Source organism: Apium graveolens, chromosome 5 (genome assembly GCF_009905375.1).
Source record: "Apium graveolens cultivar Ventura chromosome 5, ASM990537v1, whole genome shotgun sequence".
NCBI classification, from domain to species: domain Eukaryota; kingdom Viridiplantae; phylum Streptophyta; class Magnoliopsida; order Apiales; family Apiaceae; genus Apium; species Apium graveolens.
The window spans coordinates 5,945,139-6,017,227 of NC_133651.1; the positions used below are offsets into that span (position 1 = coordinate 5,945,139).

At 36.7% G+C, this 72,089-nt stretch overlaps 5 protein-coding genes and 1 long non-coding RNA gene across 6 annotated transcripts; 5 read left to right on the forward strand and 1 right to left on the reverse strand.

Annotated features, from left to right (window-relative positions):
• The first annotated feature begins 1,442 nt into the window (after positions 1–1,442).
• On the forward strand, positions 1,443–3,968 carry LOC141723591 (putative indole-3-acetic acid-amido synthetase GH3.1). The gene is made up of 3 exons (XM_074525431.1): positions 1,443–1,817; positions 2,056–2,157; positions 2,276–3,968. The coding sequence occupies exons 1-3, from the start codon at positions 1,498–1,500 to the stop codon at positions 3,639–3,641; spliced, it is 1,788 nt and encodes a 595-aa protein (XP_074381532.1). The 5' UTR covers positions 1,443–1,497; the 3' UTR covers positions 3,642–3,968.
• An 889-nt stretch (positions 3,969–4,857) lies between these two features.
• LOC141661883 (uncharacterized) lies at positions 4,858–6,572 on the reverse strand. The gene is made up of 3 exons (XR_012550160.1): positions 6,301–6,572; positions 5,781–6,191; positions 4,858–5,140 (listed from the first exon to the last, which is right to left on the reverse strand). It is a non-coding gene; the product is annotated as an uncharacterized LOC141661883 (long non-coding RNA).
• A 7,939-nt stretch (positions 6,573–14,511) lies between these two features.
• LOC141659695 (uncharacterized) lies at positions 14,512–14,916 on the forward strand. Its single transcript, XM_074466623.1, has one exon. It carries the CDS (start codon positions 14,512–14,514, stop codon positions 14,914–14,916), a length of 405 nt encoding a protein of 134 aa, XP_074322724.1.
• Positions 14,917–36,792: 21,876 nt separating this feature from the next.
• LOC141662098 (metal transporter Nramp3-like) lies at positions 36,793–41,057 on the forward strand. The gene is made up of 4 exons (XM_074469145.1): positions 36,793–37,528; positions 38,439–38,575; positions 38,701–39,353; positions 40,459–41,057. Exons 1-4 carry the CDS (start codon positions 37,002–37,004, stop codon positions 40,657–40,659), a joined length of 1,518 nt encoding a protein of 505 aa, XP_074325246.1. The 5' UTR covers positions 36,793–37,001; the 3' UTR covers positions 40,660–41,057.
• A 768-nt stretch (positions 41,058–41,825) lies between these two features.
• On the forward strand, positions 41,826–51,240 carry LOC141662099 (aspartic proteinase 36-like). The gene is made up of 12 exons (XM_074469146.1): positions 41,826–42,227; positions 42,349–42,469; positions 43,952–44,379; positions 44,485–44,641; positions 48,028–48,110; positions 48,202–48,298; positions 48,425–48,497; positions 48,624–48,830; positions 50,129–50,253; positions 50,387–50,488; positions 50,572–50,669; positions 50,809–51,240. Exons 1-12 carry the CDS (start codon positions 41,956–41,958, stop codon positions 50,978–50,980), a joined length of 1,935 nt encoding a protein of 644 aa, XP_074325247.1. The 5' UTR covers positions 41,826–41,955; the 3' UTR covers positions 50,981–51,240.
• A 1,231-nt stretch (positions 51,241–52,471) lies between these two features.
• On the forward strand, positions 52,472–59,548 carry LOC141662101 (U-box domain-containing protein 4). The gene is made up of 5 exons (XM_074469148.1): positions 52,472–52,684; positions 53,289–53,569; positions 55,455–55,571; positions 57,089–59,107; positions 59,196–59,548. The coding sequence occupies exons 2-5, from the start codon at positions 53,294–53,296 to the stop codon at positions 59,253–59,255; spliced, it is 2,472 nt and encodes an 823-aa protein (XP_074325249.1). The 5' UTR covers positions 52,472–52,684; positions 53,289–53,293; the 3' UTR covers positions 59,256–59,548.
• The last annotated feature ends 12,541 nt before the right edge of the window (positions 59,549–72,089 follow it).

Here is a 72,089-nt window from a genome sequence, read left to right on the forward strand (position 1 = left end):
CAATAACTTATTCATTTTTTCAATTTGTCATATTTAAAACAATACCTTTTTTAAATGTAATATTTTTAATATTTTAATGTACTTTTACAAAAAATTATGATTAAATAATTATATATATTAAACATAAAATTATTTTAAGTATAAATTTTACTTATTTCGAGTCATATTCGGTGAAGATGTTATATTACTCTGTTTAGATCCGCTTTTATTTATAATCAAATCTAGTATTTAGGATTATTTTCGGTTTGACTAATTTTCGGATCGGTTTAAATTAATTTTCGGATAATTATCGGACTATATAATTTTCAGATAATTTGGATCTCAGATTGAATCTTAGTTTTATGAATTTCGGTTTGATTTTTGGAATACAACAGATTTTGCGAGGGCTGGTTTTGATTGCGAAAGATAGTATATTTTTGACCAAATGTTTTTTGATTACACTCGGGAACTAATTTAGTAAGTTAAATTGTTCATTTATCAAACGGATTTTGATTAAACAAGCACCAGCGGTAGTATTTTGTTACGGCCCGAGTCAAAGAAAACTCACTTCTAGTCTTATATACAATGAATAATTAATGTGTCTAATTTACACATGCGCTCTTGGACTTGATAAAGTTTTCAGTTTTGCGTGCCTGAAATTAAACACAATTCAATGCATTTTAAGAGCACCTGAATCAATGGGTCAAACATGAGTAGTTGAAGCAATGTTGCAGTATTATCCTGTGTATAAAAAATATACTTTATGGATAAAAGTCTTTTAATTCTTTCTATTCTACTAAAATTTATTAAAAAATAAATAAAGTTTCTTGCATTTATTTTTTAAAATATCCAAACAGTCTATGAGTATTGCAATTTCAATCCCACGTTACAAGTATTTGCCAACCAAAAAAAGTACTACAATTTAACGAGAATTTATAACTCATTTAATTGTCTGTATATCTCATATACTTTTAAAATTATTTTTCTGTTATGTGATTAAATAAAATTAGTTATCTATGACACTATTTTCTAATTTATATCAAAATTGAGCAAGTAAAAATCTCATTTTGAGCAGTAAAATATGCCGGGGTCGCCGGCTGAGCGTCGTTGTCTACGACCAACAACCTTACCATCGGACATTAGCATGGTCCAGGTACGGACAAATTGTCCAAGCTGTACTATGCTGACCTGGCACCACCTGGGTCCCAGCTGCCCCCCTAAATATAGCCATGCTGACGCAAAACCGGGTCTACGTGTCCCCTCTTCTTCAAACACTCAATATCCCCAAGACACAGTCAATATTACGAATGTTATCGCTCCGTCAGTCCATCCAACAAGTGAGTATTTGTATTAACAGGGCCCCACCTTCCGCTGACGTGGCATTTTAGCCAGGGACGTTACGTTTTGACCTTGGCCTATATAAATCATGTTTGTTAATGTACCTTCTCACAATCTCACAACACTAATAGTCTAATACAAAACACCATAGTTTTTTTTTCTATCAGAAAACATCTGCTCATGGCTGTTGACTCCACCATCTCGTCTCCGCTAGGCCCTCCGGCCTGCGAGAAAGACGCCAAAGCTCTTCAATTTATCGAAGAAATGACGAAAAATGCAGACCTGGTTCAGGAAAAGGTCCTGGAGGCTATTTTGAGTCGAAATGCTGAGACCGAGTATCTCAGCAAATTCGATCTCAAAAATGCAACCGATCGTGAAACCTACAAGTCTAAAGTACCTGTCGTAAACTACGAAGATCTTCAGCCTTACATTCAACGGATCGCCAATGGAGATCGCTCTTCTATATTGTCATCTCATCCCATATCTGAATTTCTCACCAGGTACAACTTTTTTCATGAAATTTTCAACTATGTTTTTTCCCTTTGTATATTGAAAACATTAAAAAAATTGTTTAATTGAATATGTTAAGTAACCAGTCGCACGGTAGAGTAAGGTCTGAACATGATCCTATAGTAACTGAATATTCTTTTGAATCTATTACAGTACGACTTTGTAGATATCTTAATATATGTAAACGTGTTACGTGTGTACTGTTTATTAAGGAGTTCTGATTTACAGTTCAGGGACTTCTGCCGGCGAGAGAAAGCTGATGCCAACAATCGCCGAGGAATGGGACCGTAGACAAAAGCTATACAGCCTTCTCATGCCTGTGATGAATCTGTAAGTTTCGATAATTCATGTAATTTAGCTAGGAAATTTGTATAATTATATGAATAGTTTTTTACTAATCTGTTTAAATTTTGGTATATGTTGTTAATTCATAAATTATTTTTTTCAGATACGTACCGAATCTGAACAAAGGGAAGGGCTTGTACTTCCTGTTCATAAAGGCGGAGACGCAGACTCCTAGCGGCTTAGTAGCACGGCCAGTGTTGACGAGCTACTACAAGAGTTCGCAGTTCAGAACCAGGCCATATGACCCTTACAATGTTTACACTAGCCCTGATGAGACCATTCTTTGTGCGAATTCCTTCCAAAGCATGTACTCTCAAATGCTTTGTGGCCTCATCATGCGCCAAGAAGTTCTTCGTATGGGGGCTGTTTTTGCCTCCGGTCTCGTCAGAGCTGTCAAGTTCCTCCAGCTCAATTGGAGGCAATTGGCCCATGACATTGCCACGGGAACGTTGAACCCTGAAATAAATGACTCGGCTGTCAGGGAATGTATTTCGGGGATCTTGAAGCCTGATCCGGAACTTGCTCAGTTCATTACTGATCAATGCTCGGGTGAGAACTGGGAAGGGATCATTGTGAGGATTTGGCCTAATACAAAGTATCTTGATGTTATTGTTACTGGTGCGATGGCTCAGTACATTCCTACCCTGGATTATTACAGTAACGAGTTGCCAAAATATTGCACCATGTATGCATCTTCCGAATGTTATTTTGGGCTTAATCTAAAGCCTGTTTGCATGCCATCTGAGGTTTCTTATACCATCATGCCAAACATGGGCTACTTTGAGTTTCTACCACACGATGATCAGTCGGTGTCACGAGACTCCCCACGTCTTCTTGATCTTGCTGAATTAGTGGTGGGCAAAGAGTATGAGCTCGTGATCTCAACGTATGCAGGGCTGTGTCGTTACAGAGTTGGTGATATTCTCCGAGTCACTGGATTCTACAACTCAGCCCCTCAGTTCAAGTTCTTAAGGAGGAAAAATGTTCTACTAAGCATTGATGCAGACAAGACCAATGAGGAAGAGTTACAAAACGCAATTGATAATGCCTCAGTTTTGTTACGTGAATTCAACACAAGCATTGTTGAATACACAAGCTTTAGTGACACAAAGACCATTCCAGGGCACTATGTTATTTACTGGGAACTTCTCGCGAAAGACTCAGCTAATTCACCAACTCCTGAGGTTTTAGACCAATGTTGTTTAGCAATGGAAGAATCATTCAACACAGTGTACCGACAAGGCCGAGTTGCTGATAACTCAATCGGACCACTCGAAATCAGGGTGGTAAAAAACGGAACATTTGAGGAGCTAATGGACTACGCAATCTCAAGAGGCGCATCAATCAATCAGTACAAGGTTCCAAGGTGTGTGAGCTTCACACCAATCATGGAACTTCTTGACTCTAGAGTGATCTCAACTCACTTCAGCCCAACTGCACCAAAATGGACCCCAGAACGACGACGTTGAATATTAAACATGCATGTGAGTTGTGACGTTACTAAGGTGAAGATGATAGAAAACTTTAAAAAAAAAGTGGTGGTTAGGTACCAACCAAACATGCCCCTACCAATAGACTTTGTAATTTGTTTGTTAATCGTGATCTTAGCATCTTTTAGTGTCATGTGAAATGGTAGGATTTGGGATTATGTGTTTGTCTTCAAGTATTGGCGTAGGTTCAAAATAATGAGTGCGCATGATGTAATTGTGATTTGTGTAGGCGTACTTTTTTGTCTTTGTATCCAACTTTATTCTAAAAAGTTAAGGAAAAGACGTTAAATCCGTTTGTACGTAGCAGTATTATTATGTTTGGTCGGATCTAATGCTTTTATTCGGTGGCCAAATATTGTTGCAAGTTAAAGCATGGTTCCACTTTTTATTGTCTTTCGTGCACCCTAATTAATTCGGAAAACTGCTAACATACTTGTATCTTTTTCAATTAATCTGGAATATTTCTAACACATTTGTATTCAGTGAGCATGTCATTCCAATTATTTTCGTGTTTTCCAAAAAATTCAAACTTATAATTTTAAGGGTGATAAGCCCCTAAAATCACAATATAAACCAACCAGACACCCTTGGTTCAACTTTGAGGAGTAATTTCGTCTCATAAACGTGGATATGTGGGCCTGCAATTGCATGTTATCTTCCCTACACGTGCGAGGTGCATCCTGCATTATTCTTGAATATTTGAAAAGATATACGGAATAACCTTGATAATTGATTAATTATTTAATTTTGTAATTACATACTTTGTACCCAATTTGTTTTTTCGTTCAATTGACGTGATTTTTATAAATTATATTGATTATAGATTATATAAATTTTATTTTGATTAGAGAATATATAAAATTTCTAATCAAAATCCAAAAAATATGACCATAAAATATCAAATAAGATAGCTAAATAAAAATAGCTCAAGTATTTCTTTTGATATTCACATAATATGTTTAGTTAATGTAATAAGAGCATCTCCAAGGGTGCTAGCTAAAATGGTTAGCTAAAATAATATAAAATAATGATTATGTTAAATTTGCTGAATCTGTAAGGTGTTGTGCTCTAATGATGTTAGCTATAATGGTTAGCTATATTTCAAAAACAGTATTTTATTATTTTGAAATTCAAATGATTATATTCCACCGGTCATATTTCAACGGCTATATTACAATGGCTATATTCCAACGGCTATATTTTTATTCTTATAAATAGCAAAATTCAGAACTGAATAAAACACAAATTTCCATAAATTCAAATACATTCACACTTCTAAAATACTTTTCATCGGATTCTAGGCCTGTGGGATGCTGACTATCAACAGATGGTGAAGAAGTTTCTCTATCCTTAGTTGGTTTATTTTTCTTTGCCAAACTAGCTTGATATTTTGGAGAAAATCTCAATGAGTTCCAATGACGCATGAACATAAATTTCTCTTTCATTATTCTCTCGTACATCTCAATAGCTTGGTCCCTCTGCATTGTTATGACATATAGAAAAAATCAGATCCATAATTTGTGTTTATTTCCTATTCTAATGCACGCATTGTTCTATTATAAATTTGTTTTTGAAAAATGAAAGCAAAACAAAATATTGATTATTAAATATTCTAATGAAGCAAAACTACAATGTATAAATGTCCAACTTCTGTACATATGCCAGTGCTAGTGTCTGCCTGTGTACTTGAGTTTCTTTTGCATATCTTATTTTTGCTAACTTGCGAATTGATACAACTATGCAAAGTATAAAGGAACTTGTGTTACATATGGTTCAGAATATATGAAAATCACTTTAAGTATAAATGGAACTTGCTAATTTCTTTATATTTCTCTAGTTCAGTTCTAATTTGTAGGCCTGATACCAAATCAAAAAGAGACCTGCAGAGTATTATCCATATCTATAAGGACAAGGATGGACCACTAAAACTAATTGAATCTCCAATTAACTCAACAAAACACATCTGTTACTTAAATTATATATGAAAAATAGCCCAGCATTCATCAGTAACTAATTAAACAAATGCCTAATTGTGCATAATCATCAACAACCCATCGCAAGTTATAAGTCATGGCAGCATTTTAGAATAAAACATAAGTGAAAAAAAATATTTAGTACCTTATCTTGTTCATTTGACCCACTTTGATTTCTTCCACAATTTTGGTTGTAAAATCCGATAAATTTGGCAACTTTTTCGTTGATTGTACACCATCTATTGCACAGCGAATTAGCAGCTCTTTCACTTGTACTTCCACCTTTATTTTCTTCAAAATATTTCCAAATTCTATTCCAATAACTCGTATGTGTCTGATTACTACCTTGCACTAGATCCATACTAATATTTAACCAACCCGAAATCAACAACATATCTTCTTCAATTAATTTTTTTTTTGACCTCTTGCCTTTTTTCTGTTTCGGAACCTCTGCTTGGGGTTGAGATTCAGGTATTTCTTGATAAAATATCACTTCTTCAAATTGTGAAAATGAACCTTCTTCATTCAGTAAAGATATGAATGATCTTTCCATTTTCTACAATTAGAAAAGAAGATACCAATAATAAAAAAATGTCAAAAAAATTCCCCCAAATCTGCAAACCTAATTTGAGGAAGTTATGAAAATGAAAGTGATGGAATCATACCTTGCAGGAGCCGGCCAAAATACAGGAGAGAAAGAGAATACAGGAAAGGAGAATAGGAGATAAAGAAGCGGGAGAGAAAGAAGCGGGAGATGAGGTGGAGAGGGTTTAGCTAATGGACAGGGGATATGTAGATATAGAAGACCATAAGCTATTAGCTATAATTTTAGCTATCTATACAAGAGCGTTGGAGTGCCTTTTTTTTATATATTGGCTATTTTAATTGCCACGTAGGCTAATATACCTCACAGACAACTCCGGTTGGAGTTGCTCTAACCAGGTTAAATCTCAAACCTCTTTAAAGATTAAGTTGTATTATAATTTCGAATTAGAAATAAGCAAAAGTGTACTACCCAAGTGTATACTTGTATTTTTGGAAATCCTTGGTAAACATATAATTTTGTATTTTATTACTAAAATACAAAATAAAGTATAAAAATAATAAAATCAGTAGGATACAAAAGTAGGGCTGAGTTCTATGGAGTCCACCTTTTTATCGGAGTCCTCGGAGTCCATCTACGTTCTGCAAATAAAATATATTGTAAAACGTGTTATTTTGCAAAACATGTTACACAAATAGCAGAATTTCAACAAAATCATGCAAATCTCATATATTTACGGTACAATATGTATGTTCTGCAATATGTTCTGCAACATGAACATTTATATTCTGCAAAGTAAACATGTTTTGTAGAATATATATTTTTGCAATGTTCTGCTTGTAAAATGTATGCAATTTACAAGATTTTTGATAGAATAGTGATGTTTGTCGAAAAATAATATGTTTTACAATATTTTAAGCTATATTTTACTTGCAGAACATATATGGACTCCGATGACTCCAATTAAATGTGGACTACATAGAACTTTACTCTATAAAAGTAAGTTGTATTATAATTTCGAATTTGAAATAAGCAAAAATGTACTACCCAAGTGTATACTTGTATTTTTGGAAATCCTTGGTAAACATATAATTTTGTATTTTAGTAATAAAATACAAAATAAAGTATAAAAATAATAAAATCAGTAGGATACAAAAATAATAATTTTGTTTTAACTAAGGTAAACAAGTATAATGTTGTGATTAACGAAAACTCTAAAAAACTTGGCGTGACACCAAATTTGGTATAACTTTTGGTGCAATACCGTAAAATTTAGAGTTGAGTTGAAGAAAAATTTTCCACTAAAATGGTGTTAAATTACAAATTTGAAGTTGGGTTGGAGATGGTCAGTACAGTTGTACTGCATACATGTAAGGTGGGCTTTTCCGGTTCGAGAGTGTCTAAAAATGAGTACTGTCTGACTTTTTTGGCGCTGTTGGGCTTGGGCCGAAGAAATCAGTATGCTTCAATTCCTGGGATAGTTTCAGCCTTCAACATTCTACATATTATAGAGCTAAAATTTGTCATGCGGGACAATTTTTATATGGTAATTTGATTGAAATATAAGTGTGAACATGTACTGAAAATCTAATGTGAAATATATTTATAAAAAAATTAACAGCAAATAAATTTATACAAAAAAGTAATCTAATATAAAATTTAGGCAAATTTACAAGGATTATATGAAAATTTCATGACTACAAACAGTATTGATACGTTGTATTTTGTGTTAAATTTTATAATATTTGATATTAGGAAATTTACGTAAGATTCCACTTTAGATTTGATGCATTAACCTTAATTATTGTTAAATTTTGTGAATATGATCATAATAATCCATTTTTTTAACAAAAATATTTGTTATTGTGACAATGCTGATCAAATTTTGGGTCTTTCTTTAAATAAGGTCAAATATCGATTTTAAGCTCGCATGAGCTCAAGTCTACTAGTCCAGCACTGCCGACTTGAGTAATCTATAAGCCCATCGGAAACCCCCAAATTATCATAATTTGTTGGTGAACATGGTAGTAGTTTAAATTGAACTAAAATCTCAAATCTCCTTAATATTAAACCGCGTCATCAAAACTCTCCACATAAATTTTTGATGTTCTGGTCATACCTGAACGTATAGCTGAGGTGCCCAGATTGAGGAATGCTCAAGTCCCCACAAATATTCTTAAAATCGTTCACAAATGAAGAGTTATTATAGTGTTATTAAACGTTTTCTCGTTAATGAATAGGCCGCTTCGTGCGTTAATATAAGTGTCACAAATGAAATAACGGCACATATCATTTGAAAATATATTGAAGTTTTTTTTGAAATATATAGTATTGCTACTGTGAGATTATACCAGCTAATTTCGTATCCCGTCTTCGGCTATCTATCATAATATCGGCGGCCATGTGACAATGCAATTGGTGCAACTGTACTGGCCTACTGTATGCACTGAGGCCCAAATAAAATTTATGGATTATATATTTTGTAGTTCAGGTGCTACATATAATTTGGTTAAAAAGTTGTACAAATTTAGTGATGTATAATATATTTAAATGAACAATTTTCGGTTCAGTCCCAATTAAAAAATTGTTATTTAATTTTCACCAAATTTCACATGCGAGCGATCTTACATTTATATTCAATTTTCAATATTAATCAAATTTTTACTTTTAATTCTACAAGTTTATTTAAGGGTTTCAATTTTTTTTGCACCAGGCCTACTAATTCTCACAATCGGCTGGATTCGACGTGGGATTATATCAACAATCTCAGTGTCTCACCTCCAGCAACTTGAAACATCAATTTTTCGAGAATTGGGTGTGAAATTATATGTGACAAGTTGGGTCAAATATTGGGCTTTTTTAAAAAATTAGATCAAATCCAAGTTTTGAGTCGAAAATAAGGCGGACCGTACTAGTCCGAAAATGGGTCAACTTGAATAATTTACGGACCCCCATATGTCCCAAAAAATCATGAATTATTGATACACTTTATAATAATACTTTGTCAAATAAACTTAACAAAATTTTCATTTTTTTCTCAACATGGGATCATGATATTAATACTAGTGTTTTCTGTTTTTTATATAATGACATTTTTCACGTAGTGTCTATATATCATATCTTTCTCATTTATATTAAATAAATCTTAATTCTAAAAGTTATTAATTTTTAGTATTAAGGGAACCATTTAGTCATACATACAAGAAATATTAAAAAAACGATCTTATCATTATATACAAATTCATAACTTCGTACAATGGTTCAGTTTGGACCAAAAGTAGTAACTATATCATAGATTTTAATAATTTATTAAGTATTATTCTATGGAGGTTTCTAAAGAAGACAAATAATATCCCATGTATTAGCTGTCACGCATTAAAACTTTTATGAATATCATATAATTTTGAAGATTAATGTTATGCTCCCGAGTTTTTTAAGGAAGAAAAGAAGTAAAACGAACTAAATGAAAAAAAGTAGAAGAGAAAACTGATTTATAAATTTTTTCAAACTTACTCCTAAGTTTTTGAAGGGGAAGAAAAAGTTCGAACATTAAAATAGTTGTTTCGTAAAATATCTCTTAATCATTCATTCTTAATCATTCATATTGGCTATAGGCTCAATAAGGCCCACTGAACGAAGGCCCAACGTACGATTGAGCTATTGGGTCGAAGGTCCACCAGGCCCGTAAGCCGAAGGCCCACGAAGAGCCTCGGGACAATGCCCATCTTTCTTCCTGAACGTTGGAAAGCTAAAATAACAGAAAAAGAGGCGAAGGCACATAAAACCCCCTTTTCACTCCCTCCTTAATGATGAGTAACGGATGAGCATTCATGACAAAATTGGTATAAAACCCCTTGAAAAGTAACACAAAACATACACACATTCTCTCTAACACTCTCTGCTTTTCTTTTATTCTTTACCCACTTTACAACCAGATTCTTATTCTCACATCGGAGGTGAATCGGGGGTACAAACCCTCGCATTCTCTTCACTTTCAGGTATAAGTCGAAGCCATCTTCACAGAGGCCGAAACCTGTTCATGCACCCGAAGGAATCTGGGCATAACATTTGGCGCCGTCTGTGGGAACTACGAGAATAACCCGAGATAACGAGAGCATGACTGACATAATTCACGAGCATTCACCACCACCTGGTTTTTCTGATAAGGGACAACCATCGACCCTAGTGGATGAAGATGGAGTCATCACATTGACTCCTGAGTAAGAGGCTTTACTCCTAAAGATCCGGGTAGAAAAAGCCGCGGAGAAGGGCAAGACCAAAACTGAACAAGATGAAAAGGAAGCAGAAGCTCGCGTGAAGTGAAGAGTGGCCGATGCGCTACGGCTGAAGGCCCTGCAGCTGCAAAGAGAGGAGATTGAGCTACAAGAAAGGACTTTGCGCGAAGCGTTGCAGGCTGACGAGCCCGGAAGAACGAATAAGGATAGAAGAGACCATAGGATGTATGACGAAGAAGATGAGTCTGACTCTGATTCGCATCCCCGAAGGAAAAGGACCAAACAACCATTTTCGTCTGATTCAGACGAAGAGCCCGATGGATCCCGCCTCAGGCTCAATCGCCTAGAAAAGGCCTTGTTCGGTTATAGGAGGGCTGACAGGGAACCAGTCGTAACACAAGAAATCGAACAATATCGACCTCCCCCAGGCGAAGAAAGGCAATTCCCTAAGATGAGTGAGTTTCGCTGGAAGGGAGACCCTGAAGACCACTGCGAAAAGTACGAGCTGCTAATGATTGGGATGGATCACAATGATATCATGATATGCAAAATGTTCAAGACCTATCTGAAGGAGTCAGCTTCGATGTGGTACAAATCCCTTAAGCCTGGGTCCATTGGATCCTACGAGCAGCTGAAGAGGAAGTTTCTGAAGTACCAATCGCACCTATGCCGCAGAGAGCGAACGAAGAGTTGGGGGACTATCTCTCCCGGTTTAAGGAGGAAGCTGGAATGGTTACTAATTTGGATAAGGTCAAGGAAATGGGCTTCTTAACGGCGGGGCTGGACCCCTATAAAGGTAAAAAGCTTCGCTCATCTCTTTACGATTTCCCCCCCGAAATCCCTGATCAAAGCGAGCTGACAGATACGAAGGCTCAAGATCAGGCTCTGACCGAAGGGAGGGTAGAAAGGAAGGAAGGAAAGAGGTTGATCGAGGGGCCGAACGGCGAAGAGATAGAGATTCGGCCGTGTTCACACCCTTGAATGCGCCAATATTCAAGATTCTCCATGAGATCAAGGGCAAGCTCGGTTTCATTCGACTGGCTAAAATGAAGGTCCCAAACCATAAGAAGAACCCCGACAAATACTGCGACTATCACAGGGACAAGGGGCATAATACTGACGAGTGTTATCACCTCAAAAGACTGATTGAACGCATGATCAAAGACGGCGAACTTAATCAGTTCGTCCGAGATCTGAGAGACAGACTGGGGCCGAAGGAAAACCAAGAGGAAGAGATAGAAGCTGAAGAGCCAGAACGAAGGGATAAGATCAGGGGCGAAGTAAAGACTATATCTGGGGGGAGCATCCTAGACAAACATAGCAAGACAGCCAAGAAAAAATACGACCGGCAAGTCTACAATCTCTTTCAATTCGGTCAGGCGAAGCCCCACATGCCCTTGACCTTCAGCACTGAGGACTACGAGGATGTCATTCGCCCGTACGAGAACCCTCTCATTATAAACCCAATCATCGGGCAGAACAAAATATGGAAAGTAATGGTCGATACCGGGAGTTCGACCAACATACTGTTCCACAAAACCTACGGCATGATGAATTTGGCAGGAGAACAGTTAGAGCCCTGTAATGAGGCTCCCATTTACGCCATCGGAGGATATCCCATCCAGTTTAAGGGAACAATCACGCTCCCTGTCCTCCTGGGCAAATTGTCATATATTGTTGAGAAGCCGGTGAAGTTCTATGTGGTTCGGATTGAGAGCCCATACAATGCCATATTCGGAAGACCTTTCATGTCGACCTTTGAAGCGGTAGAATCTATACTCCATCTTAAACTCAAGTTTCCAACCGAAAAAGGGGTAAGAGAAATGAGGGGCGATAAAAAAACCGCCAGAATTATAATGCTTGAGGACCTGGAAAAGGATCAGGAATACGGAGGGTCGGACGAAGCCGGAAAAAGAAAGCGGGCCGAAGCCGAGCCTAGTGGAAACCGTGAAACATTGAATATTGAGTTGGAAAAGTTTGGAGCGGATCTCTCGAGCCCGATCGCCGAACACGCGGCGAAAACCGGAGAGGTAGAACTGTACGCAGGCCATTCGGGAAAAATGGTCCGGATTGGGAAAAACATGGGGGCAGATCTGAAGGAAAAGGTAGTAGCGGTCATTTGGAAATACCATTATATGTTTTCCTGGGGGCCGGAGGACATGCCCGGTTTGGATCCCAAGACGGCTAAACACTGCTTGAATGTACAGCCGGAGGCCAAACCGGTGAAGCAAAAGAAGAGGACATTTACAGTCGAACGATAGAAGGTTATAGAAGTCGAAGTAGAAAAACTGTTGGAAGCCAAGTTTATTGAGGAAATCGAATACCCTGACTGGCTAGCCAATGTGGTGGTTGTCAAGAAGTCAAATGGGAAGTGGAGGATGTGCGTGGACTTTACGGACCTCAATAAAGCATGTCTGAAGGACCACTACCCCTTGCCTAGCATCGACCAGCTGATAGACGCTACGGCAGGATACGAGGTACTTAGTTTTTTGGATGCTTTTTCTGGCTATCATCAAATTGCTATGAATGACAAGGATGTGCCCAAGACAGCGTTCATAACTCCGAAGGGGACTTATACTTATATTAAAAAGCCCTTCGGACTGAAGAACGCTGGAGCCACATTCCAGCGGATGGTAAATAAGGTCTTTAAATAGCAGATCAGTCGGAACATGGAAGCATATATGTATGACATGATTGTAAAGTCACTATTCCAGAATCATGTCGAAGACTTGAAAGAGTGCTTCGAGACGCTCCGAAGAAACAACATGAGGATCAATCCGAACAAATGTACCTTCGGAGTCTCCAGAAGTAAGTTCCTGGGCTATATGGTCAGCGCTCGGGGGATAGAGGCGAACCCTAAATGGTTCGAGATATGGCAGGCTATAAGATTCGACTTTCCTCTGACAAATAATGAAGCAGAGTACGAAGCACTCCTCGCACGGATGGAGCTGGCCCGAAGCCTTGAGGCGAAGCACCTAAGAGCCTTTAGTGACTCTATGCTGGTTGTAAAGCACTTCTCTGGAGAATATGAGCAGAGAGACCCCCGGAAGAAGGCTTACGACACCAAGGTAAAAGATGCTTCTCTGTCATTTGAAACTTTTGAGCTAATCAAATTGGCAGGGAGAATAATGGACGGGCAGACGCCCTTTTCAGGCTAGTTTCGGCTGAGACACAGAGCCTAACTGGTTATATCTACCTCACCGAAGCCAAGACGCCTTCAATCGAGAAGAAAGAATGTCTGGAGATCTACCAGGGGCACGATTGGATGACTCCCCATAAGGAACTTTCTGGAGAAAGGTATTCTACCTCCGGACCGAAGGGAGGCCCTAAAGATAAAGTACAGAGCATCGAGCTACACCATCAATAATGGGAGGACGTATCGACGATCAGTCAGTCAGCCCCTCCTGAGATGCCTAAACACTGAGGAACAACGTCAAGCTCTTGAGACAGTGCACGAAGGAATTTATGGCGAACATCTGGCTGGTCGGTCCCTCACCTTCAAAATCCTTCTCGAGGGATTCTTTTGGCCAACCCTGAAGGCCGATGCCAGCGAGTATGCCAAGAAGTGTGTACAGTGCCAGTTGTTCACCACTGTCCCGACGCAGCCCCCAGAAGAAATGACTTTCATTCTAAGTCCCATTTCGTTCATCGTGTGGGCCGTGGATATAGTTGGCATTCTCCCAACTAGCACGAAGCAAGCAAAGTACTACATAATTGCTATTGATTACATGACCAAGTGGGTCAAAGCCCGACCTTTGTCGACCATAACCGAAGAAGCAGCAATGAAGTTCTTCCTAGAACAGATTATTCTCCGATTCGGAATTCCAAAGATTTGCATATCTGATAATGAAACTCATTTTATTGGAAACAAATTTTGTAAGTTCCTGCACCACTTCGGAATCGAACAAAGGTTTAGCTTAGTCGCCCACCCACAAGGGAATGGGGAAATAGAAGCGGCAAACAAAGTAATCTTTCAGGAGATAAAGAAGAGGTTGGTCGAAGCTAAAGGAAGGTGGTCAGAAGAACTCCCCTGAATCTTGTGGGCCTACCGAACGACTCCTACTTCTAGGACTTCAACAGGGGAAACTCCTTTCAGAATGGCCTATGGAACCGAAGCCCTGGTCCCAGTCGAAGTAGGATTGGAATCGTATCGAACCAAGGTCTACAATATGGAAACTAACAGCTTTGGACTGAGGGCGAACGTGGACTTATTGGAAGAAGAAATAGAAGCTGCCCACCAAAGGAACATGAAATACTTACTGCAGGCAGCCCAGCATTATGACTCCAACATAAAGAAGAGGTCGTTCGGAGTGGGAGACCTAGTCCTGAGAGAACTGGCTGCCTCTATGCCCACCAAACAAGGAAAGCTTCAGACTAAATTGGAAGGGTCTTATAAGGTGATTGAAGTCGTTCGCCCAAGAACATACAAGCTTGAAACATTAACAGGCGAAACAATTAAAAACACCTGGCACACCAATCGCCTTCAGAAGTTTTATCAATAAGAAATTTCCTTTTAAAGTCAATTTGTACTTTGAATTCTATATATGAAAAGTGTAAGAAGTTTAATCATAAATGAAACTGCACTTTGTCAAATTTACCTTTATTAAATACCAAATGCTTGGCCGACGAAGTATTATCTAGGGGCGATCCAAAAGAAGATAAACCCTTCGGCCAACACATTTGTTCTATTTACAAGCGAAGAATGAATGAATAACAATCTAGGGGCAATCCCACGCGAATCAAACATCCTTCGTTCCAAAGCTATTAACTTACAATAAACACATAACAAGGACGAATGAAAGATCTTTAGGAGCAATCCCAAGATAAGATCTCCTCCTTCGTCATCCCCCTTATTGTTTAGAGATAATAAAGAAGACCGATGAACCCCCTGCCTTGGGGCAATCTTAACGAAGACAGGGCCCTTCGGCTTCAATCACGAGTTTGAAACACTTTCAGAACGACAAAAATCTGGTATAGGGGCAATCCCAAGAAAAAAAGGCCTGTCCTTCCTTCGCCCAAAAGAAATTTTTCAGTCTTACCGCCCGAAGTCACCTTCGGCCCCTAACACTGGGGCCGTAGGAGGTAGTGAGGCAGTACAGGTAAAAGTTGCTAAGGGGAATGAAAAGCCGAAGATGCGATTCGTTTTATTAAGATTGCTAAGGAGAATGAAAAGCCGAAGATGCGATTCATTTTATTAAGATTGCTAGGGCGAATGAAACGCCGAAGATGCGATTCGTTGTATTAAAATTGCTGAGGGGAATGAAAAGCCGAAGATGCAATTCGTTCTATTAAGATTGCTAAGGCGAATGAAAAGCCGAAGATGCAATTCGTTCTATTAAGATTGTTAGGGCGAATGAAAAGCCGAAGATGCAATTCGTTTTATTAAAATTGCTAAGGCGAATGAAAAGCCGAAGATGCGATTCGTTTAATTGAAATAATAAAATTACTAAGGTGAATGAATAAAGCCGAAGATGAATTCATTCTATTAAAATTGCTAAGGCGAATGAAAAGCCAAAAATGCGATTCATTTTATTAAAATTGTAGGCAAATAAAGTCAAAGATACAATTCGTTTGGTTAAGATTGTTAAGACAAAGAGCCGAAGATACCATTCGTTTTACTAAGGAGAATTAATAAAGTCGAACACGCGGCTAAAATAAGACAGATTCAATGTTGACAAAAGATGAAAAATGTATTAAAATAAAAAAGGCCGAAGGCTAGTTAAATTATAAAAGCACGAAGGCAGGAGTACCAATTACAAAAAATGAGATTACAACTAAAGATGACGAACGAAGGAAGCCGCTGCAAGAGTTGGGTATGACCATGGAAACACCAACGGCAAACTTCACAACAAGATCATCTTCAGTCATATCAAGAACCTCAGTGCTGGAAGCTTAGGCATGAGTGTCTTCGTCCGAGAGCTCTTTGTCTTCATCGGAGCAGACAAGAGGGACCTCAACTACTGGTCGGCTGATAGGATCCTCCAGGATATCGTTCGGCAGCTACTTGTAATCCCAGTTAAGGCCGTGAGCCTTCTCCAGGACATAGTCAGCGCCGAACTGAAAGCAGCGCTCTTCCGTCAAGTCCAGCTGCTTCTTCGTCTTCCGAAGTTCCTTGCGGGAATTCTTCAGCTGGACATTCCGGCGGGAGATCCTCCGGTTCGCCTTCGCCAGGTCCTCCTCCAGCCTGGTCATGTCCCCCTTCAGCACTGTGGTCTGACCATCAAGGACCTCATTCTGGGTTTTCACCCTTCCGAGTTCCTCTTCGGCCGTCGTGGCCCTCCTCTCCAGCTGCTTCACCTCGGCCATCCGAGTCTCCATGTCCCGAACTTTGTCTTCCACAGCCGCAACCCAAGGAGCAGCTTGCAAAGAAGATGAGACACAGGGCAAAAGTGTCAAACAAGGGAAGAGAAATGTACTAAAGGATAAAGACGAACGAATTAAAAACAAAATTAAGAATGTACCAGGGATAAGAAGGACATAAGCTCAGTACAAGTCTTGGTCGGAGAAACCGAAGCAAAGGCCGGAAGGTCGGCAGGGAGCTGAAGATCGTGGCACAAATCCGAAGTCACCTCCTTTATGGACTGCCTCGCTGGGTAGACAGTATGGTCGGACGTCAGCACACCACATCCGGGGAGATATGACTAAATGATCCCCTCCCGGCTACGGGACCTCTTGGAGGGGTTCCCCTCCCTCACAATCTCCGGCTCATCCTCCTCGGAAGCAGGCGGGGACTGGCGAAGCGGCGAGACCCTTTCAGCTTCGGGCTTCTCTTCCGTCTCCTCAGAAGGATTCGGCGTGGCTCTTCCACCAGCCGCCTTCTTCTTCGCCGCATCCTCTGCGACCCTCTTCTCGGCCGCCCTGACCTTCTTCCTTTCAATCAGGGCCTCTCTGGAAGACACTGAAATAAAACATGGCAAAATGCGTCAGACGATAAAGAAGACAGAATGAAGGAAAGTAGAACGAATGAAAGAAAGCTACTAAAATAGTAAAAGCAGACTACGATAGACGAAGGAAAAATTTGTTACCCCCACCCCCACAAACTTAGCAGCCAGTCCCTGTCCCGAAATTCTTCGGGACCCAGCTTGCTCACACGGACGTTCACCAGAGCCGCGTAATTCTCCTTCTCCTCCACCGTCAGGTTCGACATGATGAGCAACGAGGCGTTCACGTCACGCCAGACGGACATCTTGGACAACTTCGGCCCACTCACGAAGCACCAGTGAGTATGAGTGGCCTTGTTACTGGAATTGGTGGTCGTCCAATCTGCTCGCCCCGCTCGCCGATCGATGGTATAAAAACCTGGGCTCTTTGGATTCTTCCGAAAGTCGTAGTGATACCAGAACAGCCGGGTGCAGGGGGCAATCCCGGCATGAAGACATATGTTCTGGAAGCAATTGATATGGATGAACCCATTAGGGTCCATCTTCCCTATGGCGATCCCCGTCTGTTGAAAGAGATGTTTCGCAATCTTCAGCGTCGGCACTCTGAAGCCACACTTAAAGGCCGCTTCCGAAACTCCCACATCGCAATCACCGTATCCCTTCGGCACTGGAGGGGTATAGTAAATTTGTTCCTCTCCTTGGCAGCTTAAAGCTAGAAGAAGCCGCGGGGAACGAAGAAGTCAGAATACATCTGACCTCCCCGTTCCTTCGACAACTCCGACCGGTTGTTTGCCGCCAGAAAATTCGCCGCAGAACCAAAGAGATCTCGCCCGGTTCGTTCGGGGTGAATAGAAGACGTCCCCGTCAAGCTGTTTGACTTTGGGTCCCATGTCTCTGAAGGATGGTTCACTCGGTCCATGTCCCTGAATTCGAAAACAGAGAGACATTAGTCCATGTACTCGGATTAAGACAAAAGGAAAATAAAATAGGACGAAGGGCGAAGTACATGTCTTAGAACCGAGCAAACAGGAAAAGAATCAGGAGTCGGCTCCCGAAGGATATTTCCAAAGGACAAGTCCCCCGAAGGAAGTTCTTGCCCCCTAGGTCGGCTCCCGAAGGACGTTTTAAAGCCAAAAAAACTATGAAGGGAGTTCTTGGCCAGAAAACGCCTCACATGCCATCTTTAAACCCATGGGGCATACCTGAGACTAATAAAACCCAGAATACTCCTATCAACTACCCAGAAATATCCCATAAACATAGAACCCCAAAACACAACAACAAAATACATATAAAAACCCCGACAAAAGCCACTGGACTCACATACAAAAATAATAAAACTAAAAAACCTGCGTGCAAATATAAGGAACGCTGGAAAAGGAAAAGGAACTTACTGATTTGAAGGTGTTCTTGGATTGAGATGGGATAATCTGGAAAGGTAGAGTTGTTGTTGCCCGTGATTGGAAAACTCGCCGCGGTTTGTTGCTGTTTGTAAGAGACAAGAAGTGTTAAAGCGAAAAAGAAATGCACAATGGCTCTTATACAGGTGCCCAAAATAAATTTAAAAGGACGACGTTTGGGGGGTTTTGAAATGGACGTACCAGATTAAAACGGTTGAGATTCAATGACTGAGATTGAGCCATTAAACGACGTGCCAAAAAACTTTCACTTTAATGAGCCACAAGTTCCCACAACCTTGCCATGTGTACGAACGAAGATCGAGGCAAATCTAAAGCAGTCACCCTAGGGTTTCTTCACCCCGAAATGGGCCAAAACTGATGTTCATCGGCCCGCCCGAAGGCCTGGCCGAAGGACAGGGACATGTTGGCTATAGGCCCAATAAGGCCCACTGAACGAAGGCCCAACGTACGATTCAGCTATTGGGCCGAAGGTCTACCGGGGCCGTAAGCCGAAGGCTTACGAAGAGCCTCAGGACAAGGCCCATCTTTCTTCCTGAACGTTGGAAAGCAGAAGGGACATAACGCCCCCATTTCACTCCCTCCTTAATGATGAGTAACGGATGAGCATTCATGACAAAATTGGGTATAAAACCCCTTGAAAAGTAAGATAAAACATACACACATTCTCTCTGACACTCTCTGTTTTTCTTGTATTCTTTACCCACTTTACAACCAGATTCATATTCTCACACCGGAGGTGAATCGGGGGTACAAACTCTCGCATTCTCTTCACTTTCAGGTATAAGTCGAAGCCATCTTCACAGAGGTCGAAGCCTGTTCATCCACCCGAAGGAATCTGGGTGTAACAATTCCAAAAACTGAAAGAGAGTTTAATAAAAATGTGGGTAGAATTCCCGAAAAAACTTGAGAGCACGCAATGGATTAAAATTTTAATTTTTTTTCTTTGATTTATAACTCAGGAATCTTGCGTCGCTCGCTCGAACCTGCTTGCCCGAGAAGTGTGGATGTTATTTTTGGTATCCTTTTTTCCCTGTCTTTCTCAAAAAAGTGGATTTGAGTGACACGACAGCTCAATGTTGTTAACACCATTTTTTTCGGTGAATTAAGAGAATTAGAGTCATCGAAACTTCATTTTTCTCTTCTCGTTTGATGTTGTCAACGTCTTCAATGTTCGAGATCACACCTTTGTTTGTGCCTTATTGTGGATCGGCCATTCCTGTATATGATCGAAGAATTAATACATTAGAATTCTACAGGTCAACATACTTATGCTTATTTCAAAATTCGAAAGCACGCATACATATGAAAATTCTAATTTTTTTTGTTCTTTTCTCTCATTTGTTACTCGGGAGCACAACGTATGTCAGTGTGATACGAAACATTTTAAAAATATGAAAAATACTTAAAAGTAACACATAGAATACGAATATTTTTCCAAATTGTTCACAAATTTTCATTTATTGTTGGGATACGTTACAAAGAGATCTCCAAAAATAAGAGTATCGATTTGAAGCCGAAGACCAAAAACTATCACAATATAATCTTGGTCCAATCCAATTACCAGAAGTATAGAATAGACAACAATCATTCTTTTGTTGTTACTGCATATACGAATTGTTCGGACAGCGAAGCAGCCAGTACATGTCAGGACTTTTGTAGTATTGAGTGACTGCTATCTTACGAGCATCTCGAATAACGTGTTGTTAAAATAGTTGACAACCTTACCAAATGATCATGTATATTAGGATTTTATTTTTACACAATTTTATTTGAACTTGACAACATTCTACTCCAATAATTAACAACCTCCAAAAATTGCTTATATGGTCCTGAATTAAATTATAAATATCACATAAACTAAAAAACGTATTATTGATATGTTGTACAATCTGTGCAGAAATAAACCAATATGTGTATGTGTGTGTGAACAAAATGAACAAGCAGGGTAACAGAAAAAAGGAGAAAATAATATAATACGAGTCCAGTGCAGAACTGTCTCCTTAAAACTTATTAGCCCTCACCGTCGTGTGCAAGCGAAAAGCCTCCCAGGATAAAACGGATTGCAGTGATATAGAACAGCACTCTCAGCGAGCTTGAAACAGAGTAAGAAATTATCACCGGAGGAGAGAGAGGTAGAGTTTTGTGTTTAGAAGCGAATGTATTTTTGGTGTCTATAACCCTGACGCCTTAGATGTGTTTATATAGGTGTAGATAGACTTGTGCGCTACTCTTTTTCAGAATTAAATATCATTAATTATGGAATTGGTGTAATACTTGCAAGCTACTCTATTTCATAAATAATCCGAAACAGAATCAGATTAATATATCAAGACATACACCATATCAATTAATCTGAAACAAAATCAAATTAATTTATGCCATAATATTTGAGCCAAATTCTAGTGGAAAATAATAATTTCCATTATTAAGAGAATATCATCATATCTCACACATCTTTTAGTCATAATGCTCAAAATATGACTTACCAATATGGGAGTTATACCCATATTTTCCAACAATCCCCCACATGGGTGAGATTAGTGGTCTTAGTAGCACACATTAGACAGACAGACACAAGGTTTGACTTGGTGATAATTTCTTCGATCAGATATAGCATACGATAGGTAGAGAATGCTTTTTGAACCTTCGCTCGAGTAAGCATACCGACTTTACTGGTAGACAGTAGATGTGCTTGTCCTTGAACTGTTCGACCATTTGTATAAACGATGATATACTTATCACTATATCTTTTCTGACTCGTTCAGCTCTCATGGGTATGTCCATTTTGGCCATGGAACATCATCCTGGTTCTGCAGGAATTTCTAAAGAATTGTGCCTCGCAATTCTCCTTTGAAGCAGCCCCACTTCTCTCTCACATAGGTGATCTTTGTCTTATAGAGTAACCCGCGTTTACTCAACCAAATTCCATGCATTCAACATTTTGAACTCCATGTATTCACCGAAAGATCATTAAAAGCTCAGAATCTTAACCTCGTACCTTACGAGTATCACTGTTTCTCATCAAAGGAACAGGCCAGGGGTTACCCCCACAGTGATTTAGTCATCATGATTTAGTTGTCCCATTGAACCAAGTTATTGGGATCTCCAGTCTGCAATGGTTGGGTGTCCACCATGATGCCGTTAAGCAATAGGCTTAAGGCCCATCCTTCTCGATGATTTCTCAACCACTTCTCTTAATAACCCTTTAGTTAGCGGATCCGCGGTATTATCCTTTGACGATATAGAGTCAATGGTAATAATTCCGGTTGAGATTAATTGTTTAATGGAACTATGTCGTCGTCGTATATGACGGGACTTTCCATTTTACATCGTGCTATGTGCTCTGCCAATAACGGATTGACTATCAAAATGTATCCCTATTATAGTCACATGCTTTGGCCATCTTGGAATATCCTCCAGAAACTGGCGTAGATATTTAGCCTCTTCAGCGCATTTATCTAGTGCCAAGAACTCAGCTTCCATCATGGAATGAGTTATCACCATTTGCTTGGAGGATTTCCATGATACTGCCGCTCCGCCTAGTGTAAATACGTAGCCACTCTTAGACTTTAGTGCCTTCTTGCTAGATATCCAGTTTGTATCAGTATATCCCTCTAATACTGATGGATATCTGCCATAGTGCAGTCCATAGTCTCGAGTTCCCCTCAAATACCTCAGTACTCTTATGATTGCTTTCCGGTGATCAGCTCCCGGATTACTCGTAAATCTACTCAACATGCTAATTGAGTATGCAATGTATGGTCTTGTACAACTCATAAGGTACATCAGACTTCCGATTATTCTCGAGTATTCCACTTGGGAGACTCCCACACCTTTATTCTTGGATAAATGTAAAGTCATATCCACAAGTATCCTAGCTTTCTCAAAGTCATCCTTAAGAAACTTTTCTAGGATTTTGTCAACGTAATGAAGTTGACTTAGTGCGAGACCCTATGATGTTTAAGAAATTTGAATTCTTAAAATAACATTTGATAGTCCCATGTCTTTCATGTCGAATCTTGATTTCAACATGTCCTTAGTAGATTTGATCACTTTATCATTGCTTCTGGCAATAAGTAGATCATCTACATACAATGTCATCATGACATAACCGCTGTCATTTTCTTTGACATAGCTTTTCTCGTTTTCCTTGTAATAGACACAACTATCACATTCATTGATTTTGAAGCCATTTGTCAGCACGATCTCATCAAATTTTTCATGCCATTTCATAGGTGCTTGCTTTAGACCATATAGTGATTTCACTAATTTACAGACTTTTCTCTCTTGTCCAGGGATAACAAACCCTTCAGGTTGTTCCATATAGATTTCCTCATCTATATCCCCATTTAGAAAAGCTATTTTCACATCCATCTGATGTACAGTTACATTTCGCATTACAGCGATAACAAACATTATCCTTATGGATGTTATTCTCGTTACAAGAGAATATGTATCGAAGTAATCAAGGTCTTTATGTTGCTTGTATCCTTTGATTACAAGTCTGGCCTTATACTTATCGATAGTGCCATCGGGTTTGAACTTTTTCTTGAACACCCACTTGCTATCTAATGGTTTACAACCGGTTGGCAAATCTACTAATTCTCAAGTATGATTCTGCATAATCGAATCAACTTTGTTCTTGATGGCCCCTTTCCACATAGGCCCATCCGGTGAGGTAACCGCTTCCTTATAGGTTTTCAGATCACCTTCTTCGAGCAAATAGGTCATAAAATCAGACCCATAGGATTTCTCCTTCTCACAACCCACAGATTTCCGTCTTCACTCTCTTCACTATCATTATTATCATCTATAGACTCATGAGTTTGTTTAGACGTCGTAGGTTGTTCATTTTCTGGATTACATAGAAACGTTGTCTCAAAAGAATGAGACGTTCCTTGATTCCATAATGGTATTCCTTTGAATATCAGGAATCTTAGATTCATGAATGAGAAACCGATATGCAGTGCCATGTGGAGGATATTCGATGAAGATACAATCCACAGTTTTGGGACCAATCTTCACCTATTTTAGGTGTAGGGATTAGTACCTTTGCAAAGTACCCCCACACTTTCAAGTTTTGATAACTTGGTTTCTTCTTTTTCCATAATTCATAAGGACTTACATCCTTATTCTTGTGCATCGTAATATTTAAGATATTATTTGTGCTTAAGATGGCTTCCCCCCACATCGACTGCGGAAGTCCAGAGCTTAACAACATCGCATTCATCATCTCTTTAAGAGTGTGATTCTTCCTCTCAGCCACACCATTTGACTAGGGGGAGTATGGTGTAGTGACCTCATGGATTATACCATGTTGTGAACAGAATTGCCCAAAGGGTTCAACATATCCACCTCCACGATCACTTCGTATTGTTTTGATTTTCTCAGATTGTTGTGTCTCAACTTCTTCCTTATAGATTTTAAATTTATCTATAGCTTCTTCTTCGCTTTTCAGCAAATATACATAGCAGTATTTTGTACAGTCATCTATGAATATAATAAAATACTTGTTTCCTCCTCTTGTTGGAGAGAATTTTAAATCATATATATCGCTATGTATTAGGTCTAGCACTTTGGTGTTTCATTCCACACGTTTAAATGATAATCTCGTTAATTTTGCCTCAACACAAGTATGACACTTATGTTTTAAATCAATTGTTAATTTTGGTATGTATTCTTTTACACTTAACCTTCGTAAAGTGTCGTAATTAAATGTCCTAATCTAGCATGCCATAAATTAGGAGACTCAAGCAAGTAAGCAGAATAATTCTTCATTTCATTATCGTCCTTAATGGACATAACATTGAGCTTAAAAAGCCCATCGGTTACATAACCCTTACCTACAAACATACCGCTCTTAGACAAAACAACTTTATCTGACTCTATTATAATGTGAAAGCCATGCTTATTCAACATAGAACCAGACACCAGGTTCTTGCGAATATTAGGCACAAAAAGTACATTCTTCAAAGTCAGATTCTCTCCAGAGGACATCTTCGAAATCACCGTGCCTTCTCCTTCAATCGTAGAAGTTACAGAGTTCCCCATGTAGAGCTTCTCACCAGTATTAGAAACTTTGAGGCTAGAAAAAATTGCCTTGTCCGAGCAAACATGCCTTGTAGCTCCTGTATCAATCCACCATTCCCTTGGATTTGAGCCAACGAGGTTTACTTCAGAGATTGTAGCACATAGGTCTATATCACCTATCTCCTTGGACACATTATCAATCATGTTTGCTTCCTTCTTCTTGCTGGGCTTCTTGGGCTTCTTGCAATCGGCAACCCTATGCCCCATTTTTTCACATTTGAAGCACTTTCCTTGAAACTTCGACAGCTTTGAAATTCCTCCTTTGGGTGCCAGCTTCCCCCCTTTCCCAAAATTATTCTTCTTGGGCTTGGAGCTCTGGTGCTCCACCACATTTGCCTTTTCAGTGGCAACATTAGTTTTCCTCTCGGATCCTCTGTTGTCTTCTTCGATACGAAGTCTAACGATAAGATCCTCCATAGACATCTCCTTACGCTTGTGCTTAAGGTAGTTCTTGAAATCTTTCCAACCAGATGACAACTTTTCAATCACAGCAGCAACTTGGAAGGACTCACTTATGACCATCCCCTCATTATGGATATCATGGATGATCACTTGTAGTTTATGCACCTGACTGACCACAGTCTTAGAATCTGTCATCTTGTAATCAAGAAAGCGACCAACAATCCACTTCTTTGCCCCAGCATCCTCGGTTTTATACTTATGGTCAAGTGATTCCCATAAGACCTTAGCTATTGTTTTTGAGCAGTATACGTTATACAATGAATCATCCAAATAGTTTAGCACATAGTTCCGACATATATAGTCGGCGTGCTTCCAGGCATCCACAACATACACAATCTACATAACACTCTCAGCAGTGAGCAATGGTACTTCCTCCTTGAGATATCGATTAAGGTTTAGAGTGGTCAGATAAAACAACATCTTTTGCTGCCAGCGCTTGAAGTTCGATCCATTGAACTTCTCAGGTTTCTCAGCGTGTGCAGCAGGCACAACAGGATGAGTAGGCGCTACAGGATGCGTAGGCGCAACAGGTGGGACAGTCGTAACAGGTGTCTGTACACCAGTATTTTGTCCAAGAGGCACCTGGAACTGTCCAACGACAGTATGTCCCCAAGGCGTTCTTCCGCAAGGCACATGTCCCGAAGGCACATGTCCAACCGGCGGCTGAACCCCTTCAGGTACCAGTACCTGTGTGTTAGGGTTTAGCGGCGGTTGGTGATCCCCATCAGATGTTATAATCTATGCGTTGGGATTAACCACATCATTACCAGACATATTGTTCACGTTCTCCATTAGTATCTTAAACAAAAACACGCAAGACGGATTTGTCAGTCACATATTAAACAAATTAATAAGTTTTAAGATTGTTGTACAATCTGTGCAGCAACAAACCAATATGTGTATGTGTGTGTGAACAAAATGAACAAGCAGAGTAACAGAAAAGAGGAGAGAAGGATATAATCTGAGTCCAGTGCAGAACTGTCTCCTTAAAGCTTATTAGCCCTCACCGTCGTGTGCGAGCGAAAAGCCTCCCAGGATAAAACGGATTGCAGTGATGTAGAACAACACTCTCAGCGAGCTTGAAACAGAGCATGAAATTATCACCGGATGAGAGAGAGGTAGGGTTTTGTGTTTAGAGGCGAATGTGTTTTTGGTGTCTCTAACCCTAATGCCTTAGAGGTGTTTATATATCTGTAGATAGACTTGTGCGCTACTCTTTTCCAGAATTAAATATCATTAATTATGGAATCGGTGTAATACTTGCAGGCTACTCTATTCCATAAATAATATTAAACAGAATCAGATTAAATATATCAAGACATACACCATATCAATTAATCTGAAACAAAATCAAATTAATTTATGCCATAATATTTGAGCCAAATTCTACTGGAAAATAATATTTTCCATTATTAAGAGAATATCATCATATCTCACACATCTTTTAGTCATAATGCTCAAAATATTACTTACCAATATGGGACTTATACCCATATTTTCCAACATGATATTCACTTCTTGCCCTTCTATATATATTTTAATCATTCTGGGAAGTCGACAAGTTTTGACAGTCTTGATGGGCAACCTACATCTTCAATTAGGTTGACAACCAAGATTGTAATGACATATAAGATTTGACAGTACTTTGACAAACTCTGTTGGAGATGCTCTAAGCACAACAGTCATTCATTTAATTGGTGAAAAATTCATGTTAAATGTACACACACTTTTATGTAGGGTTATTGTGTGTATAGGATTAACACTGACTTTTGAGATGCCCTGATTTCTAAAATATATTGCCCCATCCCATCTACTTGAAATAATTTTAAAATAACAATTTTACGTTTTTGAATACGAGGATTTTTTTTCAAATAAGTCATATGATTTAGGACCCTGCGAGGGGTTAAGGCCACGCATTACGATCATAGTTTTTTTTATGTGTTTGTGATTTTGGCTCTCATGAGTCTATTTTAGGATACTTGGTCAAACTGTGATCTGTTAACCCATAAGTAAGTATCTCGATATTTGAAACTCCTTCTTATCTCGTAGGTATAAAAATTTAGTAGAAGTTATTAAGATTTATCGGTTAGAGTATTGTTTTGTTAGATGACTCTCAGTCCCAACACATATTTTAAATATAAAAGTGGGTGTGAGTACAGTTTAATGTAATTGAAGCGACAAAAACTATGTAAATGTGTATTAGTACTGAAAGTGATGTATTATTGAAATAACAGGGCAAAGTTTTTGATTTTTTCATATGTCAAAATTAATTTTTAGAAAAAAGTATGATGCTATTTATAATTCCATAAAAAACAAAACGACGAGATCAAATGTTTAAAAATGAATTAAAACATACTAAGCTCTCTTTATAGAATTAACTTACGACTTTAAAATTATTTTTCACGCATTTTTTTTGAAAAAATCTTTAATCAAGTTTTTAAAATAAGAATTTGTTCGCGTTTTTTTCTCGATAGATCTCATAACCAACTCATTCAACTATTATTTTGGCATACACATAATCGACTTTAAATTTAAAAGCTCCATTTTTTTCATATCTAATTTATTTCTTAGTGTCTTTTATATAATAAACTAGCATAATAACTCGTGCGAGCCACAAGTCATTTTCCAGAGTTTTTTTATTCATCGTGCAATTATAATAATTTTAGAGCAACTCCAACAATATCCTTATATAGGCACTTGAGTCAAATTTTGAAGAAATGAAGATAAAATTTATCTCCAACAAGCTCCATGCCTCCCTCTATAATATTAGGACCTTTGAATGTTTTCTCACTTTTAGGAGTGAATATCCACTTAACTATTATTATATTATATTTTTTTACCCGTTATTTTATATTTAATGAATGAATATAAACAGGGTAGTTAGTGTACGTTTAAAACGAAATGATTAGCTTAGCAAAAAAAACAAAAACGAAACGATTAAATTTAATCTGTAGAATTCCGTTAGTATGTTTACAAATAAAAAGCTAAAAATTAACATATATGTTGAATACAGAGTTGACCAAAATCTTGAATTTTATTTAAATAAACTATATGTACTGCTCTATAGTATTACTGAGTTCATTACTAACTTACAATTAACTTATTCAATTTAAAAAGATAAAAAATGCATAACTGAAGTCAGAATGACTTGCAATTATAATATACAATAATGTAAAATTTACATAATTGTTAATATTAAAGTTGATTTTAATGAAAAATATTAGTTTTTAAAATTCAACGTATGTATGTATGTATGGGAAAATGTTAGTTTTTTTATTTACATTATTGTTAACAAAGTAAGATTAAGTTATGTGTGTGTGTGAGCATGTAAATTATTCAATGTTACATCTCTTAGTAAATTATGATGGTTTCAATTGATTATATGCTAAATATCTAATTTATGTACATGTATAATCATTATTAACATCTAGTGAGACAATTGATTACTTCAATATCATGTATTTATAATTATTAAAAAATTGAAATTATGTAATAAATAAATTGCTATAATTTATATATGGTATTCGCATTATCACTGACAAACAATCCATATCTATTTTTTGCGCAACCGGGTATCAATCATGGTTGTAACATAAAAATGAATTATATATTTTTAAGACTTATTAGTGATATTCATGATTTATTTCAAGAATTCGAAAGAAATATTGTATTTATATCGTTATTTAAACCGTTTTTAAGTTTCTTTCATTACGACTCTAATATTTTTTCATATAACAATTTGATAACATTTTATACCGTTCTCCTAAAATTAAAAAATTTCAATTCGATAAAATTTTATAAATATCAATTGAATTGGTTGATTCCTTTAAATTATTGAACAATATATGTTTTTTCCCTTAAATAATATAAAATGCATTGAATCAAATGCTATAATATAGTATAAATTTAACTTTTATTTGAATAATTCAAAATATTTGTACAATATTATTTTGATCAATGAATATTGTTGATCTAAAAGAATTATTTTTAAAAAGCTAGTTTTTTTAAAAATGAAAAATGAAAAATAAATCGATTTATTATATCATCGTAGTTTTAACAAATCTTGTGAGATCTCATTTCAAATTTCAAATATTCTTAAAATCGGGACAAATCCAAAAAATAATAATGCGTTACCAGTGAAGTTAGTAATTTTAATATAAATAATCAATTGACTTGATCCTATAAAGACCTCAAACACATTAATTTATATTAACATAAAATATTAAAAAAATTCACATTATTGGTAAGATATTCTCGCTGGGCTTGTAATTTAAATTTACTAAACGTAGAATGTGACGATATTTTTCGGCCGGGGCATGTAGTCAAATTTCGAGTTTTGAACAAATGGGCCAAGTTCTAAAATGCATTGACTCATTATAATTCGAACTTATCTAAATATGTAATACCAATATAGATTATTTATATATAAGCGATTCTATTTTCAATTTTTTTTTTAAAATTATTTATGTACATTTTAATTAATTTTTATAATAAAAATTTGTTAAAAATATATGAGATATATTTTCAAATTAAAAAATGATTAATAAATAGGATAATAATTCATTTATGTACTATACCTAATTTTATATCTAAAATTCAATTCTTTAAAATTAACCGTATAAATATTCAACTAACTATGTTTTTTTGTGAAATTCAAGTAAATATCTTTAAAGTTAAATAAAGTATTCATTTAGCAAACTTACATATTATGTATATGATAGAAAATGATGAGAGGTTGTGTAGATAAATGAAATAATTTGAGTTAACTCGTAGATGAATGAAATAACTTGAGTTCGATTTACTGTACCATGCCATGACTTGTATATTGATGGATGTACCATGCCATGACTTGTATTGCTTGCATTCACGAACCGACCCGTGCGTACAGATAATTACGGTAACAAAATCTGCATGGACAGGTTGCAGATCACAAATTTACTGCAGCTTGCGCAGACACAAGTTATACACGAAACAGCATGTGCTGGCTTACTCCAGTACTCGTCAGTGTAGTGGTAGATGGGCAGGAGTCGGAAGTTTAAAGCTAAATCGGATATTTCCACGAAACTTCTTGGATACAACATTCCAAAATTTCGTTTTATATTATTTTATAAAAATTATCAGCTGGAAGGAGATTGATTGAGGATTTCCTAGGCGAGAATGTTCTCTAAGCAAGTCATGCGCTTCTATCATAAAAACATACATGCTTTTGAGAACTGAACATGTTTTTTTTTTAAATATTTACTAACTTATTATGAAAAAACATGGTCTTTTTATGCATGTAAAATCATGTTAAATTTTGATTACACATTTTTATAAATATTTTTATAAAATTATAAAAAATTAAGAAGAAAAGTTTTTTTGATAATTTATCCCGAATTTATATTAAGACGAGCAAATATAAATTTTAAATAAACAAAACAAATTAATTATTACGATCTAAAAGACTAGTTCATTGATTCCACGTATGCGTTTAAATTACTTTCACAAATCCTAAAATCAGATTTTATTATAAAAAAGTTATTTTCTTTATATACCCCGATATTTACTTTTGACGATTTTTATTCGCATGTTATAAAAGTTTGTTTATGATAATTTTAGATAAAAACTCAATATACAGTTCAATATAATCTTAATAAAATTTGAGAATAATAGTCCTTAATTCTTAAATCTAAAGGGTGAAGATTAATCTAGCATAATTTGTATCAATTGTTTTCTTGTGACATTCTCCTGAACCTCAAGTAAAATTAACAACAAAAATTGAATAAAATTATAAGCACGCTTCATCAAAGTAGAAAGTGGGGATGAGATGCACGTGCAAATTATATTATTTTAAAAATAGGGAGATTTGGAAATAAAATAATTATAAATGTCTTAAATGGGTATTCATAACCAGTCTTAAATGTTATTTGTTGTGTTCTGATTGAATACAAATTAATTAATAATAATAGAGCCGATTAATAATAGAGGATCCCGTATTCATATAAATTTCACCAATACCAAACTCTCAAGTCACCGGTATCACATCGATCAAATTTTGATATTTAATTTGGTATCAACAAAAATAATGATAATCACAAGATTCATTTAAAATTCCACGTTTAAAAATGGGCCAAGCTATTTAAACAAGAGATTTTTTCAAAATATGTTTTTTTTTGCAAAAATATTTTTTTTTTAAATTTAATTTGCAAAGATACGATATTTCAAATTTTTAATTGCAAAAATACGACTTTGCAACCCGCTGCAACCAATTTAATCCCATGCAAACTCAATTGTAGGGCTGAACATTCGGTCGGTCCGGTTGGACCGAACTGAATAGACCGAAAAACTGAATAGTCATTTTTCCTTAGACTGAACTAGACCGAAGTTATATTATGGGCCGGACCGAACCGAACCAAAATAATTCGGTTCGGTCCAGTTTTGGACCGAACAGACCGAGTTTTTTTTTTATTTAAAAAAATTGCATTAAAAATTAAACCACAAATTATAAAATCTAAAATATAATTAAAGTAATGTGATATGTAAAGTTCTAATAGTGTATTAACACAATTACAAATTAAAAATTATGATTAAAAAATTTAAACTATACTAGCCTAAAACACGTGCGATGCACAAATTGTTTTTAATATTATATGCTTTTTGAATTTAATCTGAAGTGAAAATTTTGAACTCTGAAATTTATTTATTAGAAATTTTAAGAATATAAAAATCAGGTTTAGTTGGAATTTAATTTAGTTTAACATAGATCAATAATATACATTATTTGCTTTAATATCAGACTCGTTATATAAACCACCTAATTATATTTAGTTTGTTTTTATTTTTATTTTAGCTCAGGGTGAATGTTATTTTGTTTTAACTCGAATAGATAATATATTTTATTTTGGCCTGATGACTTACATCGACCAACATATTATGTTTAAAATTTTATTTTTGTTTTGGCATGGTTCGATAAAAAATATTTTTAGCCAGATTAGTATTATTTATTATATTGTTTTAACATGCGATAGGAAATTTTGGTTTTACTTTCAGAACTGTTATATCAACCAAATTCAGTTAACTATATTTTATTGTTTGTTTAATTTGCCCGCAAGTGCTGGCTCAGTTGGTTAAAGAGGGGATAACTATCCTCTTGGTCACAAGTTCGAATCCCACGAAAGTAGAATTTATGATTATGCATCCTGAGCCAAAATTTTCACGTAGTTTGCAGGCTATTGCGTGAATCCGTAGAGTTCACCCAGTGCGCAACCGAAGGCTAGCGGCTGCGGGTTACATACGATAAAAAAATTGTTTGTTTAATTTTATCTTGGTCGAGATAAAATTATTTTGTTTTAGACCGAATGGATAATATATAATTTGGTTTAAGACTGATGATATTATTTTACTTAGCCTATTTATTATTTTATTTTACCCTAATGACATTATCTCGATCAAATGAATTTTCTTTCTAATTTTTATTAGTCCCTATTATTTTGTTTTAGTCTGAGGCTCCAAATCGCTAACTGTATGTAGTTTTTTTTTTAATTTCTATTTAAGGTTGGATCAATAGAGTAATTTTGTTTAACCCGGCTCTGGTGAATATTATATATTATTTTATTTTAATCAAGACCATTAGAAATATTATAATTTTATATGTATTTAAATAATTATTGTAAATATGAATCTATTTACGAGAGTGTTTTAAATAAATATTACTAATAATTACGATAATCAGACCGACTACCAACCAAAATTTCTTTGTTTCGTCTTTAATATATTAGTATGAAGCTAATTGTATGTAGTTTATTTTAATTTCCTATTTAAAGTTGGATCGGTAGTATAATTTTGTTTAGCCCGTGTAACGACGCGCACTTCCGGACTATTAATTCTAAACCAAAACTAATTTAAAATACAATTTATTGATCAAAAAAAATCTATTAGAGAGATGACTATTACAAACGCGCAGCTAAAAGCAGAAACTCAAAAGTCAATCTACTCCAATTCTAAGTCCTCGAACTCCAATGATAACCAACAAGAATCTTAGATGAAACTTGAAATTGTAAGTAATGAGCTACACAGCCCAACAAGAAACCAATCGATCTAATTAGTAGGCCAAGTAACACATGCACATATAACAAAATACGATATTCTATACGATACGATATACGAAATAAACACTTTTGGTACACATTTTTATTCTTATTCGATACACACAATATATATACCATATAAACAACAATATTTCCAAATCCACAATTCATGCCACGACCACTACAACCCGATGATAACGGTCGTAAATTTTCATAAAACTGTAATCCGGTGACTGCGGTTCTAAGTTCCTATTCGATATTTTCACAAACCATGACACAAATCAAAGATCCAAAATTATCATTGAGACAACACACATATACATCGATACCTATTCTATATCATATAATACTTTCAAATATATCATCACTTAACCCAAATTTTGATAATCAAATATATCTGCATGACATACAATTTTGAAAACACTAGCAAGATCGATCGAAAACTTACCTCAAAAACTGACCAGATATGAGTTTACTCTTTTTGACCCTCTAAACGACGTTATCTTGAAAAATACGAAACACAAAAGTTGTAGATAACAAAAAGAGCTTTCTGAAAAGTCCAGGATCACTAAATTCTGGCTTATGATGAATTTTCTACAAATTTTACAAGACTGCTGATTTTTATGCCTGAAAGCCCTACGAATTTTAATAATTAAGGCGAGGAAGACGAATACAATGTATTTATAACGATACAAAACCCTATATCTTAACCTACAAGTTATCCATATTAGAATCTGATCCAAATTTTAGGACCATTAGTCTAATTCAATTTTAAATACTAGTCCTTGTCTAATTTTAATACTTTTTATTCTATTATTCTATTATCAATCTAATTTTAAAAATTACGGGTTATTACATACTACCCTCCTTAAAAAGAATTTGGTCCTCAAATTCACAACAATCCTAAAGTTCGAGACACATCTACCCTATTTACCCTCAGATATACCAAAGGTCAACTATGGTCCACAAGAACGCATCCTAGAGAATGTATTTATCTCATACCTAATACACTCTGAAGGATAGCTTGCTCTGATACCAACTGTAACGACGCGCACTTCTGGACTATTAATTCTAAACCAAAACTAATTTAAAATACAATTTATTGATCAAAAAAATCTATTACAGAGGTGACTATTACAAACGCGCAGCTAAAAGCGGAAACCCAAAGGTCAATCTACTCCAATTCTAAGTCCTCGAACTCCAATGATAACCCACAAGAATCTTAGACGAAACCTGAAATTGTAAGTAATGAGCTACACAGTCCAGCAAGAAACCAATCGATCTAACTAGTAGGCCAAGTAACACGTACACATATAACAAAATACGATATTTTGTACGATACTATATACGAAATAAACACTTTCGGTACACATTCTTATTCTTATTCGATACACACAATATACATACCACATAAACAACAATATTTCCAAATCCACAATTCATGCCACGACCACTACAACCCGGTGATAACGGTCTTAAATTTTCATAAAACTGTAACCCGGTGACTGCGATTCTAAGTTCCTATTCGATATTTTCACAAATCATGGCACAAATCAAAGATCCAAAATTATCGTTGAGACAACACACATATACATCGATACCTATTCTATATCATATAATACTTTCAAATATATCATCACTTAGCCCAAATTTTTATAATCAAATATATATGCATGACATACAATTTTAAAAATACTAGCAAGATCGATCGAAAACTTACCTAAAAAACTGACCAAATCTGAGTTTACTCTTTTTGACTCTCTAAACGACGTTATCTTGAAAAATACGAAACACGAAAGTTGTAGAAAACAAAAAGAGCTTTCCGAAAAGTCTAGGATCACTGAATTCTGCCGTACGATAAATTTTTTCTACGAATTTTACAAGACTGCTGATTTTTATGCCTGAAAGCCCTACGAATTTTAATAATTAAGGCGAGGAAGACGAATACAATGTATTTATAACGATACAAAACCCTATATCTTAACCTACAAGTTATCCATATTAGAATCTGATCTAAATTTTAGGTACATTAGTCTAATTCAATTTTAAATACCAGTCCTTGTCTAATTTTAATACTTTTTATTCTATTATTCTATTATCAATCTAATTTTAAAAATTACGGGATATCAGAACATGTGAATATTATATATTATTTTGTTTAAAGCAAGACCATTAGACATATACAATTTTATTTGTATTTAAATAATTATGTTATAAATATTAATCTATTTATGAGAGTGTTAAAAATATTACTATAATTACAATGACCAGACTGACTACCAACCAGACTTTTATTGTTTCGTATTTAATATAATACTAGCCTAAACCCGTGCGATGCACATATTATTTTTAATATTACATAATTTTTTTGAATTTAATTTGAAGTAAAAAATTCCTAGTTATGAAATTTGTTTATTTGAAATTTTAATAATATGACCGTGGACCCGTAGAAAATATATCTGCGACAGTTACTGGTTACAGGTGCAGATGATTTTGACTTTTGCATTGTTTTTAGAAGAGAGGGGGGTTTGCATTATGAGATGAGATTGTTATTGTTGTCGAGAAATAGAGACGATGATGAGAATTTATTGATTGTTAAAGTCAAGTAGCTTAACAAAGTTTTTAAGTAAAATAATAATTAAGTAACTGAAAAATATAATTTAATAGTTATTAGTGGTTATAATATTATTATTTTTATTTTATTAAATAAAATAGTGTGTGGTATTTAAAGAAGTTGTTTTAATTGAAAGAAATAAAAAGTGTAACGTATTATAATTGAAAACAATTTTTATTTCTTTTTCTATTATAATTTGATTATTAAGGCTAATAAAACTTTTAAGTAAAATAATGGTAATTCAGTAAATTGAGCGTGTACCAAAAAATAGGTACCGTACAAAAACTTTTAATGTTTAGTAGTTTATATAATAATAATAGATGTAAAATATATATAATATGAAATTACAGTATTTATGATTTGATTTATTCGGTCCAGACCGTTTTTTTTAAAGTGAACCGAACCGAATTTTTTCTCCGTCTATTCAGCACGGGCCGAATAGATCGAATTTATGAAAAAATTAGGACTGCACCGAACCTAATTGGCAGTGTTCGATTCAGTTTTGCTCCAAAAAAAATTTCAGTAATTTTTCAGAAAAATTGCATATGTGGTTGCTTTGAATGCAAACCGTATATTTACATTTTTTTCAAAAAATCGTAAAATTGTAAAAAAAACTTAAAAATAATAATATTTTTAATAATTTCTGTTCAAAAATTGAATATATAAGCGAGATTTGGACAATGAACATCGTTTTATTATAGTATTAAAAATTAAAAATCAAACGTGCTGCCTCATGCCTAATGTACACCGAAGATACCAAACACAATCCAAGTCATCAAAAGTATTAAATACATTATCACCAACTGCATTCAGTTGCAACATGCCACACGATACATACACACCAATATAAAAACCCTGTCAGCAAGAAGCGGGAGTTTACGTTTTGCTTCATTCAATTGCAACCTCCCAAACTAAAGTCTTCAAAAGCACCTCCCATTTTATTCCCCTCTTTTATTTATTTACTTTATATAATATTTTTTTAAAGATTTAAAGATAATTTTAACATCTATCCTCCACTATCTCTATCTTCACTCCACTGAAAAAGAAAAAAACATGGCGTTGCCTGAACATCAACAAGCTTTACTTACAAACTCCGATGATGTTGAAGAAGAGACAGCCTACGAGCCGACAGAGAAAGTCCACATAATCCTAGGCATAGACGATGAACTCGACGATGACTACACAACGCCGCCGTTTTCGTGGCGAAAGCTGTGGTTATTTACCGGACCCGGGTTCTTAATGAGCATAGCGTTTTTGGATCCGGGTAATCTTGAAGGGGATCTTCAAGCGGGTGCGATAGCGGGCTACTCGTTGTTATGGTTACTTTTGTGGGCCACTGTAATGGGCCTTTTGGTCCAGTTACTTTCGGCTCGGCTTGGTGTGGCTACTGGGCGTCATTTAGCTGAGCTTTGTAGAGAGGAGTATCCTACTTGGGCTGGGATGTTGTTGTGGGTCATGGCTGAGGTGGCGCTTATTGGGTCGGATATTCAGGAAGTTATTGGTAGTGCTATTGCTATTAAGATTCTTAGTCGTGGCGTTTTGCCTCTTTGGGCTGGTGTTGTTATTACTGCTTCTGATTGGTAATTATTCATTTTAATCCCCCCTCTTTTAAATCCGAATCGGTCCACCTCCAATTTTCGAGTACTTGTCCGAGTCGGCCGATTTTTTAAACACTCGTATTTATCGATTGTAGAGTAGTTCATTTTATGTGCAACTGATGTCAGGGTGTTTTAATTTATTTAAAATTGAGGGTCACGGGCGGGTGATTTTTTTTAGTTAAAGATTAATAAATTTAAGGAATTGAGATGACTTGATGATTGTGTTTTCGAAATTTGTCCTAATTTAATTCTATTAGAATTAGAAAGTTACCTTATTGGTAGGCGTCTGCGGATTAGTTTATATAGCCAGTCATGTGAATTAGTTGCTGTGTATATGCACATTCGGTTCTGGATGTAACTTGTATAGTGCATAATAGTCGGAAACTTGAAGTATGCAATGATGAGACTTGGACAGAGTGAGACCTGTCTAATAAACAGCTCCAGCCTTGCCAGTAGGTGCAAGCTTTGTGATTGTGTGTCAAAAGTTGTGATTTTTACGCGAGTTTTAGATTGGAATGAAAGTGCTTTTTAGAATACACTTTCTTATTTGTTTGGCTCAATTCCCTCTGTTAGCCTCTCTATTCTCTCTTGCAGTTCCGCCTCTCTTAAGAGCCGGCTCCATTTTTCTCTGTTTGTCTAGACTTGGTTGGTTAATGCTTTCTTGTGACCTATTTCAATTGTTCTGTGTATTTGTTTTATTGTTACTATGTGGACCAACGGCAAAATTGTTTTACTGCGTGCGTCTGTATTAAACTTATTTTCACTGCCAAGTCTTGCACAACCCCCCCCCTATTTAATCGCGCGTTGGAGTCAACTGTTGCACTTTACACAACACTGAGTGAAGACTGAATTCTTATTTTTCTAAATTAGTTCAACTGTTATTTTGTTACAGTTTCATATTCCTTTTTCTCGAGAACTATGGAGTAAGGAAATTAGAAGCACTTTTTGCTTTCCTGATTGCAACCATGGCAGTCTCTTTTGCATGGATGTTTGGGGAAACTAAACCCGATGGCTCAGAACTTGCTCTAGGTAACCTACTACTAAGTTGGTTTCTGTGTTTTTGTTAGTTTTTACCGCTTCTTATTTGTTATTTACCGAAGTAGTAAGCAGTAATTCGAGTGATTTTAAAATAGTACCCGTGGTGGCTATTGTAGGTGTCCTTGTTCCAAAACTTAGCTCAAGAACAATACAACAGGCCGTGGGAGTAGTTGGTTGCATTATTATGCCTCACAATGTATTTTTGCATTCTGCTCTTGTACAGTCCCGAGAGGTTGATCGCCGCAAAATAGGACGAGTTCAAGAAGCTCTGAATTATTTCTCAATAGAGTCTGCTGTTGCGCTGGCCATCTCCTTTATAATTAATTTATTTGTCACAACAGTGTTTGCAAAGGCATTTTATGGTACCGATATAGCCAACAATATTGGTCTAGGAAATGCAGGTCAATATCTTCAAGAAAAATATGGCGGTGGACTGTTACCAATTCTTTACATATGGGCTATTGGATTGTTAGCAGCAGGCCAGAGTAGCACAATCACCGGTACTTATGCTGGGCAGTTTATCATGGGAGGTTTCCTGAACTTGCGCATGAAAAAATGGATAAGGGCATTGATTACGAGAAGTTTTGCAATTATCCCAACATTGATTGTAGCACTGATTTTTGATACATCGGAGGATGCTCTGGATGTTCTTAATGAATGGCTTAATGTGCTGCAGTCAATACAGATCCCTTTTGCACTTATTCCCCTCCTCTGCTTGGTGGCTAAAGAAGACCTAATGGGTGTTTTCAAAATTGGCCCAGTTCTCAAGGTAAGTTCTTAATTCCTTTTTTAAAATTCCTGTTAGCTATGCAGGCACATATTTTTTCTTTTATACTATCTTTCTACTTTTATAGTGAAACCAAAAGTATGGTAAGTACGTCAACTGGATTGAAACTTAATCTTATCCTTGAAAAGATCCTTATGATAATCTATGTTTTTGTCATCAATATCCTGGTCCAACCATTCCCTAGCATTGTGCATGTTTTTATAATCATGAGAAAGATTGATCAATCTAATGCTCTAGGTTTCATAGGGCAACTGTTAAAATTTATGAACACGCCAGCTTTTGCAGTTGATTTGTAATTGAGTTTTCCATAGCTTATTGGGTGGTTCCAAATTTTGTAAGATAAAAATTGGTTACTCATGAATGTGATCGATAACGCGGGTTGGCCACATCATTAGGGGCACTTCTGAAACATGTGACATTATTCTTGGACATGATATATACAAAGGAATTGTAACACTGCTGAAATCTTTTTTTTAATCCTGATATATGGCAAGCAACTATAATTTTTTTTTTTTTTGATAATTTCAGGCTTACAACTAGGATAGAACCCTGCATTAGCCCAATTCATTTAATAATTTTCTAGCAACTACACTTTTTGTGGAGAATCATTTCTTTTTTATATTTGTTTAGCCAACGCGTCAATTCAATTAATTGATTTCTTTGGTCAATTTGGTGAATGTCAAGGTTTATTTTGTCTGAGTCACATACTTTGAGGTTACTTGTATTTGATACACCGTCCAGGTTCAATTCTTTACACGTGCCATTCATGAGGGCCCTCTATGAATTCAAGCATTTTAAGTAGTCCAAAGGGATTACTTGTTATTGATCCCGTGATGTGGTCCTTTTTAGTCATTAATTTTTTTCACCTGAGCAGTGCTGCTTACCTCATAATTTTTTTGAAAAATGGACCAAATTTATATACGCTTTCCCACCTGATTTGCCCCTTTGTTACATGTACAATGATAAATTTATTATTTGTGGTGAATAGTCTCTCATTTACAAGGCATTATCAGAATTTGAGGTTTTACTTGAGCAATTATTGAAGCAATGGCATGTTATTAAACTCATATCTTGAAACTTTATGCAGGTGGTATCATGGCTTGTGGCTGCCCTGGTAATAGTGATCAATGGGTATCTGTTGCTGGATTTTTTTTCATCTGAAGTAAAAGGGCTGGCACTTACTTCTACCATATCTGTTGCAACTGCCGGATATGTAGCGTTTATTGTCTACCTCGTTTCGCGTGGATTTAAATTTTCTATGAATGGCTTGTACAAAGCAAGAGAATAGTCACAAATAGGAATTTATTTACTCGAACCTCAGTAGACTAGATCAAATACTGATGCTCTGGAAACGTGCTTTACCAGACTCTGAGCTGCCTAGCTGCTCAAAAGACTTATATTTTACAAACTATAAGCTTAAAACTTTTTGTTAACCTTTTAAAGGATCATTTGCCTAGGACATGTGAAGCAGTCATCATTGCTGCTTCATAAGCCAGTCCATAATCGGTGAGCAATGTATTATAAGCATGGAGATTGTAACTTTTTCTTTCACATTATAGTTCTGGCCTTGAGCTGGTTATGAGCCAATTAGGGAACCATTGGTAGACAGTTGCTAGTGTACCAGACATATCCTTATGTACTTGACATCATCTATGTAATGAAGTTCATGTATTCTTTTTCCCGTTATTTCTGTTTCGGTCATACGTTGGATAGGTGTTTGTATACAGCTCTAATTGTTACCGAGAAAGAGGAAAGGCGACGGATCTAGTTTTGCAGAAACGAATAGTTGTGGACTTGTAGTCCGTAGCAGGTCATGTTCTTGATGAAATAGAAGTCATATTCAGGACTCAGGAGTATAGAGAGTGTTATCTGGTAGTATAATATAAGCATGAACAGAGTTTGATCGACCTAATTGATCAAGGCTTCACAATATAGTGATGATCGAGTTCCCAGTCCACCGTTTTTGACTGCGTGGTAAGTGCTGAATTTATGGTCAAATTCTATTTGGTTGATTTGATACACAAGGAGAATGCTTCTTTTGCTTCATATAGTTTCATTTTCACACCGATAAAAAAGAACGCACATCTGCCTGTTGGTGTTGTGTAGCTAAAAATGATCCTGCCAGTATAAACAAACAACACAGACGAAATATTCACTTTCATCACATATATAAAATTTCTATTACTCTAATAACCACAAAAAGTGGCATAAAATACACGTAAATCAATAAATTAATACTTCGAACTTAAATCAATAAAGTAATACTTCTGTTATCGAAATCGGTTTTCAAGAATTAGTGATAAATCGTCAAAACTATTTTACCGATTTAATCAATCACCGATAAATTATTTATTTTTAAAAAAATTGTCCGATAAATTAAAAATTGATACATCAACGATTTAGTTCCGATTTACGAAATTCGGTAGTCATTCAAATTGAATGTACACCGAAACAGGGAACAGCTTAACTGCAACCTCACCACGCTGACTTGAAAAACACATAAATTTCCCAGTCCCAGGCCAATTTCGTAAATCAACTCGATCTACAATTCACCTCTCCTCCGATTAGATCGCCGGAGAGTTAAATGGATTGTGCAATCAGTTTCACCACCACACTCACCGTCATAATCGTCGTCGCGATCTTCCAGCCACCTGATCTCGCTTTCTCCGCCACCAATTTCATTCTCCGGCCACCTAGTAACAACCAAAACCGTCACACAATGTTTTTACCTCTCTCTCTATCTCCTCCTAACGCTTCTCTCTCCTCTTCTGTTAAGTCACGCCGGCATTTACAAAAATCGGATTCGCATCAGTCGAATGCTCGTATGCCTCTCCACGACGATCTCCTTCGCAACGGGTAATCGTTATCGTAATTGTTCTACTCTTCACAATTAACGTGTTTTTATTTATATAAGTTTCGTGTAATAGTGTTTGTTGATTGAGATTGATTATGATTTTGAAATTGATGACTTTGTTAGGTATTACACTACTCGGCTTTTGATTGGGAGTCCGCCGCAGAAATTCGCGCTTATAGTTGATACTGGTAGTACTGTTACTTATGTTCCCTGCTCTACTTGTGAACAGTGTGGCAAACATCAGGTCAATTTTGCTGCTGCCTATTTTTTTCGATGAAAAATAATCAATTCAACTGTTTTCCTTGAGTATTTTTGAAATAGATTGATCGTTGTATAAAGCTTAGTCATACATAATTTACTGATTAAATGTTTGCGAAATTTGTTTACTTCATGCATGATATGGTTCCACAACGGTACTCTTTAACTTTTGTAATAGTATCGATTACTTTATTGCGTGTATGTTTTGAAGTGGTAAGTATCAGATAGTGGTATATTCGGTTGACGTCTTCTGACATATTTGCAACATGTTCCTAATAATTTATTATGATGTAGAATAGTGTAGCCGTTATTTTTAGCAATAAGACAATGACCTTGTCGACGTCATAGTTAATGCTGTTTCCCGCTTGTTTTGTATTCCATTCCATCTCACCAAAGTTTTAGCCATTTATGCTCTAAAATCTAAATGGAACGGAAACGGGATGAAATGAAAAATGTGAAAATGAACTAAGGTGAAAAAATTGGCAAAACAGGGAACAATTAGAAAATTGAGAGCATGACTTTTCTATGATAATGTCTGGGAAGGAGATGAGTCTGGATCTCTCAAAGTAGTGGGTTTGATTTCTAGTTTAAGTTGGTAGGAATAGAATGGAGAAAATAGTGATATATATATATATATATAAATACACCCACGGAACACGACAAACTACAAAAATCACTTTGGTTCCTCCCATGTAATTCCTACCCAACAAATGAAACATTACTGTTTCATTATGCTGATGATTAATAATAGTTACTGTACTTAATTTATTATACCTGTAATACTATGAAATGAAGGGAGTAACTTTATACAATCAATTTTAATATTTTATGTGCAGGGTTATCGCATAAAGATCCTAATATTGTTTTGCAATCATGACACTCGTGACTCGGCTTTGTCTGTATCCATAAACCTAAGCAAAAATACAGATCATACCTCGCTTAAGCAGGGATACATCATATGTAGTAGAAGTTGTGTCAATGAAGGAGTTTGACTTCGACCAGCTCCAACCCATTACAGTGAAATAGCGTAAATTTTACAATATTCGCAAAATTAACTCCAACCTATTTACAGTATATCATATACCTAAAGAAAATCTTTTGTCTAAAAGAATACATGAAATTCTAACTTTTCCAAAGCTGAGTGTTTTGTTGGGATATATTATGATATAGATGGGAGTCATGGGACATAGAGGGAATAAATTTGTTTATGTTAACAAGCACAAGGGCATAGTAGGAATTATTAAGATGCCAAATTGGTGTAACGATTACACCAAATGTACTTTTGACACCAAATGTGGTGTCACTGTGTATTTGGTGTGACTTTCACACTATTATTGTGTTGGATTGGAGTTGCTCTTATAGTCTAATTTTCAGTTGCTATCCCTTTGACAAGAATTTTGGTTAAAAATTATGTTTCACTGTCTCTGTTATTATAACATTTTGTTAACCCAAATTTTAATGTCAGCAGGATCCAAGATTCCAACCAGAGTTGTCGAGTACCTACACACCTGTAAAATGCACTATTGACTGCCAATGTGATAGTGATAAAGTTCAGTGTGTTTACGAAAGACAATATGCTGAAATGAGTTCCAGCAGTGGAGTCATCGGTAATGATGTCATTTCTTTTGGTGATCAAAGTGAGCTCACACCCCAACGTGCAAACTTTGGTTGTGAAAATGTGGAAACTGGTGACCTATATAGCCAGCATGCTGATGGCATAATGGGTCTAGGTCGTGGGGATCTTAGTATTGTTGATCAACTTGTTGAAAAAGGTGTAATAAGTGATTCATTTTCCTTATGTTATGGTGGAATGGATGTCGGTGGTGGTGCAATGGTTCTTGGTGGAATATCAGCTCCTGCTGATATGGTCTTCACACATTCAAACCCTGTTCGAAGGTATGTTTAGAAGTATCATTCTGATACTTATAGAGAATTATATGCCTTTTGACATATTCTTTTTATACATCTCACGCATTTACTTTAGTCTCGGGATCAAAACAGTCCATATTACAATATTGAGCTGAGGGAGTTACACGTTGCTGGGAAGCGGCTATCTTTGAGCCCTGCGGTTTTTGACGGGAAACATGGATCTGTCTTAGATAGTGGAACAACTTATGCTTATCTTCCAGAAGCAGCTTTTTTGGCATTTAAGGAAGCTGTAAGTTTCTGTGTATTGATTTTTTGTGCTCATCCTTGTCGTGACATGATGCTTATAATTGTAGTGCAACATAATCGATCCCTTAAATTGTCCTTGTCTAATTTTTCATTATGTTATTATTATGAAATTATAATCAACATTATAGTTTTCTTACGACAAAAGTACAGAATATGTAAAATATTAATTTGTTCGTTTATATTATATGGGCTTTTGACATCAGCATAAAATTTTCACCCTTGTCCTTGTAAAAATGGCAATAAAATATATTTGGAGTTGGGACACCGATAGATGAGAATCTTGTTGACTTAAGGTTTGATACATTTAATAGTTTTTACCTTACTTGCTGTTGCTCTTCAGCCCAAATAGGTATAATGAACTGAATTGGCAGAACTCGATATACTTACTTTAGGCTTACACTTGTTAGATGTTTGGTTAAGTTTTCAATCTGAACAGAAGGGGGTTTGATGGCCTTTTACAAGAATAATTTAAAAGGTGACTAGAAGCAAATATTATGTTAAAAAAAATGCTTGAGTCCGGGTAACATACGAGATCACTGTATTATGCTAAATAGATCAGAGGAGTCTTGAGTAATAATCCAGCCTATTGAGTATTGAGGAAGATAAGTATGCCAGGTTCATATATGAGAAGCACAATAGAATATTATTGGACGAGGATTGATAAAAACGTTACGGATAAAGAATCATAAAAACGTAATTTGTGTGCGTTTGGGGAAAATTTTTGGAGTTGGGAAAAATACTATGGGCATATAGGCAAACATATAGTAGGATTGTTCGGGACTACAAACCCACTAATCTTTTAGCGAATATTATATTATGGGTACTCTTAGTCAAAATTTAAGCTAGTTGTATTGGCATTTGGGTTTTAAACTTCTAACAAAAACTTTGTCTAGTTCAGAGTTTATGTCTTCTCGAATACAAATTAATCACTTCTAATATATTAAATGGCTCTTCTTATAATAGTTTGTCTTTCCTTTCTTTCTTTTTTTATTACTTTTTTTAATTTTATTTTGATTTCTCTTTACATTAACCTAATCTGCTACATAATAAATTATGAAACAAATGTTATCTAAATTTTAATAAAACTTATTTATTTAGGTGCAAAAACTTTGCTCTCACTCGCCAAATTATTGGGTCAGTCCCCGACTATGTACGTAGATATTTTTCTTTGAGCTTTCACTTCCGGTCATTCCCTGCAACATATGCCAAGTAGATGTATAATGTATATAGTTTGGAGATAAATTTACAGGAGATTAGTTTTGCCATGGTTTGTGTAGAAAGTAGACTTGTGCCATTTATTTTGGGTTGTGTTTGTTTAAACACGCAAGTTTGTCAACATGTGCAAGTGAAAACTATGTTACTCGGACTCTTCAGTTTTTCTCTCATATCCGTGTCCATCGAACGTGACAAGGGTGTCGGTATGGGATCTAGGCTGAATCCTTCAGATGGAAACCAGACACTTTAACCTTAAGAAATCTAGTTCAAAATGATTTATAAGGCCTCACAACAACTTGATCCTCTTAATTCTAAGGAGGGATGTCTATAACTATTTTTCATGCTATCCTTTTGATTTATGTTATAAATATGACATAAAAAATTATGTAAATATTTACTTTATGTGGTAGTCTGGTATATGACACAAATTTACAAATGTAATGTATATAAAATAGGTATAATTTCGCCTACGTGAAGGTTATATGCCGAATCCCGGCACTGGTGTCCAATTTTGGATCCATATCCACAAATCCTAATTTTTTATAAACTAAGAGTCTGACTCTTGGATCCACACCCGTATCCGACATCCGTACCTGAGTCCGGGTAACTTAGAGTGAAAATATCTTGTTGTTTGTCGGATCTGTCTCCCGTGGACAACTGGGATTAATTGTTTCCATATAACTGCACATGGTGTTGGACAAAAAGAAAATTAAGATATAAAACACTGTACAGATAAGCATGAATGCAGTAGCTACAAAAAATCCACTTCTTGGAGCTTTGCTCAACTGCACAAAAGAGAGGAATTTGTATATGCCACATCAGAGAAAAAAAATCTTGAAAATCAATTTTATTTCCTTCGTTTAATGTTTAGGGGATTAAAATACTTGCATTCGTAATTATCATTTATCAAGGTGTCGCCTAGGTCACAAAAAACGGACAAGCATCTGACTAGCCTTGAATTTTAATGGGTAGGTGACACATTGAATAGCCTAGGTCCTTTTAAGTCCGCCTAGTCCACATAATTCCGTCAAATTTCATTTCTAGTCCAATATGTTTTTGACCCGGCCCACCCATAATTAAATTATACAAAATATATGTTGTCTTGTAAACATCACACGTCCTTCAAAACTCGATCTACAAAGATTTGTAGAGAAAAAGGAGAAAGAATCATCTCTTGCGAAATGATAAAAGTTATACAAAACGTTTTTAGCAATTATTTATAGATGTATTTTATTTTCTATATATAAACTCAAATAGTACCATGTATGTACAATCTTAACATAACATCTTTAAGATTTAATATACCTTAGTTATTGAATGTGGGCTAGTCTTATATTAAAAGGGATAATGTTCACATTTATGAAGTTAAATTACAAAACCAAAATAAGTAACCGAAATATTAAATAAGCACATATTTTGTACTTTTCATAATTAAAATTATAAGTAACTACGCAAACAGTGAAATAGTGAACTTATATGATAGTTATTAAAAGAAACGAACATGTATGATCAACCTTTTAATCATCAGTTCACCAATACTACAGTATTCACACGAATGATCAAAATATGTCGAGTTACAATGCTTATTTAAATCTCGAAAATCCTGATTAAATTATCAAAAAAACCAAAGCCAATAAATACTTTAGGTTTATTATACATATGCTATGTGCTATGCATCAGACATGTGCTACTTATTAGTACTTTTTTTATAAATATATTTATCTAATAGTTATTTTTTTTTCAAATTAAAAGAAAATTAATGTATATTAATATCTAGGCACGGGCACTATGATATTTGTATACATATTTATGTGCATATGATTATGAATGGGAATAGAAAGCATGTTTACAAGTTATCTATCAAGTAGTTTAACAGAATGATGGAGCTTACACATAGCATAATTAGATGCAAGAGAAAGAGATAAAGAAACTTGACTTTGTTTTTTATTAACTATGTAAGCATAAATCCTACGAAAACTAATTTTAAGCATTGAAATTTTAAGGAAAATAGTATCTTGTGGGTATTCTTCTGGCCTTGATAGTTCTGCTGATTACAAGCTTAAATAAGCAAAGTACAATTGAACCTCTATTAGTTTAGACTTGAAGTTCAAGGATTACATATTTACTTAATTTTATCTTTATATAACTAAGCAGATTGTAAAGGAGGTTAATTCCTTAAAGCAGATTCGCGGTCCTGATCCAAACTATAATGACATTTGCTTCTCTGGTGCTGGAAGGTAATGTGAATACCTATTGAAAAGGCTCCCGTTATCAGAGTAGTTGATTATATAACATTGTAGGGTTATTATGTAAATTCGGTTTCTTCAGTGATGTTGCAGAACTCTCCAAATCTTTTCCAACTGTGGATATGGTGTTTGAAAATAAGCAGAAGTTCAGTCTATCTCCTGAAAACTATCTGTTTCGAGTAAGTTTCTGCAAAAGAATATAAATCTTAATCACTAAATTCTTAGACGTTACCATCTTGAAATTATATGATAGTTTTTTGGGTGCTCTGCTACCCCAAACAATGACTGACTTACTGTGTGTGTAGCATTCCAAGGTACGTGGTGCATATTGCTTAGGAATATTTCAAAATGGAAAGGATCCGACAACTCTTTTGGGAGGTATTTTATGCTTTGTTTAACATTTTCTTGAATTTGCATTGGTTGTCACCCCCTCTGTCCTTATATATAGAGTTGTATCTTTATAAAGTTGTTTGTGGTGGTCTTTTTAATTCTGTGTGTTGTCAGGAATTGTTGTCCGCAATACTTTTGTAACTTATGATCGCGAGCATGAGAAGATTGGCTTCTGGAAAACCAATTGTTCTGAATTATGGGAAAGACTTAATGTTACCAGTGCTCCTCCTCCAGAACCTTCAACTGAGAGTAAACCAAATTCTACTAAAGTAGTGCCACCTGCAATGGCTCCGACGGGACCTTCACATAATATTATTCCAGGTAAAATAAGCTTCTAATTTTGTATCCTTGTGCTTCCAGATCTATTGATGATATTATGCTAAATACAAACAGAACATGAGATTGGAGGGTGATGATGTATAAGTTCATTTAAGATTCAATCCTAGGGATGGCAATTTATAACGATCCGATGGATACCCGATCCGTACCGACCCGATTGACTTTTGCCGAACCCGAATTTTTCGGGTTTGGGTTTGATTTTTAAACCCGAAATAATTTCGGGTCAGGTTTGGGTTTAGGTCATACCATTTCGAACCCAACCCGAGAACCCGTTTCTAACCGACCCGAACCCAAAACCCGTATTAAAACATAAATAATATAATATATATTAATATGTATATATATAGATATAAATATAGATATAGATATAGATATGTATAGTTACTAATATTTAGTATATTGAGTCGGTGACTTATATTGGCCCCGTGGCCATGACTCGTCCCTAACCCTTCATTCTCCCCTAACATGGAACATGATGCAGATTGGAAAATGCTGTTGCTGACATGCTGGCTTACTGCTTTGTTTTCAGATTTCGGGAGATTGATTTATAAATGTTGTAGCCTTGTGGGCTTGTAGTAGACTAGCAGACTAAAAGAAAAAATTGGCCAAAATGGCTCTGTAATGCTTATATTTAATTTGCTTTCAGCCTTTCAAATTGTAATGCTTAATTTTTAAATTGCGGAATATTTGAATTTTCTTCATTTTAAAAAAATCAATTTTTCGGGTTTCGGTAAAACCCGAACCCGAATAAAAACCGACGGGTTCGGGTTTGGATTTACAAATTCGGGTTTTTTCCGGGTTCGGGTAGGCGGTATAAAATCGGGTCCGGGTTTGGTTTTTGCAAAACCCGTTTTGACCGACCCATTTGCCATCCCTATTAATCCTAGGAAGTGAAGAGCTTTAGCAAGTAAATCATGTTGGCATGTAAATGGATATTTTATTCTAAGGTTATAGAATGTTCTCAGTGATTTCTTTTTTGTTAACCATTAATAATCAAGCTCAATTCGCGATAAGATAGCTCAAGTGGTTAAGGGCTTATCTCTTGTCGTCCCAGGTTCTGGGTTCGATTCTCGCTCACCCCCGAGATATGTTAGGACAGATACTCAATTGTAAGGCATATAAGCCAAATTAGTCAAAAAAAAATAATCAAGCTCAATTGATGCGTTCTTAAGTTAACATTCAACTATGAAGATGATAATAGTTTTATAAAATAACTAAATTCTTTTAGCCTGAAATTAGGTTACGTCTGATGGTATCTATTGTATTATACCACAATGCAGGGGAACAGAAAGTTGGCCGCATTACTTTTTATCTGTCAGTGAATGTTACATATTCAGATCTCAAACCTTACACGAAAGAGCTTACCAAAATAGTGGCTAAGGAGTTGGAGATAAATGTTTCACAGGTATACCCTGGATTTGGATTGCAATCTATGGTTTTCCAAAAGTGAAAGCACGGCTGCAGTCTATGCTTTCAGTGCGATTTATTAATTGTTTAGATTTCCAATAACGAGTAACCGGTGGAGTGATGATTTACAGGTGCAATTAATATATTTTAAATCTGAAGGAAATAATTCCATTACAAGATGGGCCATTTTCCCTGCTGGATCTGCTAGCTACTTCTCTAATGCAACTGCTATGGTCGGTAAAATAATTATAGTTTTGCAAGAAGATTTTAATATGCTATTAGCTCTATTTTTATATTATATGAACTTGATTTACAGGGCATAATGTCTAAGTTATCCGAGCATCGTGTAAGTCTTCCTAAAACCTACGGAAGTTATCAATTTTCCAGATGGAGTGCTGAGCCCCCTACAAAGTGGTATTTACTGTTTTGTTAAATCTATTTTCATCCAAGAATGTACAGTTGTCTAGGGCTCTTTACTTTTCTTAACAAATCTTGTTTTCTTATTATTTGGTTCCCTTCATTCAATGAGTTTATTTTGTGTTGGCCTACATAGGATGTGGTTGCAGCGACATAACATTGTTGTGGTTGTAGTGATTATAGTCATGTTGGCTCTTTCTTCATTAGCTTTTGCAACATGGTTTATCTGGCGACGAAGGCAACAAACAGTTAATGCCTACAAGCCTGTTGGTGCTGTTGTGCCAGAACAAGAGCTTCAGCCATTGTAAACTTTGAACTTTTTCATGAGGACAAAAGATACATGGGAATAGCATTGACTACTGACGTGACGACCATATGTGCATCAGATACCAAGTCGCGCAAAAAGATGATACACCGGAAGAACAGAAGCTGGGGTTTATTCAAATATTTCATTAAATTTGGATATAATTGTAAAGGAACGGCTCGACTCTCACATCACATAGATGAATTTTGTAAGATTTAGTAATGAAATTAAAAGACTGACCAATAAGGTCAGACATTTTTAACCTGTCTTCATAGAGTAAATTTTACTAAAAGTGGTTAAAATATGCAGCTATACTGTATGACATGTAACCTCAGACCCTCGTTTTTTTCTGTGTCCTTGTGTTTCCTCCGCAGCGGGGAAAATACCTTCATCCCATTTTTGGAGTGAAAGTTTTGGACCGAAAGATTGTCAAATTTACAGCTGTATGCCATGTAACGTTCATACCTGTGTTTTAACTTCTTTATAGAGATTTATAAATTAGAATTTAAGTTGTAAGAGTTTAAGTTAAAATTAACTATTTCCGGGGAGAAATGAATACAGTTCATTGATTGAGATCGATTCTTACTGCAAAGATTTGCATATTAGTTTGCACAACATTTCTATTAAAAAGGCTTAGAAAAATCGTTTTGAAAGGAAAATGCTCAGTAGCGTCGTACATAATACATGTAATAAATGTATAGATTGCCGCGTAAAATGAACCGAACAAAGAAAAAACGAAAATTAACGACCTATATTAGTTTGACAGTTTGACCCACAGTGCCCTTTGAAATTGTCAAAGTCGTTTATTAAATTAGTCAAAATCGAATTCTTTAATTAAACCTTCAGTCTTGTTCCGAGAACAATTTGTTTCTAGTTCTAATTTGCTACTCTCCCTTAATTGTATCGTAATTTACTCTTATAATATTATTAAGACATATTCACTAACATGTACACTTTACCAAATTTTATTTAAACTTTCTTGAATTTAAATCATTTTACAACTTATTACACAAATTACAAATTTTCTTAACAAGCCTCTGTCTCATTTTATGTGAGCCCATGATGTGAGCTCACTTGCCTTTTTGTAATGTCTAAAAAGTAATGAATCTCTTATTTATAATATTTGTTTAAAATTATCACAATCATACATTTATATAATATACTTATTTTAATTTTTATTATTTTATTTAATTATATTAAAATTAATTATTAATTTATTAAAAAACGTATTAGTCAAATTAAAGTCGATCATTAATTTATGATAAAACGAGCTAGTCAAAACATACTGTGGTTAGATAAACAGGCAGATAATCACAGATTTACATCGTACACCTCTAGTGGAGCCCACAATTTAAGTGGTCCCCGCCAACTGCTTCTAGTTTCTCTTGTTGAAAAAGTAAAAAGAAAAATAAAAAAGAAGTTCCTTATTCCAATATATTTCCGTACAAATATATGGAGTAAGATATATGCACAAAAATATAAAATTATAAAAATAACTGAAAACAGGCTGTTTATTCTGGTAAATCTCTCTCTCTCTCTCTCTCTCTCTCTCAATTGATCCATCGAAATTCTAGGGTTTAATTAACTCTTTCTTACTTTCAACTTCAGCTCTGCTTTCTTCTTCTTCTTCTTTTTAACTTAACTTCTATTACTTTGTGCTTCACAATCACAAACCCTAACTTTTGATCCATCAATTTCGAATTTCAAGGTAAGATCAACTCAATTCATCTGCAACAATATAATTTATGTTTTGTATTTGTATTTGTATGTATTTAGCTCCTGCTTGTACTAATCTTAGTTTCAAGTATCCTGATTTAAGCTAGTGTGTTGTGGATTTTAATTAATTGGTGAAAATGATTGCAATTGGGCTCTGTTTCGAAGAATTTTAACTTAAATGAATACATGAATTAGAGATGTTATGAGTCTTTATGGTCAAAGTTCGAATCTTTCGTGGCTAGAGCATCTCTAGCACCCCTAATTATATGTGTATCTTTAGCATTACTATGTAGGCTATAGCCATTTTTTTGTCAGGAATGTTTTACATGTGGGTTTTGCGTGTCGTTAGGGGAAGGTGTTGATGGTGCAAATGTATTGCATAAGTGACATTATTAGTGAATTTAGCTTAACGAAGTAGCTAGAGGTTTTATGTGAATAAAAGTATGTAGTACGGTGTTATAGATGCAATTGATTAATCAATAAGGTGCTAGAGGTATTTTAGTATTTTAGTTTTGTTTCAGCATTTGTTAATTTTTCTTCCATGAATTTGCTACGTTATGAATTTTTGTAATGATAGTTATTCATTGGTGGTACAGGTGTGATGGAGATATCAAAATTGAAAGCGCTTCTCAAGAATATATCCGGTTTATTTCATTTGTCTTCTCGTGAAAGCTTAAGCTTTGAACCAGTTCAGAAGTATTATCACAAGGTTGAGGAGATGATGAAGGTGATAAAGATTGTGCTTGATGCGATTGTTGATGCTGAAATAGCTTCTGATGAATTATTTCAAGAGTCATTTGCAAGCTTAGATGACTCGGTGGATGAATTAAGAGAAATATTTGAGACCTGGCATCCGTTGATGAGTAAAGTTTACTTTGTATGCTCTCTCTCTCTCTCTCTGTGTGTGTGTCCCCTCCCTCCCTCCCACTTTCTTACATTCATGACAATGTACCCGTTAAGCCTTTTTTTTAATTGAATGCCATACTAGTGGAGTTGGTTGGTAATTGACGATTTTATAGTAAATGGTTCATACAATGGCATCTAGTATAATCTTTAGGTTTAAAAAGAGTTGTAACTGACAAATTTTTAAGCTGAGTTGTGTAAATCTCTAGTCTCACTTCAAAATTTGTGGAATTAACATGATCATGTTCTACATTGGAGTTCAAATCATTACCATTGTACCAATAATTGAATTATGCTTGTATATCTTCTTTGTGTGCGTGGGTTTTTTTGGGGGGGGGGGGTTGACCCAGGTTCACATGGGTTCGAATCGTAATTAGGGACACAATGTGGATTGATGGACCTATTTCCTGAATCTGCAGCTCAAAACTTAGAAGATTCTAGACTTGACATGAGTTCCAACGATTTTATATATAAATTTGGAGAACTAATATTAACAGACTTGATTTTCTAATTTGTCTACTGAATGAATCGGAGTAAGATCGTGAATACAAGTACAAAAAATGCCGGTAGAAGACACTTTTGGTTGTGAATTCGTATTGGATAAGTCTTTGATGTCTTTTGGGACAGTGGATTGAACAATGAACTGAGATGTTATGACCATTAGACTGTTAAATTAATTCGGCGTAACAGATTAATTGTTAGTCCGTTTAGAAAATTCTTTTTTTAAAACAAAAAATTGTAGGTCTAAGACCTGCCACCCTGGAGGAGCTTCCTTGTAAGAATCTTGGAGATATTTGTTTGCAAAAGACATTTGTTTTCTTTGTTGTTTAGTGTTTGTTTATAGGTTATATCTTGTCAAGAAATTAAAGTACTGAGACCCAGGTTTGGATATCTGAATTTCCTCGAAGTAAGTTTTATGCTTTCCAATCTTAATTTTTCAAAAAAAATAAATTGTTAGATTCTTCTTTCAGTACATATTCTTATATAATATAGGTAATGTATCTATTAATTATAGCATCCATGTACATATATATATATATATATATATATAGACATACAAATACTTATATATAAGCCAACTGCCTGAATCAAGTACCCAAAAATATTGGTGTAGTTATCAGTTATATGCAACAATTAAGTAGTATTTCACATCACTTTAAGAGTAAGCGGGTAGCATCATAATGGAGAAGGATACTTGTTCTAATATAGGTCATCTTCAGAATATATTGTTCTTTGATATTTAAGTATATAATACTTATGTCATCTTATTTAGTTTGGTAGAGTTGTCATGCGAGGTTTGAACTGTATATAATCTTGACTTGACTTGGTATAGACAATTGATGGATCCAGAAAAGAGAACAATTTATTTTGTTTCCTTCAACAAGGTGTCACTAAGGGGTTCTTGCAAATGTAGAATGTACGAGCATGTGGGCATTCTGTGCCGACACACAATAGCCATGTCCATAAGAGGATGTGTGGGGGAAATACCGGAATGTCTGGATTTTTAGTTATCACTATCTTATGGGTTTAAAACATAATTAGAAAGTGAAACATCGGTGGTTCAATTTGAATTTTTATCTGTTAGATTATTAAGAATACCCTTAAAAAATGCCTTGGTGTTTATTCTTTCACCAGCTAGCAAATTTCGGATGCCATGACTTACTTTTTTGCAATATCGTCAGTTCCTTACCATCCAGTGGGCCTCTTGTTTTCTCTTTTATTTAGAAAAAATTAAATGACAGGAATATTGAAAAAGATAAAGGTTTAAAAAATAACAAAAGTCAAGTCAGCAATTAGGTTATTTATTTATTTATCAGTAACTTTTCTGGTCCTTGATTTAATATGATCTTGTGCACTAGGTTCTGCAAGTTGAATCCCTAATGACAAAGGTGCGGTCATATGGCTTAGATGTTTTTGAGTTTCTAAATGGTTCTGATCAATCTCTCCCTGTTGAATTGAGCACGGCATCTCTCGAGGTACTTTCTGTTTCATTTCTATATGAAGATGATCTGATAGTGGGTATTTGATGTCATTTTTTTATGTATCAACATCCTACCAGCCTTATTTCTCACCAGTTTTCACTCAGTACTGAACACTCTACACAAATGTCAAGCATGTGAAATAAATTTGCTTCATAGGACGGACTGGCTTAACAACCCCGAACTTCGGGGGTATCTCAAAAAAAATGCACGAATATAGAAGAACTCTAAATTTTGCAACTTGCGCTGTTCCCATAAAGTAGCTCACCTAAATTAAGATAATCTGCCGATGGAAACAAAGAAAAAAGTGACTAGCAGTGAGCGAATAGCTCATATGCGGAGATAAAACACTGGATAACTGAATAATGATTAAAATGGCGAAGTTAGAGATAAAACGGAAAATCTGAATAAAGAACAGTGACATATCGAATGAGGCAATAGAAAAATGGATACTCAACTCATAATATAAAAATGAATTTTTCAAATCAAAATGTCTTTTTACTTTTAGATTGTCCCCGAGCTCGTCAAAAACAAAGAAGTCAGGGATGCAGAAAATAAACAAATGTGCCCTGCCTTTGTGCTGACTGCTGCCTGAACAAAACAGCCCCTGATCACACAACTCCTTGGATATTTAAAACATCAAAACACAGAATTTGACAATGGAATGTAAACAAATAGCGCAGAGCTCGAAAAGCCTCATAATTTTGAATTTAAACTGAATTTGCTACCAATTTCCGAACTTAAAGCATACCATCTCAATTTAACGCAATAGATTGCACAAATAACTGATTTTGACATGCTTGCAAGCAAAAATGCAAAAAACACAGATAGTGAAAGTTGTAGATAATCAAAATATTTTTCTATTCTTCCAACGTTTCTAAAATCTTAACATTCCGATGAATGATGAATTAGATATGAATTTAACAAGTTAGCACTGTTATATTATATATGACTTTGGAGTAACAAAACAAAGGTAAAGAGGGTAACATAGAAATCGGTACCTCAAACTAAGTATTGTGAATATAACTAACAAATTCAGAATCGAACCCGAGAAAACCTAGTTTATCTATAACAAAGTCATTGGAATCCATTAATCTAAGCACCTAATGAATTGCAATCACGTGCATATCAAGTAGTTCTATTTCTTAACGTAAATCCAAGTACCCCAATTTGTACTGAAATCTTCAGTGATCTCCTCTTGCTCTTTCTCTTTCTCTATTCAAACGTAAGATTCCTTTTTTGCAAACTCTTTCTTCTTCTGTTATAGTTAAAGCTTACTCTTTTTTCTTTTGTATTCTTTTAACTAAAATAATATCCTAGTTATGGAAGAAACATCTACTTACACAGACATTAATATTAAAAATATTCTCACTAATATTATTTAATAGTTAATATTAAATAATTTAAGTAAATATAATCATAAAACCTGTGATGTTACACTTAGTCACTTGCTAACACAGTCACACACACAGAGAAATTCTGATATTGATGTTCTGTACATTCAACTTATACAGCACTGCCTGCAAAAACTTAAGCATTTGGGATTGGAACAAACATCAGCTGTTATCGCGAAAGCTATAAGGGATCAAGTGGAGGGCTCTGGACCCAGTTCAGATTGTCTGGTTAAAATTACAGAATCTTTGAGTTTAAAGTCCAATCAGGAGCTTCTAATTGAGGCTGTGGCCCTCGAAAAGTTAAAGGAGAATGCTGAACAAGCTGAAAAGAACGGGGAAGTTGACTATCTTGATCAACTATTAGCTCTTGTTACCTACATGCACGAACGGCTTGTTCTGTTAAAGCAGTCTGAAAGCTATAACACTGTTCAAATACCTGCTGATTTCTGTTGCCCTCTCTCACTCGAGCTCATGACAGACCCTGTAATTGTGGCTTCAGGACAGACATATGAGCGGGCTTTCATCCGAAAATGGATTGATCTTGGGCTTACTGTTTGCCCAAAGACGCGTCAAGTTCTGGCACATACTAATCTTATACCTAACTACACTGTGAAGGCACTGGTTGCCCATTGGTGTGAATCTAAAGGTGTAAAGCTGCCTGACCCCATGAGGTCAATGAATCTAAACATACCTTCTTCGCTCCTTAAACATGCAGCGTCTGGTGCGCCCCGAGATTTACAAATGGCTGCCGATCCTACGCACTCAAGTGGTTCTCCGGGAAAGAACTTAATCTCATCTAGTGTAACCAGTCGGGAGGGAACTTCTCCATCACATCCACGCTCATCTTCTGAGGATTCCTTGTCTGAGGAAGCTGAAAATGGGCATGGTTTAGACAGGGATAGCATGTCCCCCAGAAGATCTGAAAACAGGCAAGCTAACTTGGGAGATAAAAGTTTGGATTTGGGTTCCCAAAGTACAATGTCACCTACAGGAGAACTGCCCAATGTTTTGAGGACCAATGGGCCAGTATCTCAAGTGCATAATAGGAGCAGCTCAGCCTCCAGCACACTTTCTAATGCAAACTTTTCACAAGGAATTCCTAGTGATAGCAACGATGCCTCCTCACAGGCATACGGTCATGATGATTCAGGTGAGCTTACATCAGAACGTCAGGCTGCTGCTACTTTGTCTTCTGCACAGAAAGAGCCTGAGTTTTCACCCCGATTTGAGACAAGATCTCGAACTCAGTCAATTTGGCGCCGGCCTTCTGATCGATTTGTTCCTAGAATCGTATCTTCTCCTGCTGTTGAGACAAGGGCTATCCCTTCTGCTGTTGAGACCCAAATTCAGAAGATGGTTCATGATTTGAGTAGCACTCCAATGGAAGTACAAAGAGATGCTACAGCGGAACTTCGTTTACTTGCAAAACATAACATGGACAATCGTATTGTGATTGCAAACAACGGGGGCATTCCCTTATTGGTCAATTTACTTCGATCAACAGACCCAACAACACAGGAAAATGCTGTTACTGCACTTCTTAATCTGTCAATCAATGATAACAACAAAGCTGCTATAGGAAACGCTGATGCAATTGAGCCATTGATTTATGTTCTTCAGTCAGGGACCCCTGAAGCTAAAGAAAATTCAGCTGCTACACTTTTTAGTTTGTCAGTGATTGAGGATAACAAAGTCAAGATTGGGAGATCTGGTGCAATTCAACCTTTGGTTGATCTGTTGGGGCATGGAACTCCTAGGGGAAAGAAAGATGCAGCCACAGCTTTGTTTAACTTGTCAATATTTCATGAAAACAAGGCCCGCATTGTACAGGCTGGTGCTGTGAAGTACCTTGTGGAGCTGATGGACCCTGCAGCAGGCATGGTTGATAAAGCTGTTGCTGTTTTGTCAAATCTTGCTACTATTCACGAGGGAAGGGCAGCTATTGGCCAAGAAGGAGGCATACCTGTACTGGTTGAAGTTGTTGAATTGGGATCTGCGAGAGGGAAGGAAAATGCAGCTGCTGCCCTTTTACAGCTCTGCACAAACAGCAGTAGATTTTGCAACACAGTACTCCAGGAAGGAGCTGTCCCACCATTAGTGGCTTTGTCGCAGTCAGGCACCCCAAGAGCAAAGGAAAAGGTGCTAATTTTCTTTAATTTCTCTCTATTATAAGTGTACTTAGGTCTATTACAGGAACAGATCTTAGACATATTTTGGTTGCTTGCAGGCTCAAGCTCTTCTTAGCTACTTTAGAAACCAACGACATGGCAACGGTGGTAGAGGATAACTGCGAAAGTTTAGTGGTATGTCCTCGAATGAGTAAAGTAAAAGTCATACAATGTACATTTGATGTTGCAAATAATGCATATGAATGTTTTAGTTCTTAAATGTGTGCTTAATTTTACAAAAAGCCAGAAGAAAAAAAGAACGGATTTAAGGAGGAGGCTTATTAGGGGCGTTGGTAGCAACTTTGTGAAACTTTGTATATGTAGCTCTATTTTTGCAGCTTCTGTATTGTATATCTGGGGCCGCAGATCATTTATATTTCAAAGAAAAAAAAAGTTATGTGTTGTTACTTTTCCCCTTGTTCTGAGAGTAATTTGTGTGTTTTCTGAATTACTTCATTCAATCCATGCAAGTCATTTGTTATACATTTTTAAAAATATCACTCTTACTGTGAATTGTGAAGATAAATGCGCGAGTTCTTATGTAATTCAGTTGAGGCATTATGTGACACATAAGTCATCCGAGCCAACTGTAAAACTCATTGTTGGAATGTAAAAGATTCTAATTCATTGTAAATGTTTGGGAACTCGGAAGTATGTAGTGTTTTGTCGTGAAAATAGGATGTACCATGTTCAGGCAGAATTGACGGAGGGAGTAGGGGAGACGATGAGGAAACTCCGTGAATGTTAGTACAGCTATTTCTTTCCTCTCCAGTATAACGAAAATGGCAATAATTATACTCAGAAAGTTCCAGTCCATCATATTCTTCACCATACTCCTACCTCCTCTACTATCTACTAGGGCAACAATTTTCATTCCAGGTAAACATTGAATCGATGTCCTTGTCCGCGACATCAGCCACAACTCAGTAGTTAGGATTTCAAATACGTTACTGCCAATAATTTACATATATTTAACTTTTACAATGATGTTCTAATAGAAGTTCATGTACAATTTTAACAAAATTAAATAACATGATAATTATATAATAATTTCGTTTAATGGGATGATTTTCTCCACGTACTTCGTAAACATATTATTGAAGAAGACAAGCAGGACACTCGTATGTAGAAAATATGCATCTGCAATCTGCATTGAATATATTTAGATTGGAGGAAATTATCAAGCCTCAGAGCTGCTGAATAATTTTTTTACTTAAAATTAAATATATGTTATTTATTTAATTTAATGTAACTTAATAATTTTTTTTAATATAATTTATAAATTTGCTTCAAAAATATTTTTTATTTTATAAAAGTAAATACATGATTGGATGGATACTAAATATAAAAATTAAACTTTATAGAAAATAGAAGTCGATTTTTATTGAAAAGTACCAAATTATTAAGAGCACGAGCTTTTGTCTTGGACAGAGATTCATTTGATGTAGATGTAAAAAATGTAAAACAATGCAAAGAGAAGTCATAATATTAATATTTATATGCACGAATACATCAAATTTTCGAGCATAAAAACTGAAAAAGTTAATTTCTATACTGACGAATGTGAACTTTATTGTTTATGAATAGTTAAAGTTTGCAAATTGCAACGATGTTCTAATTTCTTGAAAAGGAATCTTAGAACATTTGTACTTGTTATAGACTTTGAGAGATGAGAGCAAATTCAACAGTTAACCAAATATATAAATTTAAGGTCCCAAATTTCATTTCAGTAAGTTAAATGATGATCCAAATTTGGATTAGTGAACAGACTGATCCAAATTTGGATCACTTAATTTAATATAAAATAATAGTTTGTTATTTGTATTTTATGACATTTTAAATTGATTTTTAATTTTTTAGTTATATAATTAATAACAGAATATAATTAATAGTTAATAAAATTTATTTTTAAAATAAAACTTAAAATAATAAGAAAACATAATTTCATTAAAATTTAAATAGAAGTACAATACATAAAATAAAAAGTACATAAAATGCATAAAAGAAATTTCAACACACAAAATGACTCGAAAACGATACTAGGATTCAAGAATCTGTGAAATACTCGATTTCAAAAATTCTTGAACCGTCATTAATAACTCCGGTGAGCGGGGCGGCTCCTTTCGCCGCCGTTCCTGTACCCTTTGGGTGTTAATGAGGTGCAGCTGCTGTTGGGGGCCTGCAAAACAACACCGGAGGAGGGTTTTGTCCCCGCAGCGCCTCCGGTGTAAGAATAAGAAGCCGGTTGGGGAAGATGAAGATAGAGAGGACTAAGGTTGCTGTGTGTGTATAGGCTGAGTATATGAGAGTGTGTGTATTGAAAGTGTTTTTCTAACCACTAAACCCTTCATCTTTGGGGGTATATATAACCCAAATGTAGGTTTTAAGGGTTGGTACCTCTATATCAGGGCCGTTGGTTCTTAGGGGCGGAGGACGCCTGACTTGGGTGGATTGCATACACGTGTCCAGGGGAGGACCACCTTCAGGGTGTCCTAACGGCCGTCTGACATGCGCTGTGTTTGTCTGATATGTTGGTTGTTGATACCTGTCATCGTCACGTGCCCACGTACCCTTCCTTGACGGGTTGTGGAATGTGCATGAGCCTGTTGGGACCCCCCTCGGGCTGATCCTGGTTCTGGGCTGGATCCAGGTAGGCAGGTGATCCAGGTCATGGGTTGGACCCTGGTAGGAAGGTGATCCAGGTCATGTGCTGGACCCTGGTTAGAAGGTGATCCAGGTCCTGGGTTGGATCCTGGCTGGGAGATGATCCAGGTCCTAGGTTGGCCCTGAGTCTGAGTCTCTCCACTTGATTGCGCTGGGTGAGGGGGTCTTGGTCCATCAATTGAGCCTAATACCTCTTAGATCCAGGTTGGGCCCTATCCAGGTTGCTTATACCCTATCATTTGCCCCCACTCTCTTATGCAGATTTTCTGGATGAGGGAGTAGAGTAGTATCACATAGTTGTTGTTTTAGGAGAAAAAATTTTGCTTATCTGTTGCCCCCCAATCCGGGTCTGGTGTTTAAGGGGTAGATCCGGATTAAGGTAGATGTGCTTTTGTTGCCTTAGAAAAAATTCTGCTATTCATTGCCTCCTATCCGGATTTGGAGTAGTAGATACCAATCCGGATTAAGGTAGAAGAACTTTGTTCTTTAAAAAATTTCTGCTCCCTGTATGGCCCCCAATCCGGATCTGGTGTAGTAGACATCAATCCGGATTAAGGTAGGAGAACTTTGTTGTTCTAGAAAAAATTTCTGCTCCCTGGTTGTCCTGCAATCCGGATCTAGTGTAGTAGATGTCAATCCAGATTAAGGTAGAAGAACTTTGCTATTTTTTTTAAAAAATTCTGCTCCCTGGTTGCCCCCAATCCGGATCTGGTATAGTAGATGCCAATCCGGATTAAGGTAGAAAAATTCTTGCTATTTTTGAAGAAATTCTGCTCCCTGGTTGCCCCCCAATCCGGATCTGATGTAGCAGATGCCAATCCGGATTAAGATAGAAGAACTTTGCTATTTTTTGAAAAAAATTCTGCTCCCTGGTTGCCCCCCCAATCCGAATCTGGTGTAAGGGATACCGATCCGGATTGAAGTTGCCGAAACTGGTTGCTTGAAGAAAATTTATGCTTATTTGCTGCCTCTAGGTTCAGATTCACTTGTATCCGGGTAGGTGTCAATGATCCGGGTAGGAGGTTGCAGGTTCTGCATAAATTGTGGAATTTGTAACATTTTTCAGATTTTTCCCTCCCATGAATTTGAAATTTTGGCAGTTATTCCCTAGAAAATCGCCCCATAATCATTATGGGATTTAATTCGCTTTTATGTGTGTGTATATATATCTTCGTATATATACATTTGATTTTCATTTTTTGTAACCGTCTCCTGGACCAGTCCCCACGTGCCACGTGGCTGTGGCTCTCTACTTCACCCGACCTATAAAAAGCCGCACCCCCATCTTCTTATTTTATATTTTATTCTCTCACAAAAACGAAAACCAACAGTCACATATCTCTTTTTCTCACAATTTTTTTTTCGAAGTGCTGCCTTCTTGGTTGGAGTTCTCCGCCGCTGTCGTCGTTCTTACCCGTTTGCTTGCGATTTGTAAGTACTTCCTTCCCGCTCCTTCCTTCTTTGTTTTTTCAATTTATTCTTCGAGTTTCCGCCCTTTTCCCCAAGGTTTTGAATGCTCCGATTTTGTTGTAGATTCTTTGTGTTTCAGTTGGTTTTTTAGTGGATGTGTTTGTTTTTTGTTGGTGTGTGTTTAAATCTGTTGTTTTTTGGGTGTTTTTTGCGATGTTCTTGGTTGATTTTTGTGGGTTTTTGATTCGATTTTCTGGGTTTTGCAATATCTGTTCTTGATGTTCTTCGCTTAAACATGTGTATGTATATGTAAGAAGTATATAATCAGCTTTTTTGATTATTGGTCAATCTATTTGCGGTTAAGTTTTTCGATTTGATCCGGGTAGGGGGGTTATAACCCGGATAAGGTTAGTTTACTCTGTCAAGATTGCATGTTGTAGGATGCTGTGGGGTAGTTTATATTTGTTGTTCAGATCTGGATCTATACTAATGTGTTGGATCCGGATTCCTATGTGTTTGCTGTTACCCGGGTTTTTGCTGAATCTGGGATTGTGGGTTTGTTTATGGGGTTGCTATTGTTTTCAATATATGTGATCCGGATCATTGAAGTTTTTCCGGGTTGGACTTGCATTAGCGGTCTGGATCATTAGGTTATGGAAAGATTAACAAAACGTCATTGGTCCGGACAGCTTAGCAAAAAACTTAAAAATTATAGGAATCCAGATTAACTCACCTTGATTTCAATAGGTATATGGTCCGGATCAAGAGGTTTCCAAGAAGATCTTTCAATTGTTACCCTGGTCTTTCAAGTGAGGAAAGTGATCCGAGTCCATCTGAGGGGACGCAGATCCGGGTAGAAATGGGTAAGAAGGCCTCTCCTTCCACAGAGATAATCTCGAAGTTCCGGTATAAGAAGCTTCCAGATAATTCGGTCCCCTTCACTCCCGAGGGCTATTGGACAGATGTAAAGTACCACTTTGTTTTGAAGCCCACAGAAATTGAGAACGAAGTCTATTACGGGAGGGTTAGATACGATATGCAGCATAATGGCCACCCCGGGGTGTATAACCAGGAGGCCCTTGAGAGGATGTTCGCCGAGTTCCCTATAAGCTGGGATCATTATCAACTAAAGGATTTATATGCCGAGGCGGACCCGGATGAGATGGATGAGGCTATCCGGGCTGCGTTCCAGTTGACCCCTGATGTTATGTGGAGGTGGCCGGAACCTCACGAAAGGATCTATCACCGCCCGAAAAATGGGTTTGTCCCGGTCTGGATGGAGCACCTTAGATCCGCGTGGAACCCCCAATGCCATATATTTATCAAACATCTATGCAAACATGTGTACAAGATATCCCCAATGCAGATCACGCCAAACGGGATAAAGTCTATGACCTGGTTCATTGCCTGTTGCAACAAGGCCGGGTTCCTGCCAACCCTGAAGCTCTTCCACCAAATCTTCTATCTTTCCAAATCCAGCCAGAAACCTTTTTACGAGATTAGGTTCCGGGCTACGGAGTGTGGGTATGGTCCGGGTAGAGCTAAGCCTATTATGCACAAGACCTCCTAGAAGTTCTGGAATGGGGAGATCATTCTGGCTGAAGGGATATGATCTAGCTTATCTCCCCTACTTTACAATGGAAGGTGTTGAGACCAAGTTTAGCCCGGCTGTACTTGAAGGTCAAGCCTTGTCCCAAATGAGGTCCTTCTGCGATTCCCTCGGATTCCAGCCAACCCGGGACACCTTTATGAACCACAAGCTGCTCTTTAAACTCGGCTGTAAGATTTTAAATATATAGATCCGGGTCCTTTTCCCTTAGAATTTATCTTGCTTTGCTGCTTTCTTGATCTGGTTTATATGTTTATTTTAGTTTTACCTTTTCGGTTGCTTGGTCCGGGTTACTCGCTCTTGTTGTTGACCCGAATCCTTTTTCTATTTGCCTTATAGTTCATCTTGTTGGCTATTGATCCGGGTCGCCTGCTTCTCCCGTTGATCCGGATTTTGGCCCTATTTGCATGATCCGGATCGCCTGTTCTGTTTAGACTTGCTTTTTCTATTTGCATTTGAATTGTTTAGAGAACATGCTGGGCCTTGATCCGGATCTCTTGCTTCGCTTGTTGATCCGGATCCCGATCCTATTTGCTTTTAAGTTGTACTACAAATTTTATTTTATCACGATCCAGGTCCTTTATTGTGCATTTGGATCCGGATCCTCTTATTCCGGAATTTGACCTCCTTTTGTTGTGTTTCTACTGGTCTGCCTTATTTTAACCGTGATTTTCTTGGAATCATGTCTTCTTCCGCTTATGCCGCAGCATTCAATACTCTTGGCCTGGCCTTCAAGACCACTAAGGGGGCCCCAGGACCTGGATACGGGTTGGCCGATATCGAGGGTGGAGCTGAATCTTCTGTTCCCCAGAACGTCTCGGATCTGGACCATGAGGCCATAGATTCTGAGCCCGAAGTTCAGGAGCTCCCGGATGACGTGGAGCGTCCGAGGAAGAAAAGGAAGTCCACCCCGGCCAAACCCCCTAGGGGCAAAGCTGCAATCTCTAGACGGGTCATCTGCGACTCGGAAGGAAAAAGCCCGGATGGGGATCCCGTGAAGGTTGGGACCAAGTCCCTGGTTGACTTAGTCAGGTTCATGTCGAGCATCCCCTCTGAGGACAACTGGGATGAGGTAGAAGGCTCTAGCATGGTCGCCGCTTTTAAGAGGGTAACCGGACAGTGGGGGCATGTACACTTCAATTATTTTTTTGGTTTTCCATCCGGATTGCATTTCCCTAAGTTGCTCCTTTGCATTTTCATACTTAGTCTCTTCTCTGATTTATTCCAGATTGGGAGCGCCATATCCATTTGCTCGGATATCGCCTTCACATAGGTCCGGGAGGCCAACAACCAGGCCCGGGTTGAGAAGATTCGAGATGATGGTTTGAAGGACGAGCTGGATGAGGCCCGGGAGGGCTTCAAGACTGTCGAATCCAGGTTAAATGAGCAGCTGAAGAATGAGAAGGCCCGGGATGATGGCCTTGCCAAGGAGGTGGAGAAGCTTAAAGCTGACCTGGCCGTGAAGGAGAACCTGGATAAGGAGGCTATCATCGCCGAGTTCAAGGCCAGCGATGTTTATGATTTTGAGCTCAAGCCGGGGTTCCCGAGGTTCGCAGGGCCTGGATCGTGGCGGAGAGGCACATCAAGACTGATCCCCTGACCAACTGGGGTAGCTTTATTCAGGAGTTTCTTGCTGCCAAATCTGCTGTTGAGCAGGGTCAGGGTGAACCGGAACCTTATGACGGTCCTAGCCCCAGCTTCCTTTAGATTTGCCCCAGATTTGTTAAGCTTTTTCGGGCCCTGCCCATGTAATTTCCATTTCCTAGGATTTCTGATTCCCGTACTCTGATTCGAACTACTTGTAATATTTGGACCTATCCGGATTGGTGGCAATCCAGATCTTGCTTTTGATTAGACTGATGCTTTGTTAATTTGTTATTTTAGAAGATATCATATTTGTTTGAGCTCTTGATCCGGGTTAGACGTCCTACCCGGGTGAGTTCGCTTTGCTGCTTGATCCGGATCCTGGCTTGGATGCTAACCGAAGTTATTTCTGGCACTTAAAAATATTTAGTGCACAAATGATTTTAATCCGAGTTGTGGTTGTGGCCCCCAACCCGGATTGGGTTTATAGCCAGGTGGTTCCGGGTATGAAGCTTTATCAGGGTTAATTTATGCTTTTCATTTTGCATTTCAATCCGGGTAGATGGTTGCTTTTGATTCCTTGTGTACTTAGAGAATAATCCAAGTACACAATGGTTGTTTTTGATCCGAATTTTAATGATTATCCGGGTTTGTTTTGCTTTTAATATTGGCTTTCAATCCGGGTACCATTCCATATCCGGATTGATGTTTGTTTTTGCTGCTTAATATACTTAGAGAATAATCTGAGTACATGATAACTGTTTTCAACCCCGATTTGGATGCTTATCCGGGTTGATTTTTTTTTTTAATATTTGCTTTCAATTCGGGTATGACACCATATCTGGATTGATGATTGCTTTTGTTTTTAATGTTTGCTTTCAATCCGGGTATGCTGACAATCCGGATTGATGATTGCTTTTAATATTTCGCTCTATGTACTTAGAAAATTTCTAAGTAAATAGTGGTCGTTGTAAATCCGAATTTGAATTTCTATCCTGGTTTTTTGCTTCCAATCCGGGTATGAGACCATATTCGGATTGTTTTCTGTTTGCTTTACTGCTAAGGTAAAAGAAATAACAACTTTTTGAGGAAGGAAAACTCTTTTCATTGATTTGGAATTTTCATACAATGGTTGCTTTCCATAGGCTACAAGTTTTTGTTTGCTTTTGGTTGCTTTTTCTACTGATAGAATTTTCTGAGCCTGAGTCCATACCAAGTGTTCGGGATCTCGGATTCATCCATATTCATGAGCTTGTATGTTCCTGGCCTTAAAACTTCCTTGAATTTATAAGGGCCTTCTCACCTTGGCATTAGCTTCCCAGTGTTGGTTGGATCTGAGGCTTCTGTGTCTCGAAGTACCAGGTCTCCAACTTGAAAGTTTTTGACCCGGGACTTCTTGCCGAAGTGCTCTTTAGTATTTTCCTTGTATTTTTTCATTCTCTCAACAGCCTAGTCTCGGACTTCATCGATTAGCTCAATATTTGTTCTTAGCCCCTCTTCATTTGCTATTTCATCAAAGTTGATAGCTCGAGGGGAGGGGGATCCTACTTCAATTGGTAGCATTGCTTCAGTTCCATAAGCCAGTTTAAAGGGTGTTTCTCCTGTGCTTGTCCGGGGGCTTGTTCTGTATGCTCATAGTACATTAGGAAATTCTTCTGGCCATTTGGTTTTGCTTTCCCTGAGTCTCTTCTCAATTCCCCGGAGAAGGATCTGGTTGGTTACTTCTACTTGGCCATTCCCTTGAGGGTAGGCTATAGATGATTTCTTGTGTCGGATACCCCACTCTTGAAGGTAGAATTCATATTCTGATCCCACAAACTGTGGCCCATTATCCGAGACCAGTACTCTCGGGATCCCGAACCTCATCAATATGTTTTCCATGAACTTGATGCAATCTTGCTGGTTTATTGTTCTCATGGCCTTTGCCTCTACCCATTTGATCATATAATTAATTGAGACTAGAAAGTACCTGAGGTCTCCTTTGGCCCTGAGGAAGGGTCCCATGATATCAATTCCCCGTACAGCAAAGGGGATTGGTGACACGACTGAGGAGGGTAGGACTGCGCTCATCCGGGTCACATTGCTGAAGAGCTGGCATTCCTTGTATTTTTTCACAAAATCTATTGCATCCTGGTGAATAGTTGGCCAGTAGTACCCTAGTCTTATGATCTTGTGGGCTAGGGCCTTTGCGGATATATGATCCCCGCATATCCTTCGTGAACTTCCATCAGACAATATTGTTCTCATGGCCTTTGCCTCTACCCATTTGATCATATAATCAATTGAGACTAGAAAGTACCTGAGGTCTCCTTTGGCCCTGAGGAAGGGTCCCATGATATCAATTCCCCGTACAGCAAAGGGGATTGGTGACACGACTGAGGAGGGTAGGACTGCGCTCATCCGGGTCATATTGCTGAAGAGCTGACATTCCTTGTATTTTTTCACAAAATCTATTGCATCCTGGTGAATAGTTGGCCAGTAGTACCCTTGTCTTATGATCTTGTGGGCTAGGACCTTTGCGGATATATGATCCCCGCATATCCTTCGTGAACTTCCATCAGACAATATTGTGCCTCCCCTGGGACAATGCACTTTAGGATTGGAGATGAGAAGGTCCGGCGATAGAGTATCCCCTCTTCCATGAAGAATTTTGCTGCTTTGGCTTTTAACCTTTGAGCCTTCCCTTTGTCTTCCGGGAGCTCTCCCTTCTCCAAGTAGTTGATAAATGGAGTCATCCAATTCGGGCTGTTGTCTATTTCCATGACCTCTTCAGATTCTATGCTTGGTCTCTGTAACTCTTCGAAGTAGACGAAGCAATCCAGGTCTGATGAGTTTGAACCAGTTTAGATAGTGTGTCAGCCTCTGAATTCTCCTCTTTGTAGATTTGAAGGATTTGTGTTTTTGGTATTAAAGCAAGGTAGCTTTGGACCAGAGCCTGGTATTTAGCTAGAACTGGATCCTTTGCTATGTACTCGCCGTTTGTTTGTTTTACTACGATCTGTGAGTCGCTGTAGATTTTGAGATCCTGGATCCTGAGGGTTTTTGCTAGCTTCAATCCTGCTATTAGCGCTTCATACTCTGCCTGGTTGTTGGTTGCTGCGAAGCCAAAGGATATGGCAGTTTGAATTGTGAAGCCTTCTGGGCTCTTTAGAATGAGCCCTGCTCATGACCTTTCATTTGTTGAGAATCCATTGTTAGGTCTCACACACTGTAGAAGGGGGTTGAATACAGTGTTTATCACAATCAAATTGAATATAAGAACACTGATAACAAATTTTATTTAACACAATAAACTCTGTTACAATATGGAACTGTCCTCTCTCAGTGATGAACAAATTATCATGAGAGCTGCTAGGGTTACAATAAATAATAACTTCGATTGTGATAACACATATAGTGTAAACCCTATATCTGTGTTTATATACTACACAGTTACAAGATAAATTCTAATTGATATGGAATATAATTCTGCTTCCTAAAATATATCAACTAGTTATCTTTTTTTCCAAGTATTCTACTCTTCATAGAATTCCTTCTTCATGCACATCTCTTCTTGCGTTTGTCTTGATCTTCTTTCAATCAGCCGCTTTCCTTATCTGAAAGTCTCCTTAAGTCCTGATATTATCTCCTGATAAATATCTCCTGATAACTTAAGTTTTGACAACTTAAGTTCTGATATCTTAAGTTCTGACTTCAGTATAAGTACTGATTTCCAGTTAAGTACTGATTTGTCCTGTTAAGTAATATCTGAAAACTAAACACAAATCATATTAGTCATGACATTATCAAATATATCTAACAATCTCCCCCAACTTGTAAATTAGCATAATATACAAGTTTAACAGATGTTTGATGATATCAAAAACATTAAGTACAAATGCATGAAAATTTGACTAGATAACTACAACTTCCAGTCCTTGTAGCTTTACCATCCTCAAGGTCTGATAACAGCTTCAGTCTGTATACACATCAGAATTTAAGCAGTTGTAGATCTTTGACTTGGCTTCAATTACTGATCTCTTTGATATCATGAGTTGTTCTGAGATAGTTCTTTAACAAACATCTCTCAGCATATTCAAGTTCATCATCCTCCTTTTAGCATTCTTCAATTCAACTATATCTTCACCAATTTGAAAGATAGCAGCCCTGAGATCATTTATTCTAGCTTTCCTTATATCCTGATCTAGTCTGATTAAATATGCCTTGTCAGACTCAAGATTGAATTGCACAGCCTTATAACCCAGAAAAGTAGTTATAATCTTAGCAGAGTTAGGCTTCATCTCGATAATATCACCTTTGTGATCTCTGTACTTGGGACAGTATGTGCTGTCAGACTTTACAGAGTAAAGCTTCTTCTGTCTTTGAATTTGAGTCTTCAAATAATTTGCAGCACTACCTGTTAATCTGTTCTTCACTTGAAGTAAGAATAGAACATGTTCCAGTTCCTCAAAATACTTCAGTGGTATATCATTCTGCCTAATATGGTATACCCTTCCATCTGTCATAAAATATAACAAGATGTGTTCTTTCAAAATGTATGGTAAACCATCTGTACAGATTCTAGCTGATTCAATCTTTCAGGAGTTACTCCAACACCTGGTTCAATTAAAGAAGTTGGATCATTGCTTGTGTTCTGTATTCTTCTTTCATCATCACTACCCAATCCAGATTTATCTCTGGCTTCTTTTCCTATAACAACTCTTGCTTCAAAACCACTTGTTGCAGTCTTCAAAGATTGAATCTGTTTAGCTTTGGTGAATCCTTGTAGGAGTAACTTTGAAGATTTAACATGAGCAATGTCAGAGGTTTCCCTTTCCTTATCTTCTGATATCAAGCCAACTTGAGCTATGTCAGAGGTTGCTTGCTTCACTGTCATATCAGAACTTACTATATCTTGACTCTGAACAACATGAGCCATGTCAGAGGTTGTTTGAGAAATCTTCCTTTTTATCAGAGTAAGACTAGCATCTTCATCAAATATTTTTTCATTCATGAATGGCACATAAACCTTTACAGGTTCATCAAATTTTTCTTTGCCCTTGGACCTTGGATCTATCTCAACTTGTGATTTGGCTTTAGTTGCCTCAGGATTTGTCCTTTCTTTTATCACAATGCCTTTAGCCTTAAGAAGTTTCTTTTCAACAACAGAAGCTTTAGATTTGGAGTTGACTTTTTCTAACTTAAGTCTAGCTTCTTCTTCCTTTAGACTCTCAAAGTCCATTCCTGGATTTTCTTTCAGAAATAACTGTCTTGAAATTTCCTCATCAAGTTCCAGATGTTCATCAGAACTTATCCTTTTACCAATATCAGAACTTATTCTTTTCCCAGTATCAGAACTTGTTCTTTGACTTGTAGTTCCAGCTTTGCTTGATGAAAAACCTTTACCTTGACCATGACCTCCACCCATTCCAGAGTTTCCCTGGTCATCTTTTTGATCATCCTTTCCCTTCAGTGTCTTAATAGTTTTGCATTTGGACTTAATTACTTTCTTCCCCTTTTTGGCATCAGCAGGTAAAAGAAGAGAGACAAGCAAGTCCACCGAGGATTGGATCTCATTGAGTTGATTTTGATGAGAAGCTTGATTCTTCAAAATTTCATCAATCCGAGCCTGTTGTTTCTCCTGAGTTTTCTTAATGTACTCAATTATGTCAAAGGTAGGTTTGAAAAACCTTTTCTTGTCCAGCTT

Excerpts from the sequence above, each read along its gene's own strand:
- LOC141723591 (XM_074525431.1), top strand. The coding sequence starts at position 1,498 with ATGGCTGTTGACTCCACCATCTCGTCTCCGCTAGGCCCTCCGGCCTGC. Across the intron at positions 1,818-2,055 it reads ATATCTGAATTTCTCACCAG|TTCAGGGACTTCTGCCGGCG; the intron begins GTACAACTTTTT and ends TCTGATTTACAG. Across the intron at positions 2,158-2,275 it reads CTCATGCCTGTGATGAATCT|ATACGTACCGAATCTGAACA; the intron begins GTAAGTTTCGAT and ends TATTTTTTTCAG.
- LOC141662101 (XM_074469148.1), top strand. The coding sequence starts at position 53,294 with ATGGAGATATCAAAATTGAAAGCGCTTCTCAAGAATATATCCGGTTTA. Across the intron at positions 53,570-55,454 it reads TGATGAGTAAAGTTTACTTT|GTTCTGCAAGTTGAATCCCT; the intron begins GTATGCTCTCTC and ends CTTGTGCACTAG. Across the intron at positions 59,108-59,195 it reads CCCCAAGAGCAAAGGAAAAG|GCTCAAGCTCTTCTTAGCTA; the intron begins GTGCTAATTTTC and ends GGTTGCTTGCAG.
- LOC141662098 (XM_074469145.1), top strand. The coding sequence starts at position 37,002 with ATGGCGTTGCCTGAACATCAACAAGCTTTACTTACAAACTCCGATGAT. Across the intron at positions 38,576-38,700 it reads TGGCTCAGAACTTGCTCTAG|GTGTCCTTGTTCCAAAACTT; the intron begins GTAACCTACTAC and ends TGGCTATTGTAG. Across the intron at positions 39,354-40,458 it reads AAATTGGCCCAGTTCTCAAG|GTGGTATCATGGCTTGTGGC; the intron begins GTAAGTTCTTAA and ends AACTTTATGCAG.
- LOC141659695 (XM_074466623.1), top strand. The coding sequence starts at position 14,512 with ATGGCCTATGGAACCGAAGCCCTGGTCCCAGTCGAAGTAGGATTGGAA.
- LOC141662099 (XM_074469146.1), top strand. The coding sequence starts at position 41,956 with ATGGATTGTGCAATCAGTTTCACCACCACACTCACCGTCATAATCGTC. Across the intron at positions 48,498-48,623 it reads TCCGACAACTCTTTTGGGAG|GAATTGTTGTCCGCAATACT; the intron begins GTATTTTATGCT and ends GTGTGTTGTCAG. Across the intron at positions 48,831-50,128 it reads TTCACATAATATTATTCCAG|GGGAACAGAAAGTTGGCCGC; the intron begins GTAAAATAAGCT and ends ACCACAATGCAG.